Genomic DNA, 71816 nt, shown 5'->3' on the forward strand with positions numbered 1-71816 from the left:
TCCTCCATCTGGGGCCGAAGTCCCCTAAGCTGACATGCTCACCGAATAGAGACAGAGACCCCCTTTTTAAAGATCACAATTTTCCTTGCAGCCATCATTCACAAGTCAAGGGTCAGGGATGAAGGTGGAAAGAGCTCATGTTTGTGCATTTAATCAACTTGAATAGTTTGTCCTCTATTGCTCGGCAAATCAACAACTCCCTTTAGCTGGTATAATATGTAATCAGCATATTATCAAACAGTATTGCTCACCCTATCTTGCAAGATTTGCAGACAATAAGTTGTAGATCATCTTAACTCAAGTGTCAACAATCAGGATTATTCAAACAATAGTCTGTGTTAATCAACCACAGAAGATCACAGGTTAAAAAGTCAACATAAAAATAAAGGTATATTGCTCTTGCCATCAGAAAGTATGTCTGGCATAATTAAGAAGAAAAGCTGTGTTGTCTCAATGACATCATGAGAAAAAAAGATTATGTGGCAATACTGAAGCAACATCTCAACACATCAGCCAGGAAGTTAAAGCTTGGGCGGAGATGGGTCTTCCACATGAACAATGACCCAAAGCATACTGCCAAAATGTTAAAAAAGTGGCTTAAGGATAACAAAATCAATGTTTTGGAGTGGTCATCACAAAAGCCCTGATCTCAATCCTATTGAAAATGTATGGGCAAAGCTGAAAAGGCTGCGAGCAAGGTAACCTACAACCCTGGATCAGTTACACCAGTTTTGTCTGGAGGAATGGGCCCAAATTCCGACCAACTATTGTGAGAAGCTTGTGGAAGGATATCCCAAACGTTTGACCCAAGTCATTCAGTTTAAGGGCAATGGTACCAAATACTAATGAAATGTATGTAAACTTTTGACTTTGCAGTAAGTAATAAAAACGCCTTAAACATTCTCTCTCTCATTATTCTGGCATTTGACAAATATTGAAAATTATGGTAATCCTAATTAACCTGAAACGGGAAAGGCTTATTTTGATTTAATTTCAGATATTGAGAAAAACATGCAGATGTGTCTTTTTATATAGTGTATGTAAACTTCTGGTTTCAACTGTATATATATTGTAACGGGACCGGGAGGTGGAACCTCTGAGCTGCAATACAAAGGGGGAAGTCCTTGTAAGGAAGCGGGTGACTCCCAGGGAAGGCAAGCAGGTAGTCACAGCAAGTGACGGGGACAGTCTCTGGGTAAGCAGGCAGGTGGTCACGACAAGTGACGGGGACAGTCTCTGGGTAGACCGGCAGGTGGTCACGGCAAGTGACGGTGACAGTCTCTGGGTAGACTGGCAGGTGGTCACGGCAAGTGACGGGGACAGTCTCTGGGTAGACAGGCAGGTGGTCTCGGCAAGTGACGGGGAAAGTCTCCGGGTAGACAGGCAGGTGGTCACGGCAAGTGACGGGGACAGTCTCTGGGTAGACGGCAGGTACCTTCAACCCAGCGGGCTGATCGACACGGCAGGTACTGGCAGGTGCTTCCGGGTAAGCTGGTGGATAGCCGCGGCAGGTGCTGGCGGGCGCTTCCGGATAAGCAGGTAGATAAACTCAGCGGGTGCTGGCAGGTGCTCCCAGGTAAGCAGGAAGATAGACTCAGCGGGTGCTGGCAGGTGCTTCCAGGTAGCAGACAGGTGACAGGCAGGAATCAGGCTGGACTAGTCAGGCTAGCGGAGGGACCAGAGGGCTGAAAAAGAGAGGTGAAGACACAGTGCGACAACTGTTGCTCGGGCACCTCCATTTTGGAGGAGGTGCCTTAAATGTGGGAAGTCCTCTGGCCATTGGCCGGGGACTTTTTAGGAAGACGCGCGCAGTCCCTTTAAGAGGGGGGGAGTGCGCGTGCCCTAAGCACTCTGCTGGAGGAGAGACGCGCGCCGGCCACAGCAGGGAAAGGAGCGCAGGGAGAAGCCGCGCCAGGAGCCGGGGGGCGAGAGAGAGAAGCGCTGGAGGGACCCACGTGAGGAGCGTGGAGGTGAGAGGGACGGCGTCCCTGCCTAGCAGAGGGCAGGGACGCCGATGCTACAGTACCCCCCCTTTATGCCCCCTCTTCTTTAGGCCAGAAAGAAATTTATCAAGGAGGAGCGGGGCATGGATGTTCTCCCGGGGCTCCCACGTTCTTTCCTCAGGACCAAACCCCTTCCAATCCACTAGAAAAAAGGTCTTTCCTCTTACCCTCTTGGTGGCCAGAATGCTCTCTACCTCAAACTCGTTTTCAGCGGAAACCGGAGCAGGAGGCGTACCTGTAGTCTTGGAAAAAGAGTTAAGTACCACGGGTTTGAGCAGAGATACATGGAAGGAGTTGGGGATCCGCAAGTTGGCCGGGAGTTTCAATTTATAGGCCACCGGGTTGATTTGCTTGATAATTTCCAGTGGGCCGATGAACCGGGGCCCTAACTTGTAGGAAGGAATCTTGAGCCGGACATATTTGAACGAGAGACAGACCTTATCTCCAGGACGGAATTGGGGCGGATCCAGACGTCTCTTGTCAGCCTGTCTCTTCATCCGCTCGGAGGATTGAAGAAGTGCGGATCTGGTACTCTCCCAAATGGTGGAGAATTCGCTAACAAGAGATTCCGCGGATGGGTTGTCCACCGAGGCGGAGATGGGAAACGGGATTCGGGGATGTTGGCCGTAGACTGTAAAAAACGGGGATTTGGAAGAGGATTCGCTCTCGTGATTATTGTAGGAGAATTCGGCCCACGGTAAAAGATCCACCCAATCGGAATGATGGGCATTAACATAGTGCCGGAGGTAACTGGTTAAGATTTGGTTGATCTGCTCTACTTGACCATTGGACTGTGGGTGATAAGTAGAAGAGAAGTCCAAGGTGACCCCCAGCAGTTTACACGTGGCTCTCCAGAAGCGAGAGGTGAACTGAACCCCTCGATCGGACACGATGTGGAGAGGAAGACCATGGAGACGGAAAATATGATGAATAAAGTCCTTAGCCAACTCAGATGCAGACGGAAGAGCCGGCAGGGGAATTAAGTGAGCCATTTTAGAGAAGCGATCAGCGACCACCCAAATGACCGTACAACCAGCAGAGACAGGGAGATCCGTTATAAAGTCCGGGGCAGCAGGTACGGGAAGAGGCAGAAGGCGGCCGGCTGGCAGATGTCTAGGAACCTTGTTATGGGCGCAGGACGCACAGGCCGAGACAAAGTCTATTACCTCCTTGCGCAGCAGGGTAGGCCACCAGTAATGCCGGGCAATAAGCTGGAGGGTCTTCTTTTGGCCAGCATGGCCGGCTAGCTTAGATGAATGTCCCCAGTGCAGAACCTTCTCACGATCAGGTACTGTCACGAACGTCTTACCAGGTGGAAGACGATTCAGATCCAAGGGAGCCACCTGCATTACCTTGGTGGGGTCGATGATGTGCTTAGGCTCCTCCTCTAGATCGGAGAACAGAAAGGATTTGGACAAGGCATCGGCTTTGATATTCTTGTCTGCCGGGCGGAAATGAAGAATGAAATCAAAGTGGGCGAAGAACAAGGACCACCGGGCCTGGCGCGGGTTAAGTCTTTGGGCACTCTGGAGGTAAGCCAAGTTTTTGTGGTCCGTATAAATTATTTCTGAGTGAAGAGCCCCCTCGAACAGGTAACGCCACTCCTCCAGTGCCAATTTAAAGGCTAACAATTCTCGGTCTCCTATAGAATAATTGAACTCAGACGAAGAGAAGAGCTTGGAGAAGAAGCCGCAGGTTACCATTCTCCCGGATGGCGACTTTTGGGTGAGCACCGCTCCGGTTCCGGAGGAGGAAGCATCTACTTCTAAGAAGAATTGTTTGTTGTAGTCCGGACGGTGCAGCACAGAAGCGGAGGAGAAAGCTTGTTTCAAAGAAAGGAAGGCCTCTTCAGCCTTGGGCGGCTATTCTTTGGGACTAGCGCCCTTACGGGTGAGCGCGGAGATAGGGGCAGTCCGGGAAGAGAAGTGCGGAATGAAGAGGCGGTAGTAATTGGCGAAGCCCAGGAACCGCTGAATAGCCTTCAACCCCTCCGGTCGGGGCCACTTCAGGATGGCAGAAAGTTTCTCAGGATCCATTCGTAGGCCGGTCTGGGAGATGACGTAGCCCAGAAATGGAAGCGAGGTCTGCTCAAAGAGGCACTTCTCAAATTTTGCGTAGAGATGGTTCTGCCTGAGCCTGAGCAGGACCTGACGAATGTCCCTCCGGTGTGTGGGAAGATCCGGAGAGAAGATCAAGATGTCGTCCAGGTACACCACCACGCAGGAGTAGAGAAGGTCACGGAAGATGTCATTGACCAACTCTTGAAAGACGGCGGGAGCATTACAGAGGCCGAAGGGCATTACGAGGTATTCATAGTGGCCATCCTGGGTGTTGAATGCCGTCTTCCATTCATCCCCCTGGCGGATACAGACCAGGTTATATGCCCCACGGAGATCCTGCTTGGTGAAGATTCTGGCACCCCTCAGACGGTCAAATAATTCAGGAATGAGTGGAAGGGGGTATTTATTCTTCACCGTGATGTGGTTAAGACCTCTATAGTCTATACAAGGACGAAGTGAGCGATCCTTCTTTTTAACGAAGAAGAAGCCTGCTCCCGCCGGGGAGGTAGATTTCCGGATAAATCCCCGGGCCAGATTTTCCTCGATATATTCAGACATGGCCCGGGTCTCGGCAGCGGACAACGGGTAAATACGCCCACGGGGTGGAGTAGCGCCGGGTACCAGGTCGATTGGGCAATCTTATGGTCTATGGGGGGGTAATGTCTCTGCTTCTTTCTTGTTGAAAACATCAGCATAAGACCAATAAGGAACCGGTAGACCGGGTAGATTGGCTGGAGTAGGAGAAGGACGAGCAGGATGAACAGGAACTAAACAAGTCTTATGACAGTCCTGCCCCCAGAGAAGGACTTCTCCGGTCTGCCAATTCAGCATGGGTGCATGTCTCTGGAGCCAAGGAAGGCCTAACAAGAGGGCATGAGAGAGTCCAGGTAGAACATGGAAGAAGATCCTCTCAGAGTGCAGCATTCCCACCTGCAGAGTTGTGGGTTCGGTGATGAGTTGGATGGTTAGCGGTAAGAGCCCTCCATCCACGGAGGCGACAGATAAGGGTTCAGCCAAAGGTTTAGTGGGAATGCGGTATTTCTCTACCAGGGACTGGGAAATGAGGTTTCCGACAGCTCCAGAATCGAGTTGAGCTAGTTCAAAGTAGCGGTTCTCCCCGCAGATGATAGAGACCGACAGCATCAGAGATGGAGAGGGTTTACTCTTGTCTAGGATGACCTCTCCGAGCGATCTTAGACACTGGCGTTTCCAGGCCTCTCCGGGCAGGAACGGATCCGGTGCTCCTTACTGCCACAATAGAAACAGCTCCCCTTGGCACGGTGTGACTCTTGACGGGTTTTGACCATCTTGGTCTGGTCGACCTGCATGGACTCTGGCGAGTGCGCCCGGGGAGTTACAGAGGAAGAGACGGGTCTCTGGAAAGTGGGAGCAAGGCGGGGAAACCTCCTCTCACGGATGACCTCTTTGGTACGCTCCTGGAACCGGATGTCAATCCAGGTGGCAAGTGTTACTGAGTCATCCAGGGAGGTTGGAATGTCCCGACCGGCGAGTTCATCTTTAATCCGGCCGGATAGGCCTTCCCAGAAGACGGACACCAGGGCCTCGTTATCCCAGGTAAGCTCGGAAGCAAGGGTACGGAACTGTATGGCATATTGGCCCACGGTGAGACTCCCTTGGCGGAGGTGTAGCAGAGAGGAGGCGCATGAGGTCTTTCGTCCTGGTTCGTAGAAGACTTTCCAGAAAGCCGTGAGAAAGGCTGGCAGGTTGGACACCAGGGGGTCTCCTCTTTCCCATAGGGGATTTAGCCAAGCCAGTGCCTCCCCAGTGAGATGGGACATGATGAAGGCCACTTTGGCCCGGTCGGTGGTGAATTGGTGTGCCAAAAGTTCGAAGTGCAGGGTGCACTGGTTAATGAAGCCTCGTGCCAGACCGGGGTCTCCACCAAAACGAGGCGGGGCGGATAGGCGGGGACCGGGAAGGGATACCATGGTATTGATGGGCAGCGACGCTGCCGGGGTAGGAGTCGTGTGACTGGAAGCAGGTCCCGATGAGGCAGTCAGTGTGTCCAGGCGGGAGTTAACATTACGCAGGTGGCTCAGGATGGACTCCTGTTGGGACCTCTGATGGGAAAGTTCATGGCATAGGTCCGAGAGCGAGGGAGCTTGGGTGCCACCGGGTTCCATGGCCCGAGCAAACTGTAACGGGACCGGGAGGTGGAACCTCTGAGCTTCAATACAAAGGGGAAGTCCTTGTAAGGAAGCGGGTGACTCCCAGGGAAGGCAAGCAGGTAGTGACAGCAAGTGACGGGGACAGTCTCTGGGTAAGCAGGCAGGTGGTCACGGCAAGTGACAGGGGACAGTCTCTGGGTAGACCGGCAGGTGGTCACGGCAAGTGACGGGGACAGTCTCTGGGTAGACAGACAGGTGGTCACGGCAAGTGACGCGGAAAGTCTCCGGGTAGACAGGCAGGTGGTCACGGCAAGTGACGGGGACAGTCTCTGAGTAGACGGCAGGTACCTTCAACCCAGCGGGCAGATCGACACGGCAGGTACTGGCAGGTGCTTCCGGGTAAGCTGGTGGATAGCCGCGGCAGGTGCTGGCGGGCGCTTCCGGATAAGCAGGTAGATAAACTCAGCGGGTGCTGGCAGGTGCTCCCAGGTAAGCAGGAAGATAGACTCAGCGGGTGCTGGCAGGTGCTTCCAGGTAGCAGACAGGTGACAGGCAGGAATCAGGCTGGACTAGTCAGGCTAGCGGAGGGACCAGAGGGCTGAAGCAGAGGTGAAGACACAGTGCGACAACTGTTGCTCGGGCACCTCCATTTTGGAGGAGGTGCCTTAAATGTGGGAAGTCCTCTGGCCATTGGCCGGGGACTTTTTAGGAAGACGCGCGCAGTCCCTTTAAGAGGGGGGGAGTGCGTGCACGCGCGCCCTAAGCACTCTGCTGGAGGAGGGATGCGCGCCGGCCACAGCAGGGAACGGAGCGCAGGGAGAAGCCGCGCCAGGAGCCGGGGGGCGAGAGAGAGAAGCGCTGGAGGGACCCACGTGAGGAGCGCGGAGGTGAGAGGGACGGCGTCCCTGCCTAGCAGAGGGCAGGGACGCCGATGCTACATATATGTTATATTAAATTAACTCACAGCTGACGTTTTCTTTCTGATGGAGTCGTTCACTTTTCCCGTCTTTTCCATCTGGGCCGGGCCGATATCACAACTTCTCCAGCAACATCTGCAGAGATTACAACAAAGAAACATTTGACTTCTCACACCTCCAGCACCGTCCCCATCTATTCCCAACCTGCACAAACTCCTCATCCCGCTGTCACCCCAATGCTGAACCACTGCTGTGTCCCTATTCCTGATCATCTTATTGCTCACATAATAATGCCCACCAATGTGCCTCTTACAAAGTAAAATGCCTCCTTTGTACCCTTAGATGGTAAAACTGTGCCCCCGAAAACAGTGCCCACATTTTTCCCATAGAAAATAATATAAAATATATATAATAAAACTTGACAGTCACAATAGCCGCAGTGCCTATATAACAATTATGCATCTTACAGTGCCTTGTGAAAGTATTTGGCCCCCTTGAACCTTTCTACCTTTTGCCACATTTCTGGCTTCAAACATAAAGATATAAAATTCTAATTTTTTGGGGAAGAATCAACAACAAGTGGGACACAATCGTGAAGTGGAACGAAATCTATTGGATATTTTAAACTTTTTTAACAAATTAAAAACTGAAAAGTGGGGCGTGCAATATTGTTCGGCCCCCTTGAGTTAATACTTTGTAGCGCCACATTTTGCTGTGATTACAGCTGCAAGTCGCTTGGGGTATGTCTCTATCAGTTTTGCACATTGAGAGGCTGAAATTCTTGCCCATTCTTCCTTGCAAAACAGCTCAAGCTCAGTGAGGTTGGATGGAGGGCGTTTGTGAACAGCAGTTTTCAGCTGGGGAAACAGCGGGGGAATTGGGTTAAATGCTCAAGTGTGGTGTTGGATGAGTTGGTCAGAGACATAATATTTGATATGCTAGTTCTTTAATAGCAACATAATAGGATGGATAGAATGTTGTGCAATTCATGATACATTTGGTATTTGTACGTCAAGGAGGGATGACAGTCTTATGCAAAATCAGATGGGTAAGGGATGAAAAGGGGGGTTCTGGTGGGGAGGGTTGGGGGTGTTTTTTTAAATCCTGTAAATGTGATGTTTTATTATATAAATAATATTTAGGGGGCGCTGGTGGACTCACAACCGTGACCTGCTGCTGATACGCGCAGTAAACCAAAAAAGACTGCAAGGGTTTAAGTAGTAAGTGTATAGAGTACCTGCGCTGGTCCTGGTCAGCTTTAGGTACTAATAAACAGGCTATGAGCGGGTGAGGTAAAACTTATATTATTTTATTCAGTGGTTAAAAAGGCTCAAATAGTAGTTTGTCTAAAAGCACATGTAGAATAAAATTGTCAGACTAGAGATGGCTGACCAAGTTCGTTTTAAAACCACATAGCAGACAAATTCCTGATGGAATTTGCTAGATGGGGTTAGTGGGTAGGAGGCTTGATGTTGGGTGAGGATCACCTGAAAGGAAAGGGAATGGCAGTTAGAGGATGCCCTAATCACTATTTGATTTTTACATAGGTTATAATATTAATGTGGAGTATTAGAGCTTGGTGTGAGAGGGCGGTTCTAGTGGTGGCTTCAGATCCGTAGGGATGCTGTAGGTCAGCTGTCTGTAGGGACAGAGGAGAAAGTAAGGAGGAGCATACTCAGGGTTGATATGTTAATAGCGGTATAACAGGGTTTTACCTGGATTTATAGAAGGAGTGAAGGCACAGGTGTAATTGGCTCCAAGGTCATTAGGTCACTGCTGGCTTTACACTGTATCTGGGTAAGGGTTAAAAGATTATAAATAGGAATTATACTAAATTCAGAATGGTAACTGGGTGGTGATGTGGTGAATTACCCTGAGTTGGTAAGTGGCGTTTCTCTCCTGGAAAGCGCAATCCTGTGAGGTCCTGGATTGGCGGATTGGCGGATAAAATTGAGAGTTGCTAATCACTTGTATGCAGGACGAGCATGAAATGATTGTGTTCTTTCTGCTCCAAGGTGGTCTGTCAGTAGATGGCTGACAGGGATGGGCAGCCAGTACTTTAGACTAACGTTGGTTTACTGATAGTAAAAGGTGGCACGCAATGTGGTTGAGGTCGTGCGTGACAGACGCCAGCTTATCGATCACGTACCTTGTGGTAGCGGTATTAGCTGGCAGTAGTCGGTGGTCGTTCCAGGCGCCTGTCACTTTACTGACCTGCGTGTGGGAGCGTATGACGCTCTGCAGTGTGGGTGTCTCGCCGTACACGGAGTCCCGGCCAGAGGCTCCAGTGGAGGCGGGCACCCAGATATGGCGGTACCTTTTCGTCCGGGCTAGGACCCGCGTGACGTCAGGTCACGTGATGTCTCGCAATGAGGTTGGTACGGATAGCACTGAGGACTTTTGTATGGCGTCTTTGCTATATGAGCAGTTTGTTTTTCAATGCTTAGTTTGTGACTTTGATTTTCCTTAGTAGTCGGTAATGTATCAGAAGACCGGACCTGTTTCAAAGGATCAGATGACAGATCTTTGCTGTGAGGGGATGATGGGATATCTGGAGTAATGGTATTCACTTCAATTGTATCCTGTGGGATCTCAAGATCATCTGATTTAAAAATTGAAGATGTCAGCTGTCCCTCTGATCTCCTGGTACAGTCATCTGCTATGATAAAAATCAATTATTATTTTTCAATAAAATATCCTTGAATTTTATATTTTTTAACATTTCTACTTAAACTCTCTGTAAAAATATGAATTATTCAGCAAGACAATGACAGTTCACAGTCTAATAGAAAACCTCATAGGATGAACCTGTTATGTTGGGGAAAATAATACCAATAAAAACTTCCACTCATCCCACAAAGAACAAGTCCCCACTCAGGCCCATCTTAGGAATATATATATTGGAGGGTGGAGTTAGGTAGTCGGAGTGTGCTGACACTTTAGATCAGTGAAGGAGCAGCACGTCTGCTGCTGTGTTGAGGGCCCCGATTGTGGCCGAGGCAAGGAGAGGAGAGAGGAGTTAAGGGGGCAGAGGAGCATCTGAAGCTCACCCCAGGACACAAGCCGGACACCGGGTCCGCGCCTACAGGGTCCTCTACACCCAGTAGGGACAACCGGCATACCAGGAGGATTCCAGATCCCTGGTCAACCTGAAGCTACCATCATTTTACAGAACTAGGAACCACGAAGGCCCCAGCGTCCAGGGATAGTGGTAGCCGGAGAAAAGTTCTATTACCAAGCAGACAGGTGAGAGAGTGAAACAGCATAGAAGCTAGGCCTAGTTCCAGGCTGGCCAGAAGCTTTAGAGAAAGGAAGAAACGGACCAGGAGGCCTACTACCTGCTCACTGGGGAGAGTCCAGAAGTGCACCCTTCCTACTAGGTACCCTGGACCATACCTGCCGTTACACCAGTAAAGGTACTGAAGCGAATCCCCTGTGTGCGTGACCATCATTCCCCCTGACCCAACCGGGCCACCTCTCACTTGCATCCCTTCCATCAACTCTGCCCTGGGGGCCCGCTCCGCCTGTGGGGAGCAGAAACATTCCAGCTGCCATCCCATCACCCCCGGAGGTCTGCAGCAGCGCCGGTACTCATTACTGGGAACCACAGGTGGCGTCACAAGACAAAACTGTTAACAAACCCCCTTTTAAAGAGTGACCCCAGGGTACGGGCCGGGAGCCGACTGCCGTGACATCCCACAGAAGGTCAAGGCCCGGGTACCGAGCTTCCCCCATATCCCCCTGGGCAAGTCATGTGTCTCCTGGAGCACAATCTGGGCACTATGTGTTGGGTAACAAAATGGCAAATGCACAATTTTCACTCTGCAACATCCACTGAGTGCTAATTTCCGATAAAGTACCTGTAGAGTCCAAATATTCCCTACTTCTAAAGATTAATTCATTCACGGTTATAATTTCCAAAATGGGGTCACTTTATGGGGATTTCTACTGCTCTAGTTTTCTGCCTTTTGTCATAGTAAGGGCTTCTGCAAATGGTGTGACCCATCTCCACTGGGACCTGCTCCTGCGACGTCTGCTTCTGTCACCAAGCGCCACCTTATTCATTCTGCAGGCAGCGCTGGTGATGGAGGAGACGTCAGAACCAGAAGCTCTGGGCGGCACAGGCCCTGTCCAGCCACTAAGATTAGGTAGCCTGGGACCTGTAGTACCATCCAGTCTGGCAGTATGGGTGTGTATGCTGTCCAGCTGAAGTAATCTGCTCCCTACTTCAGCCAACTGGAAAGCACCGCACCCTACTAAAGCTGGAAGCATATTGCCGGAAGCTGCCAAATACAGCCTTGTTCTCCTCTGGTTCAGTCCTGTGTGCTCAGCTCACGGCTTGTGTATTTGTTTCCTGTTGTGACCTCGGCCCGTTTACTGACTACTCTTGTGTCTTCTGATTTTGCATTTTCTCTGCTCTCCTGGTTCTGATCCGGCTACCTGACTATTCCTCGTCCCATCTCACACCGCAGAACAGCAGGTAACACCGTGGCCCAAGCCTAGGGGCCTCTGTGTAAGTCCAGATACGGAGAAAACAGAGTAGATAGCGCCAAGCCTGTTCATGGTGACCATCTTTTGAGCTGCCAGGTGACCATGAACAGTGCCCCCAATACATTGTGTCTGCAAACTATTCCAGCAAGATGTGCATTCGAATAGCTAAATGGCGCTCCTTCCCTTCTTAACCTGCCATGTGCCCAGATAGTAGGATACAACCGTAAAATAATTTGTAAGGTGTATCTGTTTCTTATTATCCTTTGTGAAGAATTCCAAAGATATCACCATATAATGTGACACACGTCAGATATAAAAAATGGGCACTGATAGGAACACAAAACCGTCAGCGGGAAGTGGATTAATCAGAGTATTTTGGGAACTAACTGCTGTAGTCAAAAACTGTGAGTATAGATAATTACACATTTTCTGAAATGATCAAACTCAACAGTTTTCATCAGTAATAAATGAGTAACTAGTGGTGAAACCTCTCTGGGGTAATTGGAGTATGGGGCTCGGTGGCTCTTGGCAATCTAAACTATTGTAAGGGCCAATATTTTCTGTCAGATGAGTGTCAAGAAGAAATATTAGACATTCAAAGAGAACTTTTTATAATACTGCAGAGCTGAGGTGTCTTAAATTTAGCTTAGAGATATATCATCGCACAGGTGAAATGTTTTTATGTAGTTTATCGCAATACTATTTGAAGTTAGATGCTTTTAAAATAAATTGAAAAGTCAGGATAAAGGGAAACTCTGTTGTTATTGTACAGAAATTCACACTTGTCCCTCACTGCACATTTGATGTTGTCGATTATAAAAGCAAAGTTTGGTCAGAAAGACTGGACCTGGTCTTGTAGGGACCATATGAGGACATTCAGCAGCACAGAAAGGACTTTCAATGCCCAAAGTCATTTGAACAGTTTTGTTTTGAGTGGAGGAGAACGTTTTGATCTAGAGGCAAAATGGTGATCACACGATTGTGATACGGCCGGACTACACCACCGATAAAGCAGCCACAGCCGGTGACTGAGAAGAATCTGTGACTACTCTGCATTTAGTGGTTACTACTCACCTGGGTAGTCATATGTAGGAATCTCCTCTTTACACCGCTCATCACCCCTCACATATGTCTCTGTGGTATTAATATGGGACAGATCTTCACCCTGAAACAAATATTGTAAAAGTCACAGACAGATGGAGAAGTCCCATCTATGATCAACTCTAATCCTGCCATCTCCACCGTTCTCATTACACAAGTATAAACCATATAATACTGGTGGATAAAACAAGACTGAACACAAGACCTTCACAGCCGTCTACACATCATAGGGGAGATCTCATGACACCTTCTCTCCATCTACCTGATGATCCTGAGGAACACTGAGATCTTCTTGTTTACAGTCCTGTGGAAGAAGAGGACGGGGACATCTCTCTGGTGTTGTCCTCTTACTGGATAGATCTGGAGGAAACACATACAGGGACTGGATTCATTCTTTACATACAGATAATTATAGGCCGTGTGTATTTAGTCCTGTCTATTACCTGGTGATGTGAGGGGCTGGGGAACCTCCACCATGACGTCCTTGTACAGATCTTTGTGTCCTTCTAAATACTCCCACTCCTCCATGGAGAAATAGACTGTGACATCCTGACACCTTATAGGAACCTGACACATACAATGATACCGTCATCCCCCAATCCCTTCATAGCATTACTGTATAATGTCCCAGCATTCCCAGCAGTGTCACCTCTCCAGTCAGCAGCTCAATCATCTTGTATGCGAGTTCTAGGATCTTGTGGTCATTGATGTCCTCATGTATCAGGGGGTGAGGTGGAGGTCCTGTGATTGGGCTCAGGGGTCTTCCCCATCCCTCAGACACAGGGTCCTGACAGCGCTCACTAGAGGTCTTCTTCACTACTGTGTAATCCTGGTTATGGAGAGACACATTAATAAATCTCACTCCAGACATTTCCAGAGTCCTCACCTCTCCAGTTCTGTCCATCTGTTATTCCCATAGATAAGAATGATGTAATGTGACGTCATCAGAATCTCTCACCTCTCCAGTAACCCGGAAGAGGATCTCTAGGGTGAGGTGTAATATCCTCTCCACCATCTTGTCTCTGTCCATATCCATCTTTGATTGGTAAATCAGGAAAATTCTCTTCTATAGAAGATCTTCACTGAGAGGATCCGATATTGTAGAGATCTGAATGAGAAGAAGATGAGCCGATGTAACATCATAAAAATCCTGTGTAATAATACAATTACTGGAGATAATAAGGGGAAACATATGAGATTTATTATTTTACAGTATTTAGTTTTTTCTTTACATCTAGTAATAAAACCTATATATTTTCGGCCACAGACAACAAGCAGTTTCTTCCTTGGAGTCTGTAGTTGAATACCTTTCTCACAAGATGGTTATCTGATGGTTTTACAAGATGGTTGTTTGTTCTCAGCCCCGACCCTTTCACAACTCCTGTCTCCTGGTTTAATCTCAAGAGAAACACATAATGAGAACCTGACTTACACCTCTGGGTTTTCACAAATGCGGCATTGATAAATGTCCACCATGTAAATATGCCGAACACAAGAAATAGATTTAATCACATTAAATAAAACATTTCATTACACAATGTATCACCTGCCGCAGAGAATTTGTAGTATATTGTATTCAGTGTCTGGGATGTAATGTCAGATATGTCGGCTGCTCCTCCTGTAAATAAGGCAGAGAATTAATGAGCACATAGGAGACCCCACTAATCCCGCGGCCATTAACCCTTCCAACGTTTCCACACATTTCCTAAGGGTATGTGCACACGATGCAGAAATGCTCAGGATTTTTTCCTGAGCGTTTCTGCATCTCTCTGGCAGGAAAAAACGCATGCGGATTGTACATGCGGTTTCCTGCCAGGGACATGCGGATGTGAAGCGTTCTTCACTTTCATTTCCGCATGCGGGTTGACAAGCGCTTCCCAAGCGATTTTAGCATCACTTGGAAAAGTGCTTGACAACTTGGTCACACTATATAAATCCATGCAACCGGCATGGATTTATATAGTGTGTGATGTCAAAAAATAAATCTATACGTTACCCTCTGATGGCCCCCGGTGTCCTGCTTCATCGGTCCCGGCTGCCGGCAGTGAAGACTGTAGGACCTTCCGACGTCAGCGTCACGTGACCCATCACATGACTCTGACGTCAGCGAAGGTCCTTCATTCAACCGCGAAGTGCGCGGGAAGCCGGCAGGACGCAGCGCGGGCCGTCAGAAGGTGAGAATAATATGTATTTTTTATTTTATTCTTTTTTTTTTAATGGTACCTGGGTCTGGATGAGAGTCCTCTCATCCACACCCGGGTACCATCCGCACATTAGACCGCATGAAAAGCGCATCAACATATACAGTGATGCGGATTCCATGCGGTCTAATGCAAGTCAATGGCGGCAAAAGAGCAGCGTTTCCGCAAAATTAAGTGACATGCTGCGGATTTTTGACCGCAGCGTAACGCTGCGGAAAAATCCGCATCATGGGCACAGTACATGCGGATTTCCATTGGGGAACATTGCTGCCCTTCTACCATGCGTTTTTCATGCTTTTCCACGGCGTTTACGCAACTGCAAAAACGCCGCGGAAACGCACGAAAAACGCATCGTGTGAACTCAGCCTAAGAGAACACAATGGTGACTTCAAGAACTTTCAGTTTTGTGGCAGTGAAAGGGTAAATCGTTCAGGTGTCGGGGAGATGGCAGAGGAGCATTGCTGAACCGTGAAGCTTCCTGGACACTGAGGCCAAATCCATCGTACCGGAGGGTATAAAGAGAAGGAGGGATCTGATCTTACATTACCAGACCGGTGAAGGGGCCATATTGTGATGACTGTAAGATGATTGTGTTTCTTCATTGTCTTTCTTTGTATCACATCTATTACATCTATTAATGCCGCCATTCATCCTGTGCACAGGAGCGGCTGCTCCAGAGACATTTATATCCTGCTCGGGTTTCATTCTTACCTTCGGTTCTGGGTAAGAAGTATCACTCCGAAACGCGTCACCTCCACCTTAATCCTCTCTGGATTCTTTCCTCCAATGTTCTGATGACGTCCCATCATTATTGTGACATAAGGTTATAAAATGAAGGAATAAAGGTTTTATGTTGAGCTCCTGGATCGTCCTCTATGTGTGGACGGTTATCACCACTATCTACATTACTGTGCTGGAACTAGGAGAGGAATAATGGCGCTGTGTGAGGACTTCTCTGGGCTTCTGTCCTTCATCCTGCAGTCGTCTGAATGGATCTAATGTGGACGGGAACCAGCTAAGCCGCATTCTGTCCACAGCTGTTACCTCACTGTTCACACCACACAGAGACCCCAAAAGAGTCTCCGTGCTGAAGGGGTTAATGCCCCCTGCGCCCAGTAATGGGGGATCTCCACATACCTCCACCTGCAGAGCCGCCACCACATATATGGCTGCTCTGTGCGCACAGGAGCTGTGATGAGGTCACAGGAGGGGAGGAGTCAGGGGTCACATGATCAGGGGCCTCAGTGAATGCACAGTGTGAACAGTGCGGCTCCTGTACAGTGATATCCGGAGTGAAGACGCTACATGGAGACGTCTCCGCAGTCAGTGACATTTCCGGCATTATTTGCCCCTCACTACGGGCACAATTACCCCGCGCCGCCTTTTCTACAGTTTTATGTGGGGAATGTAATGTGGGATTTTCCTGCTTGGAGACAAATAGACGACACATGAGGTGATTATCACCAGTTACCAGACGTCTACTATATGGCGGCATATGATTGTGCTATCCACTTCATACCAGGAGCTATAAGGCAGAAATCTCGTATGTTTAACCCCTTCCAGGGAGGGCGGCTTTGAAAGACTATGTTCAGAAGAGTCCGGCTGAGGGTTCGTTCACATCAGCGGATTATAAATCGCTCCGATGTTCATCTCGAATAGTTAGACGAGTGTCATGCGAGTGCGCAATGTTTTTCTCGCCTACATCCATGTACAATGCGTTATTAACATCGTCTTTTACGGACTATAATCCTCTATGTAACGAAAAGCTGATTACAAAACTAAGAAAACAATCTTATATACAGTTATCGATAGAAAGAAGTTAGAGATATGATAGATAATAGATAGATAGATGTCCTGCAGATATATCATTTCACAATCCCCTATATGTTATAAATTTGCGCCCTTTAGAGCCTTTCATGTGGAACTAAAGGGAGTTGAGCCTTGTTTAACCTAATAAATAATTGCAAAAAAACAACAACATGGGGTCCCTCTATTTTTTTGTAACCAGCAAAGGTAAAGCAGACAGCTGAGAGCTGATATTATCAAGTTGGGAAGGTCCCTGGTTATTGGGCCCTCCCCAGCCTAACAATACCAGCTCATAGCTGCCCCAGAAGTGGTGCATCACATGAAATGCTCCAATTATGGCTTTTTGCCTTTGCTCTTCCCAATTGCCCAGATGCATTGACAATTGGTGTAAAGTATCTTGGGGTTAATGGCAGCTGTGGTTTGTCAAAAATCACAGCTGGCATCAAACTCTGGTGATAGTAATGGAGAGGTGTCTATCAGACAAACCCATTACTGACCCAGTAATCAAAAATAAAAACACCCACGAAAAAATACTTAATTTGAATAAACACTCCTCAACACTTTTCCTGGTTCACTATTTTATTAAACCCCCCCCCAAAAAAAGAAGCATGCAGGTCCAACGTAGGCCACCGAATCCGACGATGATCATAGAATCATAGAATGGTAGAGTTGGAAGGGACCTCCTGGGTCATCTGGTCCAACCCCCTGCTCAAAGCAGGATTCACTAGATCATCTCAGACAGATGTCTGTCCAGCCTCTGTTTGAAGACGTCCATTGAAGGGGAACTCACCACCTCTCGTGGCAGCCTGTTCCACTCATTAATCACCCTAACTGTCAAAAAGTTTTTTCTAATATCTAATCTGTGTCTCCTCCCATTTAGTTTCATCCCATTGCTTCTAGTCTTTCCTTGTGCAAATGAGAATAAAGATGATCCTTCTACAATGTGACAGCCCTTGACATATTTGTAGACAGCTATTAAGTCTCCTCTCAGTCTTCTTTTTTGCAAGCTAAACATTCCCAAATCCTGCAACCGTTCCTCATAGGACATGGTTTGCAGACCAGTCACCATTCTGGTCGCTCTTCTCTGAACTTGCTCCAGTTTGTCTATGTCTTTTTTAAAATGTGGTGCCCAAAACTGTACACAGTATTCCAGATGAGGTCTGACCAAAGAGGAGTAAAGACCGATAATGACTTCACGTGATCTAGACTGTATGCTTCTGTTAATACATCCCAGAATTGTATTTGCCTTTTTTGCTGCTGCATCACACTGTTGACTCATGTTCAGTCTATGATCTATTAGTATACCTAAGTCTTTTTCACATGTACTGTTGCTTAGCTCTATTCCTCCCATTCTGTATATGCTTTTTTCATTTTTATTGCCCAGATGTAGTACTTTGCATTTTTCCCTGTTAAAAACCATTCTGTTGGTTGCTGCCCACTGCTCCAGTTTATTTAGGTCTTTTTGAATCCTCTCTCTCTCTTCTCTAGTATTAGCTATCCCTCCTAGCTTTGTGTCATCAGCAAATTTAATCAGTTTACCCTCAATTCCTTCATCTAAATCATTGATAAAGATGTTGAACAATACAGGTCCCAGGACGGAGCCCTGTGGTACTCCACTTGAGACATTCATCCAGCTGGATGTGAAGCCATTTACAACCACCCTTTGAGTCCGATCACTAAGCCAGTTATGAATCCACCTAACAGTTGCCTGGTCCATTGCATACTTGGTCATTTTTTCAATAAGGATGATGTGAGATACTTTGTCAAATGCTTTGCTGAAGTCAAGATATACTATATCTACAGCATTTCCCTGATCCACCCAGTCAGTGATTCTGTCATAGAAGGAAATTAAGTTAGTCTGACATGACTTGTTAGTTACAAACCCATGCTGACTCTGGTTAATCACTTCATTCTTATCCATGTACTTACATACATGTTGTTTAATAATTTGTTCAAAGATCTTTCCTGGTATAGAAGTCAGACTCACCGGCCTATAGTTCCCTGGGTCCACCTTCTTCCCCTTTTTGAAGATAGGAACAACATTTGCTCTTCTCCAGTCTTCTGGGACTTCTCCTGTTCTCCAAGAATTTTCAAAGATTATGGAGAGTGGTTCTAAAATTTCTTCTACAATCTCCTTCAGTACTCTGGGGTGTAATTCATCTGGACCTGGAGACTTGAACTCATTTATGTTAGCTAAATATTCCCTCACAATCTTTCTGTTTACTGATAACTTGGATTCCTCTATTCCTTTAAAAGGACAGTGAAGATCAGTTGATGTTACATTTTCTTTCTGAGAGAAAACAGATGCAAAATAGGAATTAAAAAGTTCGGCCTTCTCAACATCCTCTCTTACCATTTCTCCATTTTCATCCTGTAAAAATCCTATAGCATCTTTGACTTTTCTTTTACTTTTGACATACCCCCAAAATCCTTTTTTATTGCTTTTGACATCTCTTGCAAGCCTTAATTCATTGTCAGCTTTAGCTAACCTGATACGTGCCCTGCAGGATCTGCAGACTGCATTATAATCTTCTTTAGATATGCCTCCCTCTTTCCATTTAATAAACATTTCTTTCTTTCTTTTTAGCATGTGTTTAAGTTCTGTGTTCATCCATCCTGGTTTCCTTAAATGCTTCCCATTCTTCCTACTTTTCGGGATTGTTAACGATTGTGCTTTGAGAATCTCATTTTTAAAAATTTCCCATCCTTCCTGGACATTTTTGTCCTTAAGGACATCCAGCCATTGGATCCCTCCTATTCTCTTTCTGAGTCTCTTAAAATCTGCCTTTCTAAAATCTAACCTTGAAGTTTGAGTCTTCACATGTCTTCCTCCTCTAGTTATCCAAAATTCTATAATAGCATGATCGCTGCCTCCTAGGGTCCCAGCCACCTTTACCTCCTCAACCATTTCCTCCCTGTTTATAAGGATTAGATCCAAAGTAGCAGATCCCCTTGTTTTCTCCCCTACCTTTTGGAAGATAAAGTTGTCAGCAAGAGAGGATAAGAATTTGCTTGACCTGTTAGTTTTACTTGAGAGAGATTCCCAACAAATGTCTGGATAGTTGAAATCTCCCATGACCACTACGTCATATTTTTTGGAGAACTTGGTCATTTGATACATAAAGAGTTCATCCATATCTTCAGCTTGCCCAGGTGGCCTGTAGTAAATGCCTACAATGGTGTCCTTTCCGTTGTTCTCTCCTTGTATTCTTACCCAAACAGTTTCCACAGAACTCCCAGTCTCTGAAGCTTCAATCTCTGTGCAGATATACGCTTTTCTAACATACAATGCAACACCTCCTCCTCGTTTATCAAGTCTGTTTCTTGCAAATAAGTTGTATCCTTTTAGCCTTTTATTCCAATCATGTGTATCGTCCCACCAAGTTTCAGTGATTCCAATGACATCATATTCCTTTTCCTGCATTAGTAGTTCCAATTCTCCTTGTTTGTTGCCCATGCTTTGTGCATTTGTATAAAAACATTTTAGTTTGTGATTGGTTTCTCTTCCTCCCATATTTTTATTATTTAAATTGTTTTGTCTTTGTTCTTCCTTTCCACTTCCAGTAGCAGAGATCTCAATAGTATTTGTCAGCTGTATGGCTTTTTCTGGCCTTTTGCTTCCCTTCCCACATTGTTCTAGTTTAAAGCTCTTCTGATGAGTGTAGCAAGGCGACTTCCAAATACATGTTTTCCAGTCTTCGTAAGGTGCACCCCATCTCTAGCAAGTAGTCCATCGTATAGGTAATTCATTCCGTGATCCAGAAATCCATATCCTTGTTGACGGCACCATCGACGTAGCCAGTTGTTCACCTGTAGAATCTTATTCCACCTCATTGTTCCATGGCCATCCACTGGGAGGATGGATGAGAAGACCACCTGCGCTCCCAATTCTTTCACTTTCTTGCCTAAGTCTTCAAAGTCACTGCAGATGGTTTCCAGGTCCTTTCTTGCGGTGTCATTTGTCCCCACATGTATTAGCAGGAATGGGTAGTGATCTGTAGGTCTGAAGAGTCTTGATATCCTGTCAGACACATCTTTAATTTTTGCTCCTGGAAGACAGCACATTTCTCTTGAGGTTATGTCTGGTCTGCAGATAGCGGCCTCTGTTCCTCTTAACAGGGAATCCCCCATGACCACCACTCTCCGTTTTTTCTTCACAACATTCTTCTTTCTCCATCCAGGAGGATTCTGAGGGCTTACAAGGTTATTCATTGCTGGCAAAGTCTTATCTTGCTGTATTTCTTCATGGTGCTCCTGCGAGAGAGCCTGGTACTGGTTCCTGAGCAGTATGGGTGCTGACTGCCTCTCGATCCTCCTGCTTCGGTGGGTCACATGCTTCCATTCCTCTGTTTCGTCAGGTGCAGTTCGAATTTCTTCTCTTTCTGAATCATGAAGAGATAATTCTGCTCTGTCTAAGAACTCTTCACCTTCCTTAATGATTTTCAAGGTAGTTAACCTCTCTTCTAGATTTCGCAACTTTTCCTCCAACAGGGACACAAGCTTGCATTTCTGGCATGTGAAGTTTGGCTTTTCCACTGGCAAGTCTGTGAACATGTAGCAGGATATGCAGCTCACCAAATGGCTCCTGGACTCTTCCATGTTCTTATTGTTAATGTTCTGAAAACAGTGAAAAAAGCTTAAAAAAAAAGCTTCAAAATGCGCGCGCCGGTAGGCGCGCGGTTTACCGATGTCCTCTTTTCAGCTCCAACAGCCAAAATCCAGTGTTCTTTGAGCTCGCGGAGACTCTTCACTTACCCCAAAATGCAGTGGGAATATGCAAATTATCTCCTCAGGACTCCTCCCCTGGTTTACCGATGGGCATTCCCACCATATATGTAACACAGACCCGTCTGCACCACCACACCGCCAGCACAAGTTCGAAGATGCTACATAGCATAGTGCGACAATGGTGCCATCTAGATAAAATCTTATCGTTTTTCTCCTGGGCACGGCAAGTAATAGATAATTTGTGGGAGAGTGTGAATGTTTTTTGCCTATCCTTCTCTGAAATTTGACGACCCAATTCCTTCTCCCAACCCCAGTAAAGGGTAGAGGGTCATTGCTGGTGTCCATTTGTGTTGCTCTGTGTATGCAAGATAGTTTAGAACAAGGACCTACTTGAGTGATTATGGGTTCAAACGGAGTGAGTTCATCCTTTATACTAGTAACATGTGAGAATTTATAAATGACCTGAGCTGAAAAAAAGTCAGGCAGGATAGACTCCTAATTGGAAAGGAGCCACGAAGTTCTATAAAGGAAGGAAAAGAGCCTGATCCCATGAGAACATGTCTCAATCTAACCCCATCAGATCAGTCCCAGATTAGAAATGAGCCCGTACCTGAAGCAGAGGGAAAATCTGGGTTGCCAAACAAGGGCATTAATGGACCCAACCTACGTGGTATAGATGAAGAGATTAAGACTTGATCCCATGTTTTCAAAATGTGTTGAATGGGTATTGGTAATTGTTTAGTTTGTACATGTATTTAGTCAATCCAAGGTAGAGATGTGAGTATCAACGGATAGACGTCCCCTTCCAGTTTCACCCATTGCTTATGTTCCACAGACGTGAACCAGTCCACTGCTCTAATAAGAATCAAAGATTGATGGTAGTTTTTTTAGATCAGGCATACTAGTACCCCCTTTATTTTTGGAACATCACAATATTTTAAAACGTATCCTAGACCTCAACGTTCCCCATACTACCTAATAGCGTTGTCGAGATGGGAGAAAAAGGTCTGAGGAACGCAGACAGGAACGATCTGGAATATATAAAGAAGTTTTGGCAAAATGTCCATTTTATCACATAAATACAACCAAACCAGGACAAGGGTCTGAATTTATAATTCATTAAATTTTGAAGAGTTTGTTCAAGGACAGGGATATAATTTAAACTATACAGATCATCCATGTTGCCTGGAATTTGTGTACTGAGGTACTTAGATGTGTCTTTCTGCCACTTAAAGGGAAAGTTAAAAATTAGCTGTTGTCTTATGTTATTGCTTCTGATTTAGAGTAGTTGACTTTAAAATCGCTTACTTGGCCAAATTCTTCAAATTCCTTTAGTATAGAAGGGAATTAGATAATTGGGTTTGAAAATAGAGCAATAGGTCATCTGCGTATAGAGCTAGTTTACAGTGATGTGAGCCTATAGTAACTCCACTAATATCTGGATTTTTTTGTAATGCTACCGAGAAATGTTCCATCACCAATGTGTATAGGAGAGGCGATAAGGGACACTCTTGCTTTGTCTCATTTTTAACAGAAAATGTGTCATAGAAGGCCGTTTACCCTATCGCTTTAGGGTCAGTGTAAAAGGATAGAATTTTAGATAATAAAAAAGAGCCTAACCCAATTTTTCGTAAGGTGCTCTTCAAGAAAGTCCAGTGCATTCAGTCAAACCCTTTTTCAGCGTCCACAGAAACAAGGCACATTGGGATCCCGTTTTTTTTGCACGTGAAACTAACAATGTTTTATTTGTATTATCACGCACTTCTCTACCCTTAACGAAGCCAACCTGAACGTTGCTAACAATTGAGGGTAAGTAGTGGGAGAGCCATGATACAATTATATTAGAGAATATGGTGACATCTACACTAATTAATGAAATTGGATGAACATTAGGGCAGGCATTTAGTTCTTTTCCAGGCTTTGGTAAAACTGTTATGTGAGCATGAAGTGATTGGGGGGCAAAGTGGAGTCTTCTGAGATATTATTGAACACTAATGGTAACAACAGAGGTGCAAACATGTTATAAAATCTATTATTGAATCCATCTGGCCCAGGGCTCTTCCCGATAGGACAGGCCATTAAATCATTCCCTACCTGTTGTTTAGTGAAAGCTTTGTCTAGTACCTCCTGCTCAGGGGTCTGTAAGGAAGGAACGGCAGTGTCCATAATATATTTGTCAATTTTTGTTTCAAGAAAATTAGGTGGCATGTCGTGGTATTTTCCATGAATATTATGAAGTGAGCTATAACAGCAATGAAATGCGTCAGCTATGTCAGTGGGGTTATGAATTTATAGCAGTGGGGCTCCTTTTGTTTTGGATACATACAGCTCCGGCAAAAATTAAGAGACCACTGCAAAATTTTCAGTTTCTCTGATTTTTCTCTTTATAGGTATATTATAGAGTAAAATATACATCGTTGTTTTAGTCTATAAACTACTGACATGTCTCCGAAATTGAAAGCGAAAAATTTTGTATTTATTTGCAGCAAATGATAGAGCGTCAAAATACTAAAAAAGAAACAGAGAAACAGTGCTTTCAGACCTCAAATTACTCATGTTTTAAATGTGAAATCAATATTTGGTGGACTAACCATGATTTTTAATCACAGCTTTCAATCCTCTTGCCATGCTGTCCACCAGTCTTTCCATGCTTTCCAATAGAAAACTGTTCAGTGATCTCTTAATTTTTGCCGGAGCCGTATGTCCTTTGCATCCGTGGATGTAACTTCCTTGTCAATGAGAGACCACATTTATCTGTGAATTCATACGAGTACCTTCACATGCGATCTTGATATTTTGTATACGTTTGATCTATTAAAGACCTTCGTTCCTTTCTTTTTTTTCAATCAGATCATTTTTATTTAACAAAAGAAAGACCAGCATTTTGTGTTTGTCATACAAACTTTGTGACAAAAATAAAAAGAAAGAAAAACCAGTAAAGAATACAACAACTGGTTTACAATGATATAAAACCCAATATTACTCTATAGTACAAGGTTTTGGAATAGTAATTTTACATTTGCACATAAATATCTGAATACTTCCTGACGGCTTTTTTTTCCCTATTGGGACATCAAAAGAAAAAGAATATATCTAAGAAGGGACAATTGTGTGGACTGAGACAATTATTATTTGCTGACACCTTAGGTATAAGGATATAAATTCCTGGTTTACTGCAGGGATATGTACAAATGGTCCAGTATAGCATTTCTGAAGCAATACCTGGGGTAATTAACCATTGTTCCTATATGTGTATGGATTTCTTGAGAGCGTTCCTTTAATATAAGATCCACTTTCCAAGCATAGAGTGTTATTTATCCTGGGTTTTAGTTCTGTTGTCGTTGGGGGAGAATTGTCTATCCAATGTAGTGCCAACAACTTTCTGGCTTGGAATAATATTCCTGAGCTATCTACTGCCATATGGGAGTCTGGATCTACGTCCTCTCCCAGGAGTCCTAGGATACAGATTTTAGGTTCCAACTGAAGTTGTATCCCAAATACAGATAGTACAAGAGCGATCACTACGTTCCATTAGTCGCCAATATTTACACATTCCCACATCATATGCATCAGGTGGGCGCGTCCTTTTGACCACATCTAGGACATGTGTCATCCATTTGTATTTCAATTTTAAATAAAATACTTGGGGATCTATATACCCTATGAATGAGAAGAATTCGGGACAATCTTTGTGACTCTAACAATGAAAGTTTCAGTGTCAAATCCAGTATCTCCCCCATTGCTCCTCAGATAAGGGACCCTCATCCCCCTCCCATTTTGTCTTAACTATCAAATCAATATTTATCCAAATGTAGGGCCAGAAACTGCCTATAAATAAGGGATATTAGACCTTTTGTATCCAACGATGTAGTAATGGTATCTATTGGGTGATGTCAATCAGTATGGCGTTTATTTTAGTTGTGTACTATATGCAAGATGTATTTGCAGATATTGATAAAACACCCTATGCGGAAGGTTAAAATCTGCCTTTATTTGTTCAAACATCTTGAATAATCCATCCCTCAAGAGTTATGACACCAAACATATACCCACTATCCTTCCACTCACTAACATTTTTTAGTTTATGTAGCTCTGGTAAGTTATAGTTGTGCCATAAAGGAGTATAATTTGTGTACTTTCCAATTCCCAGAATATTTTTACCCCTATCCCACGCCTTATATATTAACTTTAGTGTACGACATTTTAAGTAATTTTCTTGAGGAGGCCCCATATCTAGTACCGAGAATGGAAGCTTCCACTTGGTTCCTTCCATAAGTAGGTGCCCTGAAATTACACAATATTTGCAAGTACCCCATCCATGAAACTACTTAGCTCCCTTCTAGCGTTAAGCAGGTCTATATATACCTGGAAGGAAGCAGATCATTTATGTTGTTTGTCAAGTAGATCAATCTGCTCAAGCAAATGGGAGACTTTAGCTGTTCTCTCCTTTTTTTAGCATTTATCCATGTTTTATTATTATCCCTCTGAGGACGCATGTGAGTGCTTCCCATTTAAATGGTAAGGCAGTTTCATCATGCTCATATATTTGAAAGAGTCTATAGTCTCAAGAAGGTCTGAGACACAGAGTGAGTCTTTCAGCAGATTATCATTTAGGTTCCAACATCTGAAGCCTTGGTGGAGTCTGGTATAGTCAGATTACAATATACAGGAGCATGATCTGACCATACAGCAGTTCCTACCTGACAGGTAGGTTGCCATGTAGGCAAGTGACGGCTAATTAAGAAAAGGACTATATGGCTATGCATATTGTGTAAAGGAGAATAATAGGTATCCTTTACGTCTGGATGTAGTATTCTCCATATATCGACTGGTTGAGACCGGAGCACGCTTAGCAAAGCTTTTGTTTGTTTTTTAGATTGGTGACACCAGCCCAGGGACGCATCTAAAGAAGGATCCAAGACAAAATTAAAGTCACCTCCAATGATGATAAGGTCCTCCGCAAAATATTTTAGTTTGTTTAAGTAATGACGGCATGTCTTAATTTGGTCACAATTAGGGAGATAGAAGTTTTCCAAAGTCAAAATTTTGGAGTAGACGGAGATCTTAACAAACACATACCTCCTCTTCGCGTCAGACAGTGTTTCTACAATAGTATGCAGCAGTGATCTGTGGCGGCCTATACTCAGCACCCTAGACTTCAAAACATTAATCATCTTGGCATCCCAGAAAAATGCTATCTATTAGTAATCTGAGGTACAGTATATGATCGCCTCTAAAGTGTGACTCCTGAAGAAAGAGAAAATGTACGTGCTGTTTATACCTACGATAAAACACTTGAGCTCCTTTCTCAGGAACATTAAGTCCTCTGACATTCAATGAACAAGTTTTGAGTTGTGCCATATTATATGAAAAAAAGGGGGAATGGAAGAGAGAAAGATTAAGAGAAAAGAGGAAGTATAGACGGTAGATAGTAACGTCTACCTCTCAGTGTCTAAGAAGTATAGATTATGAATATATCAAAACAGTAGGAAATTGCGAAACAAGCAGATCCCAATGCAAGTCCCTAACTGGGGGTTGTCTTTACAGGCGCAAGTCAAACTTTCAGTTCTAGGATTCCTATTAGGGGGAACCATGGAATATAAAGCAAGTAATGTAATACAGCCTGATATTACAGTAGTATCATGTGAACTCAACTTATATGGTGGTCTAAGATCTTATATGAACTTAGACATTCTATATAGTGGAAGAGTGGCACCTAACGCTCTATTTAGATATATCTAATTATATGCTTAAAGAAATAAGTAAGCATCTGCAAACTGTCTCTCATCAGGGAAGGCAAGATTCATTTCAGGAGCTCATATGATTGGCAGGTTCCTTTCCCATCTGGCTGCATCACCATCAAGTTCCTGATCCATTGAACGCCTTCTGTGACGTGCTGGAACTCTCTGTGGCAATGGTGGAGCAGGTGGCCAGTCAGATATATGGAATGTCCAGGGCATCACAAATAGGTCTCATGTTGCTTGGATCTTTGAAAATATACAGCTGGAATGGGTACCCCCAGGAGTACATCAGGCCATTTTCCCGGATGGCATTAAGTAGTGGTTGCAATACCCTTCTTTTAGCAAGTGTCATTCAGGATAGATATGTGGGCAACTATATGCGTTTTCCATTGAAATCACCAGGACCCAACTCCTCTGCTTTCCTCACAATGGCCTCTTTTACATTGAAAAAAATATGCGACAGATAATGTCCCTTGGACACTCAGGATCTGGGCCATGATTGCCTATTGTACGGTGCGCCTTTTAAATCTCCACCTCCTTATCAATAGGATCACCAAGGATATTAGTGAATAATGATCGCAGTGTTGGCATAATCACTTGTGCATTGATGCTTTCAGGTATACCCCTTATCCAGATATCATTGCCATTTTCTTGATCATCAACCATATTAAACAGATGGTTTATTTACTGGCTGTGAAGATCCAGTGTTAGTTTCTGAGCATTATGATGGCCTCTAACTTGAACGTCGTCATCCTCTAATCTCTGTACCTTGTCAGTAAGCTGTGACAGGATAGAAGTGAGGGGACGTATTTCAGTATTGTATGTGGTCTCCAGCCTCTGAATATATTGCTCCATATCTTCTTTAGTAGGGATAGACGCAATCTGATATACAAATAAGTTATGTTGTTCCCCATATCAGAATAACCTGTGGCTGGGAGGTAAATGTCCCTGTGAAGCAAGCACTGCTCAGTATGTGGACTTTGGTGAGAGTACAGGGAGATTTGTGGAGCTGTTTTCTTGTGAGGCCTACATTAAGAAAGAAGTTAGTGCAGGACTTACAGGCTGGAGCTGTCTGGCATCATGAGGGTTAAGACTGCTTCTTTTACCACGTTGAAGTGAGGCAGTAATGGCTCCAGAGCAGGAAGATAAGACCTTCCATAAGAAACGCTGCATACCAGACATGCTGACGGAGGTGGAGGACCTCAGATTAACCTCTGATTTCTTATTTCTTTCCCATATCGAAAGTCATGTTTGAGGCTGTAAATTGCTTATAATTCACCCAGTAGCACGGTATGAAGAGAGTGCTTTCAGTGTGTGTGTTCTCTTGGTGCTATGTCCAGGCCATGTCCTTCCTGTTGATGTACAATACGTCTGAAGGTGGCGTTGATTGGCAGCAGGATTGTGTGATGTAACAATCTTGTGTGATGTAACATCCTTACGGAAACGCGAGTTGTGACACCAATGGAACGGCACCAGAACAGGAAGTGCGTATGAGTGTTTTTATTTTAACAAGGCCAAACATGAGGAATGAGAAGGAGTTGTCCTAGTAGTGGACAACCCCTTTATGAAGATACAATTTTCGGTTAAAAATGAAAAAGGCTTCTCCCCTGTGTGACTTCTCTGAAGTTTGTTAAGAGTTGATTTCCGTGCAAAACATTTCCCACATTAAGAACATGAAAATGGATTCTCGTCTGTGTGAGTACTTTGGTGACTAAGAAGTGATGATTTCTTCACAAAACATTTCCCACATTCTGAACAGGAAAAAGGCTTCTCCCCTGTGTGATTTCTCTGGTGTATAACCAAATCTGATTTCCGGCTAAAACATTTCCCACATTCTGAACAGCAAAAAGGCTTTTACCCTGTGTGAGTTCTCTGGTTCTCAACCAAAACTGATTTCTCGATAAAACATTTCCCACATTCTGAACAGGAAAAAGGTTTCTCCCCTGTGTGAGTTCTCTGGTGCTTAAGAAAACCTGATTTCCAGCCAAAACATTTTCCACATTCTGAACAGAAAAAAGGCTTCTCCCCTGTGTGAGTTCTCTGGTGCTCAACCAAATCTATTTTCCGGCTTAAACATTTTCCACATTCTGAACAGGAAAAAGGCATCTCCCCTGTGTGAATTCTCTGGTGCTTAACCAAATCTGATTTCCGGCTAAAACATTTCCCACATTCTGAACATGAAAAAGGCTTCTCCCCTGTGTGAGATCTCTGATGTTTGATAAAACTTGATTTCAATCTAAAACATTTCCCACATTCTGAACAGGAAAAAGGCTTCTCCCCTGTGTGAGTTCTCTGGTGATTAACCAAATCTGATTTCCGGCTAAAACATTTTCCACATTCTGAACAGGAAAAAGGCTTCTCCCCTGTGTGAGTACTGTTATGCTCAACCAAATTTGATTTCCGGCTAAAACATTTTCCACATTCTGAACAGAAAAAAGGCTTCTCCCCTGTGTGAGTACTGTTATGCTCAACCAAATATGATTTCCGGCTAAAACATTTTCCACATTCTGAACAGGAAAAAGGCTTCTCCCCTGTGTGAGTACTGTTATGCTCAACCAAATATGATTTCCGGCTAAAACATTTTCCACATTCTGAACAGGAAAAAGGCTTCTCCCCTGTGTGAGTTCTTTGGTGCTTAACAAAATTTGATTTATCGTTAAAACACTTCCCACATTCTGAACATGAATAAGGCTTCTCCCCTGTGTGAGTTCTCTGATATTTGATTAAACTTGATTTCTCTGTAAAACAATTTCCACTTTCTGAACAAGAAAATGGCTTCTCTCCTGTGTGACTTCGCTGGTGATTAAAAAGATCTGATTTCTGGTTAAACAATTTCCCACACTTGAAACAAAAAAATCTATTCTCTGCTGTGTGAATGCTTTGATGTTTAAGAAAAGACTTTTCGAGGGAAAAACTATTTCCATATTCTGAAAGTGAAAATGGCTTCTTTGCTTTAGGAGCAATTTGTTTTTTAATGCTTATTTTGTGACTTTGATTTTCCTTGGTAATCAGCAATGAATCAGAAGACAGGACCTGTTTCAAAGGATCAGATGACAGATCTTTGCTGTGAAGGGATGATGGTATATCTGGAGTAATGGCATTCACTTCAATTGTATCCTGTCTGATCTCAAGATCATCTGATTTAAAAATTGAAGATGTCAGCTGTCTCTCTGATCTCCTGGTACAGTCATCTGCCAAGAATAAAACCAATTATTATTTATGAATAACATATCCTTAAAATTTATATTGTTGAATATTTCTACTTAAACTCTCTGCAAAAATGTACTTTATATAAAAGTATCATTATTTACCAAGAAAACATATCACAGAAAAAAAATCTGCCTTACCAACACCAAATCAGATAACAAATGCATTAGCATTTTAGTGTTGGTTGGGTGTACTGGGGTGTCTGTCCATGTGGGGTGCACTTATATAGTGCTGGGCAGCCTTCCTGATGTAATAGTATGGGCATCATCACTATCCTAAGCCAGACATTGCATCACACCTACCTGTGTGACTGGCGTCCTATGCAAGCTTCATCTGTGTGCATCTTTAATACTAGGCAGCCACCCCCTCCATGAATTGGTATGGTTGTGAGTGGTTGCTCCATCAGTATTTTGCACCTGCGCTGCCCCCACCTTTATCATGGGGGTCTGCGGCATCCTGCTAGTGCATTTGTTATATGATTTAGTGTTGGTAAGGCTGTATCTTTTTCTGTGATTTTTTTTACATTTTGCCTTATGTTAGCCGTCATTATTCACCAAGACAATAACAGTTCACAATCTAATAGAAACCTCATAGGATGGAGCAGTAGAGCCGTGGTGTCCAACTGTTTGTTAATTCTGCCTCCCAAATATGGAATAAAAAGCCACCAAATAATGTTATGTAGGCAAAAATAATATCAATAAAAACTTCTACTCATCTCACAAAAAAACAAGTCCCCACTCAGGTCCATCATCTGTCAGTGGAAAAACAGAGGTTTCCACATTATTAGATTCTCAAAGGCTTTTGAAAAGCAACATGGCTTCCATAACCCAATCCAGCAATATCCACTCTCCCAAAGTCAGATCCCCCCCTCACTTCTGAGCCTTGCAGTGCACCCAAACCACATAGCCTCCATGTATTTGGCATTACTATAGGGAGAAGAACCCACTTAATTTACGGTGTGTGTCTCCTGGAGCACAATCTGGGCACTATGTGTTGGGTAATGAAATTATATATTTGTAATTTTCCATCATCCACCGCGTGCTAATTTCCGGAAAGTGCCTGTGGAATCAAAATAGTCACTACTCCTATAGATTATTTCACTGAGGGTTATAATTTCCAAAATGGAGTCACTTTATGGGGATTTCTACTGCTCTGGTTTTCTGCAATTTGGTCACATTAGGGCTTCTGCAAATGGTGGGTCCCATCTCCTCTGGGATCTGCTCCTGCGACGTCTGCTTCTGTCACCAGGTGCCGCCTTATTCATCCTGCAGGTGGCGCTGGTGATGGAGGAGACGTCAGAACCAGAAGCTCTGGACGGCGCAGGCTCTGTCCAGCCACTAAGATTAGGGTGCCTGGTACCTGTAGTACTATCCAGTCTGGCAGTATGGGTGTGTGTGCTGTCCAGCTGGAGTAATCTGCTCCCTACTTCAGCCATTTGGAAAGCACCGCACCCTACTAAAGCTGAAAGCATATTGCTGGAAGCTGCCAGATACAGCCTTGTTCTCCTCTGGTTCAGTCCTCTGTGCTCAGCTCCCTGCTTGTGTATTTGTTTCCTGTTGTGACCTCGGCCCGTTTTCTGACTACTTTTGTGTGATTTTGTATTTTCTCTGACCTCCATGTTCTGACCCGGCTATCTGACTATTCTTCTTGCCATCTCACACCACAGAACAGCAGGTAACACCGTGGCCCAAGCCTAGGGGTCTGTGTGTAAGTCCAGATCCATGTAGAGGGGTTAAAGGGTGATGAGCAAGGCAAACCCTGGGATCTGGAAAATGGAGTAGATAGTGCCAAGCCTGTTTGTGGTAGCCATATGTTGAGCTGCCAGGTGACAGTGAACAGTGTCCCCAATACATTGTGTCTGCAAACTATCCCAGCAAAATCTGCATTCAAATAGCTAAATGTCGCTCCTTCCCTTCTTAACCTGCCATGTGCCCAGATAGTAGTGTACAACCGTATATAGGATTCAAGAGAAGTTGGAATATAATTTGTAAGGTCCATTTGTTTCCTATTATCCTTTGTGAAGAATCTCAAAGTTATCACCATATAAAGTGACACACGTCAGATTTGAAAAATGGGCCCAGATAGGAACACAAAACTGGCTGCAGGAAGAGGTTAAATCAGAGTATTTTGGGCACTAACTACTATAGTCAAAACTATGAGTATAGACAATAACATCTACTGAAATGATCAATCTCAACAGTCTCCATCAGTAATAAATGAGTAACTAGTGGTGAAACCTCTCTGTGGTAATTGGAGTATGGTGCTCGGTGGCTCTTGGCTAGGCATGAGCGAACATTTCAATGTTCGGTTCTGAAAAGTTAGCAGAACAAATTGATATTCGCAGAATTTATTAGTCGAATATTCGTCAAACATTTCCGAATCCCATAGGAGTCAATGGGGGGACCAAAAAAATGCATAGGGAACGCCTAGAAACGGGACCAAAAGCTGCCAAAACACATCAAATTAGGGAAGTGCCATCAATTGACCCAGAGTACAAGTACTGTAATTATTATTACTGTGGCAGCGAAATTTATTCAGTTGCGCTTTACATGTCAAAAGGGGTCACCGACTGGTACAACAGGAGAGAGGACCATGCCTGCGAGGGCGCACAGTCACGGACATGGTTTGTGGATCCACTGTGCCAGGGACCCCGGAGAGCCTGGAGGGGCGTGACTAAGCGAGCACCGGACTGTTCACTAGAGCCTCTGATGGTGAGGTTAGACTTGGCTCCCGGTGAACGCCAGGTGCCACTCCAGGACAGACCAACGGACGCTCAGCAGCTGGACCCAGTAGAACAGACTAGATGGCGGTGCAGGCAGAGTCCGCATCAAAGTGCAGCAGGCAGAGTCTGTAGCGGGAGTGCAGCAGGCAGAGTCTGTAGCGGGAGTGCAGCAGGCAGAGTCTGTAGCGGGAGTGCAGCAGGCAGAGTCTGTAGCGGGAGAGCAGCAGGCAGAGTCTGTAGCGGGAGAGCAGCAGGCAGAGTCTGTAGCGGGAGAGCAGCAGGCAGAGTCTGTAGCGGGAGAGCAGCAGGCAGAGTCTGTATCGGGAGTGCAGCAGGCAGAGTCTGTATCGGGAGTGCAGCAGGCAGAGTCTGTATCGGGAGTGCAGCAGGCAGAGTCTGTATCGGGAGTGCAGCAGGCAGAGTCTGTATCGGGAGTGCAGCAGGCAGAGTCTGTATCGGGAGTGCAGCAGGCAGAGTCTGTATCGGGAGTGCAGCAGGCAGAGTCTGTATCGGGAGTGCAGCAGGCAGAGTCTGTATCGGGAGTGCTGCAGGCAGAGTCTGTATCGGGAGTGCTGCAGGCAGAGTCTGTATCGGGAGTGCTGCAGGCAGAGTCTGTATCGGGAGTGCTGCAGGCAGAGTCTGTATCGGGAGTGCTGCAGGCAGAGTCTGTATCGGGAGTGCAGCAGGCAGAGTCTGTATCGGGAGTGCTGCAGGCAGAGTCTGTATCGGGAGTGCAGCAGGCAGAGTCTGTATCGGGAGTGCAGCAGGCAGAGTCTGTAGCGGGAGTGCAGCAGGCAGAGTCTGTATCAGGAGAGCAGCAGGCAGAGTCTGTATCAGGAGTGCAGCAGGCAGAGTCTGTATCAGGAGTGCAGCAGGCAGAGTCTGTATCAGGAGTGCAGCAAGGACTGGTACACAACCTTACACAACTTAGACTGCAGAACAGGAAGGTTCCACTACAGCCAACCCAATAGATGGAGACCCAATTAGGATTCCCCACATTTAAAAAAATTAGTGGCAGACGTCAGCAAAGTGGCATCAATTTCACTACAGTAGAAATAGTGTAAATAAGACCCACACCTCTTCCAGTACAGCCAACCCAGAAGATGGGGACCTAAGCAGGAGTGTTCACATTGCCTTAAATGAGGGCCTAACACCACCGAAGTGGCACCAATGTCATCAGACTACAAGTAGTTTAACGCAGACCCATACCTGTCCCACTACAGCCAACGCAAGAGATGCAGATTCAATCGGAAGTGTTTACATTTAAAAAAATAGGGCCTAAGATCACCCTTTCCGTGGCCAACAGATTGGAGAATGTGGAGTTCAACCTCTTAGCTTTGTCGTGTGTGGGATGAAACAGTCTTTTACGTGACTACAACAGCGGGATTGAGGGCTGGCTGCAGTACTGAGAAAGGGCAGAGTATGGTGAAACGGACAAACCGATAGACCGTGAGTGAGGTGCATGTGGATATGTTACGGTGGATTAAGAAACGTGTGGTGTGCTCAGAGAAACAAACACAGCAGGCATGTCCGCTTCACTTACAGCTGACAGGCTGTCACTCAGCCTAACTGCAGTGGGTATACAGCTTGTTCTGTCGGACACCTGCGTGACAACTTGGCACGGTAACAGAGGAGGAGGAAGAAGCAGCAGAGGTGTTTGATGGGGCGGCTGATGGTTGCTTTTTGAAAATCTATTTTGAGTTTATTATGTTTGCGTACCCGTTTGGGGAGAACAATATCTGCACCAAATGCTCAATTTCACTACATTCACTCCATAACTATAGAAATGCATGGAGACCAAAACCTCTTCCACTACAGTCAACCCAATGAATGGAGAACCATTCAGGATTCCCCATATTTCCAAAAATTAGCGGCCCACATCTCATCCAGTACAAACAACCCAAGAGATGGAGACTTAACCAGGAGTGTTCACATTGCCCTAAATGAGGGCCTAACACCACCGAAGTGGCATCAATTTCACTAGAGTATAAGTATTGCAAAGGAGGCCAAAACTAGTTCCTCTACAGCCAACCCAATAGATGGAGACCCAATCATGATTCTCCATATTTCAAAAAAATTTGTGGCAGACACTAGCAACGTCTAATCAATTTCACTACAGTAGAAATAGTGTAAATAAAACCCACACCTCTTCCAGTACAGCCAACCCAGGAGATGGAGACATAACCAGGAGTGTTCACATTGCCCTAAATGAGGGCCTAACATCACCGAAGTGGCATCAATGTCATCACGAGCTTGTGCAAAAAATGTGTGAAAGGACTCCCAGAAATTGCTTCTGCCACTTACTCTGCTGCTGTTGCTAATGTTTTGGCGTTGACGAGCTGACGTGCCGGAGGTTGAAAGACTACAGCTGCGACGCACACTGTGTGCCTCACTGTTATCTTGGGGAAAACCTCTATTAAAGGTTGCTTAAAAGCTTGTTTCGATACTCCAACATAAGCGGGTCCCTTTTCAGGGCGGGAAGCATCTGGCAAAATTGACTCAGATCCACGTTATAACAGAGTGGCAACCCAGTAGTCAGCATTATTTCGAATCCTAGCTATACAGGGATCATGTTGCAGATAGTGCATCAAGAAGGCACTTATATGTCGGGCTCTTCCAGGAGGTCCAAAGCCAGGCTGTATTGTGGGCTGCGTAACACTGATGCTTGTTTCCTAAGTCCCCTCCAGCCAACCACGTTCAAACAAGAGGGGATGATTATCCTCTTCATCCTCTGACAGTTGCTCGCCCATCACCTCTTCCTCCTCCATTAGTTCTTCGGCTCTTGCACCTTCACTAACAGTTTGCCTGGGATCACCAAACCCCCTCGATCGCTGTAATCCAGCGTCACTTGGCATAAGCCTGTGTGACGACAGTCTGGAAATTTGAGACATTGGTATCCCTTCCGCATCCTCCTCTTGTTCTGGGGCCAGCACCTCCTGCTGCAGGTTATTCAAAGTTTGCTCCATCATGTATATGTCCGGAATAGTGATGTTGATGATGGCATCGTCAGTGCTAACCAGTTTAGTAGCCATTTCAAAACCGTGCAGAATGTGCAGAGGTCCCTAATCTGTTCCCACTTCACAAACGTGATATGCTCCAAGTCCGTACTGTGTTGCCCCAAGCTATACGTCATGACATACTGCGCCAGAGCTCGTTGCTGCTGGCACAGTTGCTGCAACATGTGCAGAGTGGAATTCCACCGCGTCGGCCATCGAAGATCAACCTGTTAACTGGCACGGACAAAGACCTCTGTATCGATGCAAGTCGATGACATGAGGGGTGCGAACGTCGGAAGTGAGCACACAGCTTCCGTACTTTGTGAAGCAGCTCATCCAGGCCAGGATAGTGGCGGAGAAATCGCTGTACCACCAGGTTGAGGACGTGAGCCGATCTTGCCTAGGCCTAGGGCCAATAACAGGTTCGCACCGTTATCGCACACGGCCTTCCCTGGTTCTAGGCTCAGCGGAGACAGCCATTGCTCAAACTGAGCCTGGAGAGCTGCCCACAACTCTTCACCTGTATGATTGAGATCTCCAAAGCATATTAATTTGAAGGCTGCCTGATTATGGAGAGCCCTGACTGCGCAGTACGGAGGTGGTGTGTATTCGCTCCGCACCTTGGAACGCGGTGTCTTGTTAAGGCAGAGGTTGAGTGCGCAGGTGGAGGCCCTAGAGGAGGTGGAGGATGCAAAAGCAGTGGAGGAAGTGGGAAATACAGAGGTTTCTCCTGCAAGCCTTGGGGATTCCAAGATTTGTGGAGCAGCTCCTTCCCCGCCTGCCCCCACAGCCACCAGAGTCACCCAGTGCCTAGTCAGCGAGATGTAAAGCCCTTGGCCTTGCTTACTCATCCAGGTGTCTGAGGTGAAATGCACCCTGGCACACATAGATTTAGACAAGGAACGGGTGATGTTGTCTGCGACATGCTGGTATAGCGCAGGCACAGCTTTCTTAGAGAAGTAATGGCGACTGGGCAACTGGTACTGGGGGACTGCGACGGCCATCATTTTTCGGAAACAGTCTGTATCTACCAGGCGGAAAGGCAGCATTTACGTGGTCAACAGATTGGAGATGGTGGTGTTCAACCTCTTAGCTTTGTCATGCGTAGAATGAAACAATCTTTTACGTGACCACAACTGCGGGACCGAGGGCTGGCTAAGGTGCTGAGAGAGCGGAGTATGGTGAACCAGAAAAACTGGTGGAGTGTGAGTGAGGTGCAGATGTTACGGTGGATTTAGAAACATGCGGTGTGTTCGTTGAAACGAACACAGCAGGTGTGTCCGCTTCCATTACAGCTGAAGGGCTGTCACTCAGCCTGACTGAAGCGGGTAAAGAACCAGAGTTTCTGCGATGGGAGACCTGCGTGACAATACTTGGCACGGTAACAGAGAAGGAGCAAGAAGCAGCGGATGCGTTTGCTGGGGCAGATGATGGTTGTTGAGGTGCGCTGTTCCGCATTTCAGCGCAGTAAGATTCGCAGGGTAAAGAATGTTGTTTGAGCATGTGAACGTTCATGCATGTAGTAGTCAAATTTACTGAGTTTTTTATCGCAAAGTTTGCAAAAAACGTGAGTTGGCTCATCCTTTTGCAGTGACCAAAAAGGCCCATACTAGGCAACCCTTGCTGCCACTGCGAGCTGCAGACTGTCACGGGTGTGTTGCCACGAAGATCGTCACGAGTACACAGCCTGACTTCTCGCAGCTGACTTGTTGGTGCTTTGTGTTTTCTCGGCAGTGTAGGAGTTAATTCTCTCTCTCTCTGGGCTAGCTGAGGTCCAGCCTCGCCCAGCTGCAATCAATGCTTCTTTAGTGAGACTCCTTTATATTCCTGCAGGTCTGTTTGGGAGGTGTCGGTGAAAGCTTTTCATTCAGACTTACAGAGCGGATCGTGGTGTTTGGAGTTGCTGAGATAAGTGTATTTGGAAGTGTGTTTTCCCTTTCCTCGCTTTATCATTTATCTCCTTTCCCGTTGGTGTTCCCTCTGTTGTAGTTGTTTAGAAGTTGTATGCAAGGTGGTTTTGGTTTTTCCCTTGTACTGTCTCGTTCGTCTAAATACTGTGTGTGGGCATATTATTTCTGGTTCCCTATTGTTGTGATCGGGGTCCTTCTCAGGACTAGATTACTTAGGTGCAGGGATCCTCAGAAGGTAGGGGTTACGCTGGCGGCCTGGACCTCTGTACCTTTAACAGTACCTCCAGGATGAGGGATTAGTCAGGGCCCCAGCTTAGGGTCAGCTTAGGCCCCCTACCTCCAGTATTCTGTGACAGTGTGACATTTTCACCGACCATCTTAGTTTTTCTCCAGCTACCATGGATCCAGTAGCCGGTCTAGCTCGGCAGTTGCAGAGTTTGTCCATGGGGCTGGCGGACGTTAGGTCCAAGGTTTTGCATCCTCTGGAGCAAGCCGGACCAGAACCTAAAGTAGCTCTCCCTGACAGGTTCACTGGGGGGCGGGACAAGTTTTTTGTTTTCCGGGAGGCATGCAAATTGTACTTTCGGCTGCGGCCTCGGTCATCGGGCAGTGAAGAACAAAGGGTGGGAATTGTCATCTCGCTCCTACAAGGGGACCCACAATCTTGGGCGTTCTCTCTTCCCCCAAGCTCCCCGGTTCTCCAGTCAGTGGATAGGTTTTTCGCTGCTCTGGGACTCGTATATGATGACCCAGATCGGATCTCCCTTGCTGAGTCTAAGTTACGTAGGATTCAGCAGGGAGATCGTCCGGCGGAGGAATTCTGTTCGGAGTTCCGTAGGTGGGCCACGGACACCCAGTGGAATGACCCGGCTCTTAGGAGCCAGTTTTGTCATGGTTTATCCGACAAATTACAGGATGTGTTGGCACAGTATGACTCTCCCGCGACACTGGAAGCCGCTATGGCCCTTGCTATTCGCGTTGACAGACGGCTTCGGGAGAGGTGCGGGATAACTCTACCCCCTGTAATGTCTCCACCTCCTACAAGGTCCCCTCATATGGTGGTTCCCCTGGTCAGTCCGGAGGAGCCTATGCAATTAGGAGGGACATCATTTCGGGGAAGGGGACCGGTGGTGCGCCATAAGACAGGAAGGGGTTTTCTCTGCGGGAAAAAGGGACATTTTATTGGGGGGTGTCCATCCCGTCCCTTGCAGAGTAAAGAGTCGTCGAAAAAACTGTTGATCCCAGGTTGTGTGGTGGACGGCAATCTGGGAGTAGGTATTTCGTCCCTAGGTTCGTCTCAGTTTCTCGTACCGGCGGAGGTGGTGGTGGGTACGAGAACTGAGAGGATATCTGTTCTTCTGGATAGTGGGGCCGGGGCTAATCTGGTTGATGCTCGGTTTGCCCGGGTTCAAGGTATGCGATTGAGTGAGTTGGCTAAACCCATCCCCATATTCTCGATCGATGCCAGACCTCTCGGTCAGGGAAGTTTTTTGCAAGCTGTGCATGGCGTAAAACTTCAAGTGGGGGCAATACATAAAGAACTGTTGTCTTGCTACGTGTTGGAGGGTCTTCCCACTCCTATAGTGTTGGGCCTTCCTTGGTTAGCTAAGCATAACCCGGTTATTAATTGGCAAACCAGAGAGATAAGCCAATGGAGTAAATTCTGTAATAAAAACTGCATGAACACGGTCATCGGTGCGGTTACTCCTTGGGTCTTACCTCCATTTCTGGCGGACTTTGAGGATGTATTCTCGGAGAATGGGTGTCAGGAACTACCTCCTCATCGCGTGTATGACTGTTCTGTAAAACTGCTCCCTGAGGCCAAGTTACCTAAAGCTAGGTTGTATAACCTTTCTGGTCCTGAGAGGCAGGCCATGAAGGATTATATTTCTGAAAGTCTGGCTAAGGGGCATATTAGACCTTCATCTTCTCCGGTGGCCGCGGGGTTCTTCTTTGTTAAGAAGAAAGATGGAGGCCTACGCCCTTGCCTGGATTTCCGTGAACTTAATCGGATTACGGTCCGAGATCCGTATCCGCTCCCACTTATTCCCGATCTCTTTAATCAGATCGTGGGCGCCAAATGGTTCTCTAAGTTGGATCTCAGGGGGGCGTACAATCTGATTAGGATGAAGGAGGGGGATGAGTGGAAGACGGCTTTTAACACTCCGGAGGGGCATTATGAGAACCTTGTCATGCCATTCGGTCTGACTAATGCCCCGGCGGTGTTTCAACACTTTGTTAATGATATTTTTCGCCACCTGGTGGGACAGTTTGTTGTCATATATCTGGATGATATCTTAATTTACTCGCCGGATCTGGTGTCTCATCAGGAGCACGTTAGACAGGTGTTACAGATCTTGCGGGATAATAAACTGTATGCCAAGTGGGAAAAGTGTGTGTTCGCCGTACAGGAACTCCAGTTTTTAGGCTTCCTGGTTTCAGCGTCCGGTTTTCGTATGGACCCTGGGAAAGTGCGGGCAGTTCTTGAGTGGGATCGGCCGGAGAATCTTAAGGCACTACAACGTTTCCTGGGGTTTGCTAACTATTACCGGAAGTTCATTCGTAATTTCTCGTCCATGGTTAAGCCTCTCACAGACATGACTAAAAAGGGGACGGATTTTTCTAGGTGGTCTGACAAGGCTTGTCAAGCATTCTCCTCCTTGAAAAAATGTTTTGCCTCGGCACCCATACTCATTCAACCTGATGCGTCTCAGCCATTCTTTGTAGAGGTAGACGCTTCCGAGGTAGGGGTGGGAGCAGTATTGTCACAGGGTTCGTCCCCTGGTAAGTGGCATCCGTGCGCCTTTTTCTCTAAAAAATTGTCGTCCGCTGAGAGGAATTACGATGTCGGCAATAGGGAACTCTTGGCCATTAAGTTAGCTTTTGAGGAGTGGCGCCATTTTTTGGAGGGGGCAGTTCATCCGGTCACCGTCATCACCGATCACAAGAACCTGCTATATCTGGAGTCCGCTAAACGTCTGAATCCCAGACAAGCTAGGTGGTCATTGTTTTTTACCAGGTTTAATTTCGTCGTTACATATCGTCCTGGGTCTAAAAATGTAAAGGCGGATGCCTTATCTCGTAGTTTCCCTGGGGCCGGGAATACGGACGACCCGATTCCTATTCTTCAGGAGGGGGTGGTGGTTTCGGCAGTATGCTCTGAGCTGGAGGAGGAGATATTGGAGGCTCAGGGAGACGCCCCTGTTGGACCTCCGGGGAGACTGTTCGTTCCAGATCAGTTGCGACAAAAGGTGATCGAGGCACACCATAACTCAGTTTTTGCAGGACACCCGGGGAGTAAAGCAACTGTGGATCTCCTCTCGCGTCGGTTTTGGTGGCCTAACTTACATAAAGAGGTGGTAACTTTTGTCGTGTCCTGTGGGGTTTGTGCGCGCTCTAAGACCTCACATACCCGTCCGTCTGGGGCCCTCTTACCTTTGAAGATCCCGGAGCGTCCTTGGACTCATCTGTCTATGGACTTTATTACTGACCTCCCTCCGTCTTCGGGTAAAACGGTCATACTCGTTGTAGTGGACAGGTTCAGCAAGATGGCACATTTTATCGCTCTTCCGGCTCTCCCTAATGCTAAAACTCTTGCGCAGGTGTTCATTGGGGAGATTGTGAGGCTTCACGGGGTACCCTCCGAGGTGGTGTCTGATCGGGGGTCTCAGTTTGTGTCCAAGTTCTGGAAGGCGTTTTGTGCACGGCGGGGGATGCATTTGTCATTCTCGTCGGCTTTTCATCCTCAGACCAATGGTCAGACGGAACGTATGAACCAGAGCTTGGAGACATATCTTCGGTGTTTTGTGTCAGAGAACCAGGAGGACTGGGCTTCTTTCCTACCTCTGGCAGAGTTTGCTCTCAATAATAGGCGGAGCGAGTCCACTGGTAAGTCCCCGTTTTTTGGGGCATATGGTTTTCACCCCCAGTTTTGTACTTTCAGTAGGGGGGGCTCTTCGGGGGTTCCGGAGGAGGAACGATTTTCCTCATCTCTCGCTTCAGTATGGAGAGGGGTGCTGAAGAATCTGAATACTATGGGGAACCGATACAAACGTATGGCTGATAGGAGGAGAGTGTCTGGTCCGGACCTAAGTGTGAACGATCAGGTATGGTTGTCTACCAGGAATATTAAACTTAAGGTTCCCTCCTGGAAACTGGGTCCCAGGTTCATCGGGCCGTACAGAATCAGTTCTGTTATTAATCCGGTGGCATTCCGTCTTGACCTCCCCCCTACGTTTAAAATTCACAACGTGTTTCACAGATCATTGCTTAAGAGGTATGTGGCGCCGGTGGTACCGTCACCTTTACCTCCCCCTCCTGTGGTTGTCAATGGTAACTTGGAGTTCCAGGTATCGAGGGTCATTGATTCACGCTTTAATCGCCGGTCCCTTCAGTACTTGGTTCATTGGAAGGGGTATGGTCCTGAGGAGAGGATGTGGGTTCCTGCGTCGGATATTAACGCAGACCGATTAGTTCGGGCCTTCCACACGACTCACCCGGATAAACCTGACCCTGAGGGTCCAGAGGCCCCTCGTAGAAGGGGGGGTACTGTCACGGGTGTGTTGCCACGAAGATCGTCACGAGTACACAGCCTGACTTCTCGCAGCTGACTTGTTGGTGCTTTGTGTTTTCTCGGCAGTGTAGGAGTTAATTCTCTCTCTCTCTGGGCTAGCTGAGGTCCAGCCTCGCCCAGCTGCAATCAATGCTTCTTTAGTGAGACTCCTTTATATTCCTGCAGGTCTGTTTGGGAGGTGTCGGTGAAAGCTTTTCATTCAGACTTACAGAGCGGATCGTGGTGTTTGGAGTTGCTGAGATAAGTGTATTTGGAAGTGTGTTTTCCCTTTCCTCGCTTTATCATTTATCTCCTTTCCCGTTGGTGTTCCCTCTGTTGTAGTTGTTTAGAAGTTGTATGCAAGGTGGTTTTGGTTTTTCCCTTGTACTGTCTCGTTCGTCTAAATACTGTGTGTGGGCATATTATTTCTGGTTCCCTATTGTTGTGATCGGGGTCCTTCTCAGGACTAGATTACTTAGGTGCAGGGATCCTCAGAAGGTAGGGGTTACGCTGGCGGCCTGGACCTCTGTACCTTTAACAGTACCTCCAGGATGAGGGATTAGTCAGGGCCCCAGCTTAGGGTCAGCTTAGGCCCCCTACCTCCAGTATTCTGTGACAGTGTGACACAGACCCATGACAGCTGCTGGCCACAGCCACGGTTGTGGCTAAGGATGCAGTGCTCCTCGTGCTTGCATCACTCCATGTCTGCGCCGTAGGGCGAAATATAACCTCCTCGTCATCCTACTCCACCTCCTCAAATGAGCTACTCGGCTGCGTGACTATGGGTTCACACCAAGTAGGATCTTCAACCTCGTCATCATCCAATGTGTTATCCCATTCCTCGCCCTCAGAGTGACCACTCTCCTCTTGTTGCCCTGACAGCACAGTACAGTCCGCATGAGCCTCAGGTATCCGAGTCTCATCGGGATCACCTCCCTCCCCTGCGGTTAACGTCTGGTGACGAGGGTCAGGAATCTGCTCGGACCCTACTTCATCCTGCCCCGAATTCAAGCTAAAAAAATTTTGGGCATCGCTGCAGATGCTTTCCTCCTCTTTACTCTGTGACTGTTTGGAGTACACTTCTTATGTCCATGGTGTAGAATGGGTGAAGAGTTCTACAGACTCGCCCATCTGTCGTTTGCTACAGTCAGTTGGGCAGTTGTGACGTGGTGCTTTCACTAACATTACCACATACCCCACGTACACCTTTAATACCAAGCCTATTCTCCCTTCCACCACGCCCTCTCTTTTTCCCACTCATGTTGATCAGATTCAATGGTAGAAGCACGCAATTAACTAAAGAAAAATACGTTTTTTCCTGTGCAATAACACAGCACCCACCTGAATTTCAGCGACACTAAATGACAAGGTAAGATATGGCCTGCCGTATAAGGTTACTAACAGACAAAAGAAATTTGTTAGTGTGCATAAGGCCGATAAAACCTACAAGATATTCTCCAAACAATTTCAAACTGAGATGTCCCCTACTGTATTACTTTAGGAACAGAAGAATTATTTTTTTGAATGTGGATGAGGCCAGTAGGACATAGAATATATGCTCCAAAATATTTAAAACTCAGATCTAGCCAGCTGTATCACTTTACTCAGAGCAAAAAATATTTTTGGGTTACACTGCATAAGCTCTGCGTCCAGCTGACTTTGAAAGCCACTGACGTAGTAGCTGACTTATAGCACGGTATGACTTTTGGCACAGGAAAAAATATTTTTTTGACTGGGCGCAGCAAGAGGAAAAATTTATTTTTTTACTCAGATACTATTTTAGTGGAGTTGAACTTGAGTTGGTTTCAGACACTAAAAAAAAACTTTAGTGCACACAGCTTTCAATATCACAATAGCAACAGAAAAAAACAGATTTTGTGCTCTGCAATAAGAAGAATCGCAGACTCTGCAGAGCACAATTTCAACCCCACTAAATGAAAAGGTGCACTGCGCTTGCTTGATCACATTAGCAATTGCAAAAAAAGATTCAAGGTATACTGAGCCATGGAGCTCTATACCAGCGGTGCACAGCACTATTGTATGGCATGGGCCCTTTGTTTCTGTCAGAATCTCAGTACTTGCACAAGAACACCAAAAATGTGCTGCACCAGCGGTTGCAGAGGTACACAGGCCAGGAATTATCTACACTATCTGACTACGATACAAGCGCCCATCTATCTAGCTAATACCTCTCATTACACAGGAGAACACGGAGCTGCGTCTGTCTCCAGCAGTGACATGGATATAATGGCGCTGAGGGAACATGGCCGCTTTTTATATTGAGAGGACATGTGATTTCTGCAGCCAATTGCAGAAGCCCTTATGTCTGGGCAGCGTAGATGCTTCCTGCGCTATGATTGGCTGGCCGCGCTTTCCTCAGTTAAAGTTACCGCCCACAGGAAAAAACAAAAAACAGTGCGCTGCTGATCTGACCTGTTCTAAGCGCTCCACAGCCCCCACACTCACCTGGCACATGTCATCGCCCATCATACACTTGCACTATGCTAACAAAGCGCCGTGGTAGCCCTGTATTCGCGGTCCAGCGCAAATTCATCTAACTTTTTTGATTTTAAGAAAATTTGCTCACCTTTGCGATCTTGAATCCGAATGTGCCATATTCATGCCGAATTTGAAACTTTCGAACATTCGCCGAACAAATTCACTCAACACTACTCTTGGCAATCTGAACTATCATAAGGGACAATATTTTCTGTCAGATGAGTTTCAAGAAAAAATATTACACATTCAAAGACAACTTTTTATAATAGTGCAGAGATGAGGTGTCTTAAATTTAGCTGAGAGATATATATCATGGCACAGGTGTAATGTTTGTTTTTTTGTTTCGTTTATCACAATCTGGTTTGAATTTAGTTGGTTTTAAAAGAAATTTAAAACTCAGGATAAAGGGAAACTCTGCTGTTATTGTACAGAAATTCACACTTGGCCCTCAACATTTAATGCTGTAGATCATAAAGGTGAAGTTTGGCCAGAAAGACTGGACCTGGTCTTGTAGGGACCATATGAGCACATTCAGCAGCAGAGAAGGGAGAGAAGGTAGATTCATCCAATAAGATATCAGGGATCTAGGAAGCCAACAGCATCATTACCCTCCGCTTTCTCTTACAGGACCATCATAATATTTTTCTTCAAGTGATTTTCTGGCTTTGTGGTTTACAGATCTGGGCAGGTAACGTCTCCTAATCACAGGGAATATGTGGAAAATCCAGGTTGTAAGTTCTATGGAAAAGGGTTTCAATGCCCAAAATCATTTGAACAGTTTTGGGTGGAAGAGAATGTTGTGGTCTAGAGGCAAAATGGTGATCACACGATTGTGATACGGCCGGACTACACCAGCGATAAAGCAGCCACAGCCGGTGACTGAGAAGAATCTCTGACTTCTCTGCATTTAGTGGTCACTACTCACCTGGGTAGTCATATGTAGGAATCTCCTCTTTACACCGCTCATCACCCCTTACATATGCCTCTATAGTATTAATATGGGTCAGATCTTCACCCTGAAACAAATTTTGTAAAAGTCACAAACAGATGAGAAGTCCCATCTATGATCAGCTCTAATCCTGCCATCTCCACCGTTCTCATTACACTAGTATAAAACATATAATACTGGTGGATAAAACAAGACTGAGCACAAGACCTTCACAGCCGTCTACACATCATAGGGGAGATCTCATGACACCTTCTCTCCATCTACCTGATGATCCTGAGGAACATTGGGATCTTCTTGTTTACAGTCCTGTGGAAGAAGAGGATGGGGACATCTCTCTGGTGTGGTCCTCTTACTGGATAGATCTGGAAGAAACACATACAGGGACTGAATTCATTCTTTACATACAGATAATTATAGGCAGTGTGTATTTAGTCCTGTCTATTACCTGGTGATGTGAGGGGCTGGGGAACCTCCATCATGACGTCCTTGTACAGATCTTTGTGTCCTTCTAAATACTCCCACTCCTCCATGGAGAAATAGACAGCAACATCCTGACACCTTATAGGAACCTGACACATACAATGATACAGTCATCCCCCCGATCCCTTCATAGCGTTACTGTATAATGTCCCAGCATTCCCAGCAGTGTCACCTCTTCAGTCAGCAGCTCAATCATTTTGTAGGTGAGTTCTAGGATCTTCTGGTCATTGATGTCCTCATGTATCAGGGGGTGAGATGGAGGCCCTGTGATTGAGCTCAGGAGTCTTTCCCATCCCTCAGACACATGGTCCTGACAGCGCTCACTAGAGGTCTTCTTCACTACTGTGTAATCCTGGTTATGGAGAGACACATTAATAAATCTCCCTCCAGACATTTCCAAAGTCCTCACCTCTCCAGTTCTGTTCATCTTTTATTCCCATAGATAAGAATGGTGTAATGTGACGTCATCAGAATCTCTCACCTCTCCAGTAAGCCGGAAGAGGATCTCTAGGGTGAGGTGTAATATCCTCTCTGCCATCTTGTCTCTATCCATATCCGTCTTTGATGGGTCCATAAGGAAAATTCTCTTAAATAGAAGATCTTCACTGAGAGGATCTGATATTGTGTAATAATACAATTACTGGAGATAATAAGGGGAAACATATGAGATATATTATTTTACAGTATTTAGTTTTCTGCTTTACATCTAGTAATAAAACCTATATATTTTAGGCCACAGACAACAAGCAGTTTCTTCCTCGGAGTCTGTAGCTGAACACGTTTCTCAAAGACTCATCTTCCATAAAGCTAATTCTCGTCTCATTTACGGACACTGGAATCGGCATTAGCAATACTGCAGGGGATATTCATTACACGTGACATGAGAAATAACTACTTCATGAGGAGAACGAAGACATCTTCATCTTCTACTAAGGCTCTACAAACATATTTGGCCAGAGTTCTTCACTGACTACATCTCCACCGGTCGTCTATATGAATGTTTCCCGTCTTCCCCGGACTGTAATCTTCTATCACGTTAGTTCTCATGTCTGATTCACACACAGAAGTTTGAGGCTTTGATACATGGTAAGGTTTTTAATATTAAACAGAGTAGGACTATCCCGAATGGGTTCATCTTGCCATGGTGGGATAGCTTTCATGCTATTTTTGATCAAAAACAGTGTTACTAAGAACCCTATTTTATTTAAATGCACTTTTGCTTTTTATTTATTTATTTACAGCATGGTTTCTGATAATTTTTCTTCTTATAGTTTTTTTTTCTGATCTATGGCCATAGTAAACATGCGTCTATGTGCTGCATGGATACCAACTTAAACCAAGCTCAAATTCTGTGTTTTTTCACGGGCACCATAGTGGCCCTGTGGGCTGCTGCTATGGATGATACACTCCTAACTATCCAACTATCATAATGATAAAAATCTCATAGGTCCTGTATTTATTAGTATCTGCACGAAGAATGGAGCTAAGTGAGTATTTATTAAAGGGAATCCACTCCCCACGGCCAGCAAGCATCAGAATCTTCACTGAATAAAAAGCCATTTCACAGCAAACAGACCTCTAATATGAGGCATACAGGTATGTATAGATTCACATTTCTATCACCTGTATGCCAATATTAGAGGTCAGATAAGTCCCAGAGGGTGACAGATTCCCTTTCATCAGCCGTGGGGTGATCATAAAACCAGATATGTATCATGGTATTCTAAGGTGGTTAATGGTTGCATAGTCAATGGGAGGCATGTGTCACAGAGATGGCTGGTCTCTGTGATGTAACCCGGAGTGTTTCTCTAGGGCACATAAGCAATAAGAGGATCGGTTGGTGCACCTGGGAGCCGGGTTACGGGTAGCTAAGAGAGAAAGGGTGGGTCCAGCTACCCACATACCTCACCTCTTTGTGTGGTTAACAGCCTATTAAATGGAGCCTGTTGTTTGGCACATGGTCTGTGTGTTTGGAGGGAGAAGGCCTCCTGTGTATGTATGTCTTCAGACCAAGCCAGGACACTGGACGCTACCCCAGCTTGTGTGCCACACAAGCCTGGCTGAGCAGAGACCTGCTAAGGACATTTACTTTGTTTGCCTGATATAAAGGCTATTTTCTTTTCTGTTTGGCTTCTGGGTTTATGAAGCAATAAACCCACATGAACTTTTAAAGGAACATGCCTCCTGTTTTCCTCCTGTCATACCCAAGTGAGTAAAACCTCCACAATTAGTGTTAGACTTGCGGGCAGCGTTCCCAGCAGAGACGTGTGAGTGCTACAGGATGGACTGCATGCCCTGGGTGAAGTCTGTCGCAAGCCAGCAAGCATCGCCAGACAAAATGGAGGACCTGCTGAAACACCTGGTCCGGTTGCAGCAGCATCAACAGGAGACCAACAGGCTGCAGTTACAGCAGATCCAGCAGCACTAGCAGGAACAACATCAGCAGATGCAGCTTTTGGCAACCGCTATCCAGGACAGGACGAGCACTCCAACCCCAGGTCCGACTGATGACTCCCATGTCCGGAAGGCGGTATGACGGGCTTTGCAGAAAATGACCCCGGGGGATGACGTGGAGACCTTCCTGATGCTGTTTCAAAGGGTGGCCGAGAGGGAGAAATTTCCACAAGAGCAGTGGGCAGAGGCACTGTCGCCATACTTGACTTGGAGAGCCCCAGAAGTACGCCTAGTAGGCGTACTATGATTTAGCTTTGCAGGATGCCAAAGAGTATGGCAAGCTAAAAAGTGAGATTCTCGCACGCTTGAGGTTGACAATGACTATCAGGGCACAGCGGGTTTGTATCACCAGAACAAACCACCTCCGTCCCAAATGTTTGACCTGCTGCACCTGGTCCAGAAGTGGCTGCAGCCAGAGTCCTCAATGCCTGCGCAGATGGTAGAGTGGGTGGTGATGGACCGGTTTGTGCACTCCCTGCCGAGGTCCATACAGCCTTGGGTTGCCCAGGGTGATCCCAGGTATGCTGATGAACTGGTTGGACTGATCGAGAGATACCAGGGGGTTGAAGGTTCCTTGGGAAGGCAGCCCACTACATGTTTGAGTTCCCAACAGGGGGTGGAGGCCCAAAAGGTGGTAGGACTTCCAAGGTCCAAATGGACGAGGGAGGTGGTGCCCAAGGTTCATACAGGTGATGTTGTTTGCTGGAGGTGCCATGGCCCAGGCCATATAGCCGCCCGTTGTCCCCTGACCCTTGAGTCGATGGACTGCAGCATAGGACAACATTGTTCATATTATGCTTATCCGGCCTGCAGTGTGAACTGTCCACCCAGAGAGGGGCCACAAGCATGTCACGTGAAGGTGAATAGATGGGAAGTACCGGCACTGCTAGACTCCGGGAGCCTGGTGACCCTTATGAGGGCCACCCTTCCTCTCCAAATTATCCCGGGGAAAAAAGTCGGCATTCAGTGCATTCATGGCGATGCTAAAGACTACACTATGGGCCAGAGTGGACATTGAAATCGCCCACGGTACAGAGTCCCACGAGGTCGGCATCGTTCAGGACTTGTTGCACCCTATTATTATAGGCTGGGACTTTTGCTTGTTTTGGGATCTATGGGGGAAGGGTTCTGGGTTCGCTGGTTCAGATAAGAAAAAAATTAACCCTAATGAGGTATCACCACACCCAGAGTCAGACAGGTTTCCTTTTTGTGTCCTTGTGGGGGATGAGGAGGTAGTGCCCCCTGAGTCTGCCATTCCAGAGTTAGGGGTGACCAGCGAGAATTTTGGGTCTGCCCAACATAGGGACCTAACTCTGAAGGAAGCCTTTAATAATGTCACTATTATAAATGGGGTTGCACAGAAGTCGGGGGCTCACACAAGGTTTCCCCATTTTATGATGAGTAAGGAGTTGTTGTATCGGGTCAAGAATGTGAGGGAGGAGAGTGTGGAGCAGTTAATAGTGCCGGGCCCCTTAAGACGGAAGGTGTTGGACATGGCCCATTCACATGTCTTGGGGGGACATCTGGGAGTGGAAAAAACGCAGGAACGGATCGTGCAAAGGTTCTATTGGTGAACATTGGACATAATTTCAAAAAACATCACAATAAAAGACAATACCTTACCAACACCAGGTCAGATTGCCAATGCACTGCAGGATGCAGCAAGCCTCCATGATAAAGGCGGTGCCAGCACATGTGCAAAATACTGAAGCAGACAGCCACTCACTAACCTACCAAATTCATGGAGGGGGTGGCTGTGTAGTATTATACATGCACACCGATGGAGTCTGCATAGGGCGGGCGCCAGTCACACAGATATGTGTGATGCACAGTGCAAAAAAATGTGCAAAAAATATGAAAAATAGTGTATAAGATAAATACCCCACCAGGCCTCTTTAGTGTTGGCTGGGTGAATTGGGCATATGTCTTGTGGTCTTGCATGTATATAGTGCTTGGCAGCCCGTCTGATCTAATAGTATGGGTGTCATCAATAGGCTGCAAGCCAGACAATGTGCATTACACATATCTGTATGACTGGCGCCCTATGCAGACTCCATCGGTGTGTATGTATAAAACTACACAGCCACTCACTCCATGAAATGGTAGTTTAGTGAGTGGCTGTCTGCATCAGTATTTCGCACATGTGCAGGCCCCGCCTTTATCATTGAGGCTTGCTGCATCCTGCAGTGCATTGGTAATCTGACCTGGTGTTGGTAAGGCATTATCTTTTAGGCTATGTGCCCACGATGCAGAAATGCTCTGGATTTTTTCCTGAGCATTTCTGCATCTCCCTGGCACAAAAAACGCATGCGGATTGTACGGAAGTGAAGCGTTCTTCACATGCATTTCCGCATGCGGGTTGTCAAGCGTTTCCAAGCGATTTTAGCATCACTTGGAAAGTGCTTGACAACTTGGTCACACTATATAAATCCATGCAACCGGCATGGATTTATATACTGTGACCGAAAGTATGGTAAAAAAATAAATATATACTTCCCTTCTGATGGCCCCCGGTGTCTTTATCCGATGCGTCCTGGCTTGCTGGCAGCTTGCGGTAGACTAAAGGACTTGCCAACGTCAGCGGTCTCGTGACCTGTCACATGACTAATTGACGTCATGGCAGGTCCTTTTCAGACCATCGCGAGCTGCCAGCAAGCCGAGAAGCATCGCTAAGGACACCGGGGGCCATCAGAAGGTAAGTATAATGTATATTTTTTATTTTATTCTTTTTTTACAGGTTCTATGGTACCCGGGTCCGGAGACGAGTCTCCTCTTCTCCAAACCCGGGTACCATCCGCACACTGAAACGCATGGATTCCGCATCTGCAGATGCAATGATGCGGATTACATGCATTCCAATGCAAGTCAATGGCGGTGAAAACGCCGCGCTAACGCAAAATAATTGGTAGTGATGCGGATTTTTCCGCAATGATAATCCGCAGCGGAAATTTCCACAGCATATGCACAGCACATGGGATTATTATTGGGGAACATGGCAGACCTTCTACCAAGCGTTTTTTAAGCGTTTCTGCAGCGGAATTGCTTAAAAAATGGATAGTGGGCATACAGCCTTACTGTGATGTTTTTTGAAATTATGTCCAATGTTCACCATTTTTAATGTTTAGTGTTAGGACTCGCAAGTATGAGGACCCTTGACGTTTGGGTTGCGAGCTTGTGTATTTTGGCCAAAATATCGACCAATACCTCATGTGGTGTATTTATCTTCTACACTATTTTTCATCTTTTTTGCACATTTTTTTGCAGGATGCGGCCAGGTCTCTTTAGTGTTGGCTGGGTGAATTGGGGCATCTGTCTTGTGGGGGTACACGTATATAGTGCTGGCCAGCCCGCCTGATCTAATAGTATGGGTGTCATCAACAAGCTACAAGCCAGAAACTGTGCACCGCACATATCTGTGTGACTGGCGCCCTATGCACACTCCATCGGTGGGCATGTATAATACTAGACAGCCACCTCCCTCCATGAATTGGTAGGTTAGTGAGTGGCTGTCTGCATCAGTATTTTGCACATGTGCTGGCCCCGCCTTTATCATGGAGGCTTGCTGCATCTGGTGTTGGTAAGGCATTATCTTTTACAAAGGTTCTATTGGCCCGGATGTCACCGGGAAATATTTAAGTATTGCAGGTCTTGCACTACGTGCCAGTTAACCGACCCCACCTCTCACTTTTGAAGTCCCCTCGTGCCATTGCCCATTATTGAAGTGCCGTTCGAGAGAATTGCTATGGACTTGGTCAGTCCCCTGGTTGAATCTGCTCGTGGGCATCAATTTATATTGGTTATCCTGGACTACGCCAAACACTATCCTGAAGTGATTCCACTGAGAAACTCCTCCACAAAGAATTTATCCCGTGAGTTGGTCCACGTTTTTCCCCAACAAGCTTACCAAAGGGAGATACTCGCCGACCAGGGAACTCCCTATATGAGTAAGGTGATGAGGGAGTTATGCAAAACCCTCCAAATCTCCCAACTGAGGACTTCAGTATACCATCCTCAGACAGCCTAGTCGAAAGGTTTAACAAGACTCTGAAGAGTATACTGAGGAAGGACATAGAAAGGGACAGTAGAGACAGGGACTGTCTCCTACCGTATCGGTTGTTCTCCAACCGAAAGGTTTCACAGGCCTCTACAGGATTCTCGCCATTTGAACTTCTGTATGGCTGACATTCGCAGGGTCTTCTGGATGTCACAAAGGAAATCTGGGAAGCCGAATTCACGCCCCACAGGAGCATCATCGAGCACGTTGCTCTGATGCAGGAGAGGATTGTGAAGGTGATGCCCATCGTAAAAGAACATCTCCTCCAGGCACAAGAAGCTCATGCCAGAGTCTACAACCGGTCAGCCAGAGTGAGGCAATTCAATCCGGGAGACTGGAGTCCTCATGCTAATTCCTGCGGTGGAAAGTAAGTTCTTGGCCAAGTGGCAAGGGCCGTATAAGATGGTGGAAAAAGTGGGTGAAGTGAACTACAAGGTTCATCAACCGGGACGACGTATGCCGTACCAGATATACCACATCAACCTTATCAAGCCGTGGCAAGACAGAGAGGCTGTGGAAGCTCCATGCTTGCTGGGCAAGCTAGAAGGTGACGTTGGAGGAGTCGCAATAGCGGAAATGCTAACGAAGGCCAAGAAACAGCAGTGTCGGGAGTTGATGCAGAAGAATAGGGATCTGTTCTTGGAATTGTCGGGCTGCACAAGGGTCATAGAACACAAGGTTCTGACGGAGCTACATGTGCGGGTGAACTTGAAGCCCTATCTGATACCTGAGGCAAGACAAGAGTTGATATCCAAAGAGGTAGCTTGTATGCTGAAGCTCAGTGTCATTGAAGAATCCAAGAGCAGTTGGTCGAGCCTGATCGTCTTGGTCCCAAATCCCAATGGTGATTGGAGATTCTACTATTGGAAGTTGAATGAGGTCTCCAAATTTGATGCATATCCCATGCCACACGTTGTCGAGCTGATCAAGAGGCTTGGGGAAGCAGGGCACATAACCACCTTGGATCTGACGAAGGGATATTGCCAGATCCCCATGGCACAGGTAGCCAAAGAGAAGACTGCGTTTTCTACGCTAGACGGATGCTTCCAGTATGCCCGGATGCCGTTTGGACTGCAGGAGGCCCCTGAAAAATTCCAGACAGCTATGGATTGCATCCTTGCATCCCATAAGAAATATGTCGTAACATACCTGGACAATATTATTATCTTCAGTCCAGACTGGGAGAGTCATCTGGAAAAGATTCAGGCTGTGTTTGATGCTCTGAGGAAGGTGAGGTTTTCAATAAACTTGAAGAAATGTGGCATGGGGAAATAAGAAGCCAAGTACTTTGGATATGTAGTGGGTAGAGTCGAGATAAAACCCCAAAATACTAAAGTAGAAGCAATCCAAAATTGGCTGAGATCGGTGTCGAAAAAGTAAGTCAGAGCCTTCCTGGGAATCGTGGGATACTACAGGAAATTCATCCCAAACTTCGCCATGATGGCCGCACCCCTGACTGACCTCCTTAAAGGGACAAAATCAGCCAAGGCCAAGTGGACTGCAGAGGCGGAGACGTCCTTTCAAAAACTGTGTAGGCAACCGGTCCTGGTTGCCCCGGACTTCAAGAAAGAGTTTATACTCCAGACAGATGCCTCAGATGTCGGGTTAGCAGCAGTCCTTTCCCAGGAGATACACGGGGAAGAGCACTCAGTCCTCTACCTGAGTAGAAAGCTGTCCTCCTGCGAGAAAAATTATTCGGTCATAGAGAAGGAACGCTTGGCTATAAAGTGTGCAGTGGACACCTTACCGTACTGTTAGGTCGAAAATTTAGATTATTATCCGACTATGCTCCACTCAGATGGATGAGGGAAAAAAGTGAAAAAATGACAGAGTTACCCTCGGGTTTTTAGCCCTACAGGACTCCTACTTCCCTGTAGACCATAGAGCAGAGAAGCTACATGATAATGCCCATGCTCTCTCGAGAATCCCCTGTCTGGTAGTAAAAGGTGTCAAGCCCACGGCTTTAGGCAGAGGGGGGAGAGGTATGTAAAGTGGCTAATGGTCGCGTAGTCGATGGGAGGTATGTGTCACAGAGATGGCTGGTCTCTGTGAAGTAACCCGGAGTGTTTCTCTAGGGCACATAAGCACTAAGAGGATCGTTTGGTGCACCTGGGAGCCGGGTTACGGGTAGCTAGGAGAGAATGGGCGGGTCCAGCTACCCACATACCTCACCTCTGGGTGTGGTTAACAGCCTATAAAATGAAGGCTGTTGTTTGGCACATGGTCTGTGTGTTTGGAGGTAGAAGGCCTCCTGTGTATGTTTGTCTTCAGACCAAGCCAGGACACTGGACTCTACCCCAGCTTGTGTGCCACACAGGCCTGGCTGAGCAGAGACCCGCTAAGGACATTTACTTTGTTTGCCTGATCTAAAGGCTATTTGCTTTTCTGTTTGGCTTCTGGGTTTATGAAGTAATAAACCCACATGAAATTTTAAAGGAACATGCTTCCTGTTCTCCTCCCTTTGTGCCCCAGTGAGTAAAACCCCTACAATATGTATAAAGGAAAGGGTATGGTACTCAGAGAATGTTTCAATAATCCGCCTCAACGTATTTTCCCAACAGGTTCATTAGGAGGCTTGATAGAGGGATGATAATTCATGATGTTCAGCATAGTGTGCCTAATAGCCAGGTGTCCATGTTTAAATATCCCACTTCATCCAAAACCCCTCCAAGGCTCATTCCCATTCCTAGAGGTGAATTGTCACAGGATATACAGAATAGAGTCTGTCTACAATAATATACTGCGCCTATGCTACTTCTCATGAGCTATAGGTTCGATAATGTCCATCCCCTAGTGTGCATGTCCGGAAGTGACGTGCTTTATGCTGAAACACCAGAAAAACTGATTGCCGCCGTGAAACTCGTACCTGTGACTGCTCATGCCCGCAGTTATCATTCCATCTAGGATCATTGTCCACAAATGTGCATGCCCAGATGTCTGCGTTCCACACCGAGTGCATATGGTATTGGATTGCATTCCAAGAACAGAAAAATCCTCTCTCTGAGATCAGCATCATGGGAGACTAAAAACAAGTATTGCACATCCTCCCATCATGCAATCGGCATGTGGATCTACTTTATCACAAAATATATGGGATGGTGGCCCACAGTATACTCCTAAATGGTCATATTTGACCCCTATTGCATAATTAGAGATACACAAGGAACACCACACTCGTTAGTTACTAAATAGTATAATTGGGATATAAGAAATAATTCTGATATAGAAGCTCAGATATCTTGATGAAGTAAAACAATATGTGAACCTCGTTCACAGGGAACTGAGTAGCAATGGGTAGAGTATAAAATCCTAAAATGTAATCTGGAATGGGTCTGTATTCATACAAAACAGGCATAGGAAATTTGCTCATTCAGTCCCTTAGGGCCTAGTGAATCCAGTCTGGAAATCCACTCACTTTCCTTTTTGAGGATACATCTATTGAGATCACCACCTCTCACATTGGGTTTAACCACCTTAATGATGCAAAAGGAGATGTCTCTTGTTTCACCTCAATGTGCACTGTTCATGTGTCTCACTAATGGGGTGTCCCGATGTCACGCCAGGTGTGAGTGCAACACAGAGTCACGCCAGGTGTGAGTGCAACACAGAGGAGAAAGGGAAAGGGAGCCCAGACACTAGGGAAAAGGGGGAAGAGGTGACCTCCTAATCTGGACTAGCATCACCCTCTCTCCCCCTAACGTCTCTATACAGCCTCCGCAGCTGTCACCCATCACATGCCTCGCCTAACTATCCCTGTCGTAAGGCTATAGCTGGAGGTGGAAGGAGGTGAGCACTAGTCAACCTCCGCTACCACTCTAAAGACCAAAGGGAAAGACAACATAGGGGAATTACAACTTCGCTTTAGAAGAAACTCCAACAGGGCTCACGGCCTCAAGACTCCAAAGAGGACGTGATGCTGCTTTAGCCAAGTTCCAAGTAGAAATGAGTATACCCGGCGATGCCAACATAGACACACCAGGTATATATACACCCAGACTAAATGGAGGTAGAATCTGGGTCCTAAACACAGCCTCCCATCTAGGCAGCTGTCTGCATTGCCAAACGTGGAGATCCCCTGCAAACCCCTGCAGGGCGACTGTCTGTCACCTCTGACACACCCGTGACACCCAACCATGGAGTATTTCGCCCAAATGTCCCCTCCACACTCCTCTTAGACTGCCTCTTGGTCGTGCTTACATAATCTAGGGGGCAGGTGCATGTGGCCATATATAAAAGTCCTGAGGTTTTACAGTTGGAATAATCCCTCTGGAAAAAGGTTTTACCTGTAGAGGAACTCGAGAAAGATTTACATGGTCTCATCCAATTACATGTACAACTTTCTACACATCTAAAGAAACCACAGATTCTTCTATCCAGCCATGTCCCCTTGGGTGCAGTATTTTTTTTTAGAAACTATGCACTAAACGGTCCCTAATTGACCAACCCTTTCTGAAAGTTATTGTGGGAGTAGATCACACAGCACCCTCAGGTCCAGGTCGGCCACAAGTACATCCTAGTGTTTTCTGAGGATATTAAAGATATGGTCACTCTGATTGTCACAAGTTCCTATTACTTGTGTTATCCCATCTTTTTCTTGGTGTCTTGGTTAGGTATGTAGGAGTGTCTCTTTCTCCTGTTTTTCTGCAAACAATCGTGCGGAATCCAAAATGTACTGTGGGTACTTTTTTTATGAATCTGGTCTTCATGTCTTTTGCCCGTATATTAATATCTGTGACATTAGAGCAGTTTCTTCTCAACTGTAAACATTGGCCCTTCGATATTGTCTTTTTTTTTTTTTTTTAAGTAGGATGCGGTGGTGGCTATCGCACTTTAATAGATTATGGTAGATGAGTGTCCCTAGGGTCCAAACCAGGGCTGTGGAGTTGGAGTCGGTGCCCATTTTGGTGGAGTTGGAGTCGTGAAGTCGGAGACGGTGTCATGGAAATTGAGGAGTAGGAGTCGAAGGTTTGGCTTACCGACTCCACAACCCTGGCTCCCATCCCGTACTTTCTTGATTGGTACATCAAGGAAAGGCAACTGGTAATAATTAAACTCTGATATAAATCTAAGGCCCACTCTATGGATATTGAGTTCCCTGACAAATTCAAGAAATTGTTCACTCGTCCTTGACCAGATGATAAAAATGTTGTCAATATATCTATATCATGCCCCAATATATGGTTGCCACCACTTATAATCATCCCTGAGTATTTTGGTTTCCTCCTACCAGCTCAGGAATAGATTAGCAGATGAGGGGGTACAGGGGCTCCCCATCGCAGTACCCCTGAGCTGGTGGAAGTACTTCTTGTCAAAAAGAAACAAGTTATGAGTAAGAATGAATTTTAGAAGATCCTCCATGAAGTCATTATGTCTGCTACACTCTATTGATCTGGATTTAAATAAACATCTTACTCCTCTGATACCATCCATATGCGATATATTACTGTACAAAGCCTCGATATCTACTAAGGCCTGCTCCCCTACATGCAAGTATACATGCTCGAGGGTATACATGTAGGGGAGCAGGCAGAGGGAAAACCAACTCCAGAGGGATTATTCCAACTGTAAAACCTCAGGACTTATTCCAACTGCAGAACCTCAGGCGGTACTGTGGGAACATTATACTGTGTGGGGGCATCATCCATACTGCATAAGGGGCATAATGGGGGCATTAAACTGTGGGGGGCATCATCCATACTGCATAAGGGGCATAATTGGGGCATTACACTGTGTGGGGCATCATACATACTGCATAAGGGGCAAATGGGGGCATTACACTGTGTAGTGCATCATACATACTGCATAAGGGCATAATGGGGGTATTACACTGTATGGGGGCATCATACATACTGCATAAGGGGCACATTACACTGTGTGGGGGCATCATACATCCTGCATAAGGGGCATAATGGGGGCATTACACTGTGTGGGGGCATCATACATACTGCATAAGGGGCATAATGGGGGCATCATACCTACTGCATAAGCGGCATAATGGGGGCATTACACTGTGTGGGGCATCATCCATACTGCATAAGGGGCATAATGGGGGCATTACACTGTGTGGGGCATCATTCATACTGCATAAAGGGCATAATGGGGGCATTACACTGTGTGGGGCATCATCCATACTGCATAAGAGGCATAATGGGGGCATTACACTGTGGGGGGCATCATCCATACTGCATAAGGGGCATTACACTGTGTGGGGCATCATACATACTGCATAAGGGGCAAATGGGGGCATTACACTGTGTAGTGCATCATACATACTGCATAAGGGGCATAATGGGGGCATTACACTGTGTGGGGGTATCATACATCCTGCATAAGGGGCATTACACTGTGTGGGGCATCATACATCCTGCATAAGGGGCATAATGGGGGCATTACACTGTGTGGGGCATCATACATCCTGCATAAGGGGCATAATGGGGGCATTACACTGTGTGGGGGCTTCATACATCCTGCATAAGGGGCATAATGGGGGCATTACACTGTGTGGGGGCTTCATACATCCTGCATAAGGGGCATGATGGGGGCATTACACTGTGGGGGGCATCATACATCCTGCATAAGGGGCATAATGGGGGCATTACACTGTGGGGGGCATCATACATCATGCATAAGGGGCATAATGGGGGCATTACACTGTGGGGGCATCATACATACTGCATAAGGGGCATAATGGAGGCATTACACTGTGGGGGGCATCATACATCCTGCATAAGGGGAATAATGGGGGCATTACACTGTGTGGGGGCATCATACATACTGCATAAGGGGCATAATGGGGCCATTACACTGTGTGGGGGTATCATACATACTGCATAAGGGGCATTACACTGTGGGGCCAGTAAAGGGGTCCTGTGCTATGAGAACAATACGTTTCCTCCCTTCCTGTCTCCATAGTTGGGTCGTATGTATCTATTACAGGAAACAGAACAAAAACCTTATGATTCTTATAAAGGGGCAACACAAGACCCCAAAAGAGTCTCCGTGCTGAAGGGGTTAATGCCCCCTGCGCCCAGTAATGGTGGTCTCCACATACCTCCACCTGCAGAGCCGCCACCACATATATGGCTGCTCTGTGCGCACAGGAGCTGTGATGAGGTCACAGGAGGGGAGGAGTCAGGGGTCACATGATCAGGGGCCTCAGTGGATGCAGGACTCTGCTGTGCTGGTTGTCATGGTGCTGGATGAGCTGAAGTTTATGTGTGGGGTCAGGAGGGGTTTACAGTGTGAATGTAGCAGAGCCGTGTGTGTACGAGGTGTACGGAGCGGAGCCGCGCGTGTACGAGGTGTACGGAGCAGAGCCGCGTGTGTACGAGGTGTACGGAGCGGAGCCGCGTGTGTACGAGGTATACGGAGCAGAGCCGCGTGTGTACGAGGTGTACGGAGCAGAGCCGCGTGTGTACGAGGTGTACGGAGCAGAGCCGTGTGTGTACGAGGCGTACGGAGCGGAGCCGCGCATGTACGAGGTGTACGGAGCAGAGCCGTGTGTGTACGAGGTGTACGGAGCAGAGCCTTGTGTGTACGAGGTGTACGGAGCAGAGCCGCGTGTGTACGAGGTGTACGGAGCAGAGCCGCGTGTGTACGAGGTGTACGGAGCAGAGCCGTGTGTGTACGAGGTGTACGGAGCAGAGCCGCGTGTGTACGAGGTGTACGGAGCGGAGTCGAGTGTGTACGAGGTGTACGGAGCGGAGTCGAGTGTGTACGAGGTGTACGGAGCGGAGTCGAGTGTGTACGAAGTGTACGGAGCGGAGTCGAGTGTGTACGAAGTGTACGGAGCGGAGCCGCGTGTCTACGAGGTGTACGGAGCGGAGCCGCGCGTGTACGAGGTGTACGGAGCGGAGCCGCGCGTGTACGAGGTGTACGGAGCGGAGCCGCGCGTGTACGAGGCGTACGGAGCGGAGCCGCGCGTGTACGAGGCGTACGGAGCGGAGCCGCGCGTGTACGAGGCGTACGGAGCGGAGCCGCGCGTGTACGAGGCGTACGGAGCGGAGCCGCGCGTGTACGAGGCGTACGGAGCGGAGCCTGGCGTGTACGAGGCGTACGGAGCGGAGCCTAGCGTGTACGAGGCGTACGGAGTGGAGCCTGATGATTAGCTGAGGCAATGAAACGCGTTGGGAGCGGTGTGCTGTGTGTTGCTGGAGGCTGAAAAGGTTTGGATGCCCCACCACATGGAGCTGTCTTAAAGCCAGAGAGCAAGAACCGACATTTTATTTGGTGAGGTCGTTCCACTATTATATATAAGATCTAAATGCTCACCATAACCAGTTTAAATGTACTAAGGTTCTTATATGCTGAGACATTGTCTTGAGAGCTCGACTATTTCTTTGCCACTGTATCTGTGTTATGTTACGGGTAGACTATGTCTGTATAACATATCTTCTTATTCCTGGACATAATGAGTTATTGATTAGTATGGTTATTCACAACCACAGGCAGGCATATTTTTGTTTTTAGGTCCTTGCGACTTGTGTATCACTTTTTACTCATTTGTAATAAATGTTAAGTTTTAACTTTCTGTAGTACCACTATACTTGCTTTAATACCTACTCTATTGTGTGGTTATCTTGGAAACCCCTTTGCTGTATTTTGCAACCAGAAACTACTAGAAACTCTGCACCAAAATGAAGCAAATCCTTATTCTGGGACCTTCGCCTTGTACGTAACACCCCCGGATCCGGTACAAGCCGGGCAGATGTTCTCATTCATGTCACTTTCTGCTTAAGGTTCTGCGGTTTTCTGGCCAACTATAAAAAAGAAAAAGCGTAAAACAATATTTGTTTCTGCTACATTGACATAAGTACAATATTTCATTATATATAAATCTATTACACGTCGGGTCAATGCTGTAAAGGACAGTAAAGCGCCATGGTTGTGGTTGTGGTTTTTGGGTCACTCTACTTCCCTCCCAAAAATGCAATCAGAAACTTGTAACTACTGATCTCTTCACAAGAAAAAGTCGACAACTCCATCAATGGGATCATTTTATAAAATTAGGTCTTCGCAAGATGAAAATGGTCTCACAAACCACATTTTTTTTAAATGTTCATAAAAAAAACCCAAACAAACAAAAATAATAACCTTACTTTGATTTTTTCCCCCATTTTTCAATACTTTATGCGCTAAATTGAATGTTGTCATTCCAAACAACAACTAGTCCCACAAAACACAAGCCCTCCGTCTATGTGAATGAAAAAACAAAGTTATATTTTTGGGTAAAAAGGGGAGGAAAAAAACAAAAAATTGTTCTTGTCAGAATAATGTAATTGCTATATATACAGTTATATGAAAAAGTTTGGGCACCCCTATTAATCTTAAGCTTAATGTTTATAAAAATTGGTGTTTGTGCAACAGCTATTTCAGTTTGATATATGTAATAACTGTTGGACACAGTAATGTTTCTGCCTTGAAATGAAGTTTATTGTACTAACAGAAAATGTGCAATCTGCATTCAAAAAAAATTTGACAGGTGCATAAGTATGGGCACCCTTATCATTTTCTTGTTTTAAATATTCCTACCTACTTTTTATTAACTTACTAAAGCACTTTTTTGGTTTTGTAACCTCATTGAGCTTTGAACTTCATAGCCAGGTGTATGCAATCATGAGAAAAGCTACTTAAAGTGGCCACTTGCAAGTTGTTCTCCTGTTTGAATCTCCTCTGAAGAGTGGCATCATGGGCTCCTCAAAACAACTGTCAAATGATCTGAAAACAAAGATTATTCAACATAGTTGTTCAGGGGAAGGATACAAAAAGCTGTCTCAGAGATTTAACCTGTCAGTTTCCACTGTGAGGAACATAGTAAGGAAATGGAAGAACACAGGGACAGTTCTTGTTAAGGCCAGAAGTGGCAGGCCAAGAAAAACATCAGAAAGGCAGAGAAGAAGAATGGTGAGATCAGTCAAGGACAATCCTCAGACCACCTCCAGAGAGCTGCAGCATCAATTTGCTGCAGATGGTGTCACTGTGCATCGGTCAACTATACAACGCACGTTGCACAAGGGGAAGCTGTATAGGAGAGTGATGCGAAAGAAGCCGTTTCTGCAAGCACGCCACAAACAGAGTCGGCTGAGGTATGCAGAAGCACATTTGGAGAAGCCAATTTCTTTTTGGAAGAAGGTCCTGTGGACTGATGAAACCAAGATTGAGTTGTTTGGTCATACAAAAAGGCGTTATGCATGGCGGCAAAAAGACACAGCATTCCAAGAAAAACACTTGCTACCCACAATAAAATTTGGTGGAGGTTCCATCATGCTTTGGGGCTGTGTGGCCAATGCCGGCACCGGGAATCTTGTTAAAGTTGAGGGACACATGGATTCCACTCAGTATCAGCAGATTCTTGACAATAATGTTCAAGAATCAGTGATAAAGTTGAAGTTATGCAGGGGATGGATCTTTCAGCAAGACAATGATCCAAAACACTGCTCCAAATCTACTCAGGCATTCATGCAGAGGAACAATTACAATGTTCTGAAATGGCCATCCCAGTCCCCAGACCTGAATATCATTGAACATCTGTGGGATCATTTGAAGAGGGCTATCCATGCTCGGCGACCATCAAACTTTACTGAACTGGAATTGTTTTGTAAAGAGGAATGGTCAAAAATACCTTCATCCAGGATCCAGGAAATCATTAAAAGCTACAGGAAGCGACTAGAGGCAGAGGATCTACTAAATATTAATGTCACTTTCTGGTGAGGTGCCCATACTTATGCACCTGTCAAATTTTGTTTGAATGCAGATTGCACATTTTCTGTTAGTACAATAAACCTCATTTCAAGGCAGAAACATTACTGTGTCCAACAGTTATTACATATATCAAACTGAAACAGCTGTTGCAAAAACACCAATTTTTACAAAACATTAAGCTTAAGATTAATCGGGGTGCCCAAACTTTTTCATATAACTGTATTTTTTTAAAATTGAATAATTTTACCCCAAAATTGTGATCTCTTATAATATTATCATTCTTCATGCGAGATTAATCATTAGTCTGTAATAAATCCAAACATCTGGAAGATGTAGAACAATATATCTGTGATTCTCTTCTGCCAGGATAAGCGCCTCCTTTCTGTCCTTTCTGTGATGGAGAAAACGCTTGAAAGATTCTGAAAGTCCGATGAGTTTTTGGAGCTTATTGTAAAGGGCCTTAATGACGACCTGGGAAAGAAACCACCAGAAACAAAGGATCCAACCAGGTAAGTTCTAATGATCCCATCTGATAAAATGATCGGCTTTATTTCCATGGGATTGTTCTGTAGAAGAGATGGGACCTGCAGCATTTTGATCCTGAACTTCACTATGTATAGATGTAGCAAAGCTTAATGTGACAATTCACACACCGCAGTGATAAATTGTCTCAGAAGGTTAGCTCTCATAACAGAATTAACATCACTTATAGTGGAACTAAACTTACAATTTATTTTCAGAATTGTGAAAATTATGGCACTTTGCAAAGCACTTCATTAGTTTCTTTGGTGTCATATCCATAAAATGATGATATTAAAGTGGCCTCCAGACTCTGCTTTTCCCAAGTGCAGGAGCGTTGCTGGGGTCCTAAGAGATCAGGGACCCCAGCCCCAAAGTACATGTTTCCCCATATAACCTCCCTGCCACTTAAAAGAGGATTTATACATATATAATTACAGTATACCACTGCTACTAATCTAAAATACACTATACAAAGACCAATATTCCCAAAATTACTACTATACAAGGCCAAAATGATCCTGCTACACAATGTCCTCTACCATCACCACCACACAGTGAGTCCATATATGAGAGAAAACCCCGCAGGGTAAAAGACCATCAAAGAAGTCCAGGGAGTATAAAATCTATCATATTTATTCAGCAATAGAAAAATAGGATGATGGGGGAAGGGACACAACACATATGTGATTGTTAGACATGTAAGCGAAAAAAAGCAAGGCACGCAAGGAGGGGGCCATTCCAGGTATAATGGCTGTCTATAGTATCATCATGGGTATACTAAAATATCCCAAAATAGACACCGCATATATTCCACTGGGGGCAACAGTCATCATATGCAGGTGCATCTCACTAAATTAGAATATCATCAAAAAGTTAATTTATTTCAGTTCTTCAATACAAAAAGTGAGTCATTACAGACAGAGAGATCTATTTCAAGTGTTTATTTCTGTTAATGTTGACGATTATGGCTTACAGCCAATGAAAACACAAAAGTCATTATCTCAGTAAATTAGAATAATTAACAAAAAAACCCTGCAACAGCTTCCTAAGTGTTGAAAAATGTCCCATAGTCTGTTTCAGTAGGCTCCACAATCATGGGGAAGACTGCTGACTTGACAAATGCCAAGAAGGCAGTCATTGACACCATCCACAAGGTCCCAGAGTTCCAATTTTCCTTTAGAAATCAAGGTCCCAGAGTCTGGAGGAAGAGTGGAGAGGCCACAATCCAAGCTGCTGGAGGTCTACTGTGAAGTTTCCACAATCAGTGATGGTTTGGGGAGCCATGTCATCTGCTGGTGTAGGTCCACTGTGTTTTATCAAGACCAAAGTCAGCGCAGCCGTCTACCAGGAAATTTCAGAGCACTTCATGCTTCCCTCTGCTGACAAGCTTTTTGGAGATGGAAATGTCATTCTCCAGCAGGACTTGGCACCTGTCCACACTGCTAAAAGTACCAATACCTGGTTTAAAAACAACAGTATCACTCTGCTTAATTGGTCAGCAAACTCACATGACCTTAACCCCATAGAGAATCTATTATAGAGAATCTATGGGGTATTGTCAAGAGGAAGATAAGAGACACCAGACCCAACAAAGCAGACGAGCTGAAGGCTGCTATCAAAGCAACCTGGGCTTCCATAACACCTCAGCAGTGCCACAGGCTGATCGCCTCCATGCCACGCCGCATTGATGCAGTAATTGATGCAAAAGGAGCCCCGACCAAGTATTGAGTGCATTTACTGAACATACATTTCAATAGGACAACATTTCGGATTTTAAAAACATTTTTCAAGCTGATGTTATAAAGTATTTTAATTTACTGAGATAATGACTTTTGTGATTTCATTGGCTGTAAGCCATAATCAGTGGCGTACCGCCAATAGTGGCAGGCCACACCACTGCTGTGGGGCCCGTGAGCCTCAGGGGAGCGAGGAGGATAGGTGAGTATTTGGGGGGTGGGAGGTTGCGGCAGCAGAGTAGCGGGCACACGCAGTAGCGGCTCCTGTAGCTACCACGTGTGCCCGCTGCTAAAGGGACATGAATATTCCCTCTTCTCCACTTCCATGGGCGAGGAGAAGAGGGAATATTCATTCTCTTTAGTAGCGGGCACAGAGGAGCGCTGAGTCGTGGCTCCTGCTTACAGTGCCCGCTACTAAAGAGAATGCATATTCACACTTGTGAACGCTTATAGTCCCGGTGTGGAGAGGAGTGAATATGCCGGCAGCAGCAGCTCACCTCAGCAACTGAGAGCGCGCGCTGCTCGGATACCAACATGAGCTGCAGCAGACAGAACACAGCAGCTCTGGAGCAGAGGTGAGGAAGGAAGGTGAGTATAAGTGTTTATTTTTTGTGTGTGCAGTGATGGGACCACACATACCAGGATTGGGGGGTGAGGAGGCCATACATACCAGGATTGGGGGATGAGGGGGCCATACATACCAGGATTGGGGGATGAGGGGGCCACATATACCAGGATTGGGGGGTGAGGAGACTATGCATACCAGGATTGAAGGATGAGGGGGCCATACATACCAGGATTGGGGGATGAGGGGGCTATGCATACCAGGATTGGGGGATAAGGGGCCACACATACCAGGATTGGGGGATGAGAAGGCCATACATACCATTCTTGACTCCATTTCTGGCGATTGGATATTTCCCTGGATCTCGTGTATCCTGCTGCATATTGCTGTATATAACATAGGCTTACGTTATGTGAACAATGGCAAAATAGCTGTTGGCTGAGAACTCGTCCTGTATGATAAAATCTGGGATGGAGGTTCCTAATACGGCTTCCAACGAAGATGAGAAATCATCCAAATGTGTATAAGAACTAGCGAGTGATAAAGGAGACAATGGCTGGTAGGTAATAAGTCATTACCTGTCTGCCAATATCTTCTTCTGGAAGACTTCAAGATATCATGTATTACATATTACATATTATTTTGAAAGCGAACCATGATACCACATGTGTCCTGGAGAGGCCACTACGTCCAGCAAAACACAGCTGATTGCTGAGGGTGTTCACTGCCGGACCCCGACTATCAACTGATCGCCTGCAAGTCCACATTTGGGGACAGGAGTTGTTCACACTTGGCATATTTTGTGATTCATGAGGGGAGGACAGTAGTCGGATATAGACTTTTTCTATAAAGTCAGGTTAAAGGGGTTTTCAGGAATGTTTTTATGTAATATATAGGAGGTTCCCAGTGGTAGAGAAAACACACAGAGCTTTACTTTCTCCTGCTGCTCCAGCTCTGGATCTTCAGCGCTTCCGGTGGTCTATTGTGACTGGCTGCAGGGGTGATGGCTCAACTTCAGCACACATCATTGCTGCAGCCAATCACTGAGCTTAGAAGCTCTGTCAGCGTGGGCCACTGAGCCAAGTGATTGGCTGCAGAGCTGCAGTCATGATGTCACCCTTGCAGCCAGTGAGTAAAGATCAGCGGCAGCGGTGAAGTGCTGGAGCTGGAGCAGGAGGTAGTAAAGCTTTATCTCTTCTACTTAAGTGACGATTTATAGGATTTATATTTAAGTGATGAAAAATAATTTGCTTGTGTCGCCACTTTCCGAGAACTGAAAGCCGTGGCGTTTTCATGTTTCGGGAATGGGGCTGCGTGAGGGCTAGTTTTTTGCACCGTAAACTGATGGTTATATTGATATCATTTTGGGGTATATACAATGTTTTGATTGTCTGTTATTATATATTTTTTTCTTGTTGCAACGACTGAAAATCTGTAATTCTGGCATTTTATGTAATGTTCTAGTTACGCCATTTACTAAATGGATTAATTTATTTTATATTTTGATGGATCTGACTTTTACAAACGCAGCGATACCAAATATGTGTATTTTTTAAATGTTTTATATTTCTTAATTTTTAATGGGGGGAAAACTGGGATGATTTGAACTTTTATACTTTTTTCATTTTTTTTACTTTTCACTGTATTTGTTCGTCTCTTTAGGGGGCTTGAACCTGCAGTCATCTGATTGCTTGTGCTATATACAGCATTGCTATATATAGCAGAAATCACGGTCTCCTATGAACACTAGCAACAGGCTGGCTGTCACAGGAATACAGTGATGACAGACAGTATGCAGTGATGGGGCCACACATACCAGGATTGGAGGTGAGGAGGCCCCACATACCAGGATTGGGGGATGAGGGTGCCATGCATACCAGGATTGGGGGTTGAGGGGGCCACACATACCAGGATTAGGGGATGAGAAGGCCACACATACCAGGATTCGGGGATGAGGAGGCCACACATACCAGGATTGGGGGATGATGAGCCCACACATACCAAGATTGGGGGATGAGGAGGCCACACATACCAGGATTGGGGGATGAGGAGGCCAAAGATACCAAGATTAGGGGATGAGGAGGCCATACATACCAGGATTGGGGAATGAGGAGGCCACACATAACAGGATTGGGGGGTGAGGAGGCCACACATACCAGGATTGGGGGATGAGGGGGCCACGCATACCAGGATTGGGGGATGAGGGGGCCACGCATACCAGGATTGGGGGATGAGGGCGGTACGCATACCAGGATTGGGGGATGAGGGGTGCCATGCATACCAGGATTGGGGATGAGGGGGACCATATATACCAGCAATGGGGGATGAAGAGGCCATGCATACCAGGATTGGGGGATGAGGAGACCATTCATATTAGGATTGGGGGTTGAGGGGGCCACACATACCAGGATTAGGGGATGAGAAGGCCACACATACCAGGATTCGGGGATGAGGAGGCCACACATACCAGGATTGGGGGATGATGAGCCCACACATACCAAGATTGGGGGATGAGGAGGCCACACATACCAGGATTGGGGGATGAGGAGGCCACAGATACCAAGATTAGGGGATGAGGAGGCCATACATACCAGGATTGGGGAATGAGGAGGCCACACATAACAGGATTGGGGGGTGAGGAGGCCACACATACCAGGATTGGGGGATGAGGGGGCCACGCATACCAGGATTGGGGGATGAGGGGGCCACGCATACCAGGATTGGGGGATGAGGGCGGTACGCATACCAGGATTGGGGGATGAGGGGTGCCATGCATACCAGGATTGGGGATGAGGGGGACCATATATACCAGCAATGGGGGATGAAGAGGCCATGCATACCAGGATTGGGGGATGAGGAGACCATTCATATTAGGATTGGGGGATGAGGAGACCATGCATACCAGGATTGGGGGATGAGGGGGGGGCATGCATGCCAGGATTGGGGGATGAGGGGTGCTATGCATACCAGGATTGGTGGATGAGGGGTGGCCATGCATACCAGGATTGGGGGATGAGGGGGGGCCATGCATACCAGGATTGAGGGATGAGGGGTGCCATATGTACCAGGATTGGCGGATGAGGGGTGCCATACATACCAGGATTGGTGATGAGGGAGCCATACATATCAGGATGGTGAAATTTTCCAGTAGCTGCTGCATTTCCCACCCTAGGCTTATACTCAACTCAATACATTTTCCCAGTTTTTTTGTGGTAAAATTAGGGGCCTCGGCTTATACTCGGGTCGTCTTATTTAAAACATACAGTATTTTAAAATCAGTGAGTACGTGGTGGCCATAATACTGCAGGACTGTGTGGTGCATTATACTATATGGGGGCTGCATTTTACCCTTTGGGGTGTGAAATATACTGTATGGAGGACTATGGTGAGTGCATTATATTCTATCGAGGACCATGGGAAGTTCATTATACTATATGGTGGATTATGGGGGGTGCATTATACTATATGGAGGATTTTGGAAGGTGCATTATACTATATGGAGGATTATGGGTGGCATATTATACTATATGGAAGTCTATGTGGGGTCATTCTGATATTTTGAGGGCTATGTGGGGGGCCGTTATACTGTATGAAAGCAATTATACGGTGTGAAGGTTTGTGTGGGGTCCATCATACTGTTTTGAGGGCTGTGTGGGGTCCATCATACTGTTTGGAGGGCTGTGTGGGGCCATTATACTGTTTGGAGGGCTGTGTGGGGTCCATCATACTGTATGGAGGGCTGTGTGGGGCCATTATACTGTATGGAGGGCTGTGTGGGGCCATTATACTGTTTGGAGGGCTAGTGTGGGCCATTATACTGTATGTAGGCCCATTATACTGTATGGAGGGCTGTGTGGGAGTCACAGTTGGGGGAATCATACTGTGTTAGGGTCACCATACTTTGCCTTGGGAGTTGAAGTAGGATACAATAAGGTCATTATACTGTTCATGTAGAGGCTAATGTGGAGGAATGCACCATGGGGGTATCATACTGTGTTTGGGGGCACTTTTATTGGCATCATACTTCATGGGGACAATGAAAGAGGGATCTAGGACTTCAGTAGGAGGAAAATTAGAAAAGCGAAGTAAAGGCTGGAAAGTTGTGAGATCGGCTCTTCTGTGACACAGACAAATATTTCTTTATTTTTTTGGTGGGGGGGTCCAATTAGAGCTTCTGCTATGGGGCCTCATGATTTCTATGTGCGCTCCTGGCCATAATCATCAACATTAATAGAAATAAACACTTGAAATAGATCACTTTGATTGTAATGACTTTATATAATATATGAGTTTCATTTTCAGCATTGAAGAACAAAAATAAATAAACTTTTTGATGATATTCTAATTTAGTGAGATGCACCTGTATATATAAGGGGTGTGGGTGCCATCATACTATAAGGGGCTATGGGAGTCATCATGCTATATATAAGGGGCAGTGGGGCCATCATATTATATAAAATGGGGAGTGGGTCCAGAATACAGTTTATAAGGGGCTGTGGGGCCATCATACAGTATAAAGGGTGCTGTAGGGGCCGTAATATAGTGTACAAGTGGGTGTGGGGGCCATCATACAGTATATATATTGGGCTGCGGGGACCATCATACAGTACTGTATATATGGGGCTGTGAGGGCCATTATACAGCATATAGGGAGTTGTAGGGACCATCATGCCAGTTATAAGGAGTTGTAGAGACCATCATACAGGGCATAGGGAGATGTGGGGACCATCATACAGGGCATAGGGAGCTGTGGGGACCATCATGCAGGGCATAGGGAGCTGTGGGGACCATTATGCAGTGCATAGGGAGCTGGGGGGACCATCATACAGTGCATAGGGAGCTGTGGGGACCATTATGCAGTGCATAGGGAGCTGTGGGGACCATTATGCAGTGCATAGAGAGATGTGGGGATCATCATACAGGGCATAGGGAGCTGTGGGGACCATTATGCAGTGCATAGGGAGCTGTGGAGACCATTATGCAGTGTATAGGGAGATATGGGGACCATTATGCAGTGCATAGGGAGCTGTGGGGACCATTATGCAGTGCATAGGGAGTTGTGGGGACCATCATACAGAGCGTAGGGAGCTGTGGGGACTATCTTACAGTACATAAGGAGCTGTCGGGACCATCATACGGTGTATAAGGAGCCATGGGGACCATCATACAGTGTATAAGGAGCCGTGGGGACCATCATACAGTGCATAGGGAGCTGCGGGGACCATCATACAGTGCGTAGAGAGCTGTGGGGACCATCAGACAATGCATATGGAGCTGTGAAGACCATCATAC

General features: G+C 46.0%; 2 protein-coding genes and 2 long non-coding RNA genes across 6 annotated transcripts; all 4 read right to left on the reverse strand.

The window, feature by feature from the left end:
• Positions 1-8402: 8402 nt before the first annotated feature.
• LOC141182661 (uncharacterized) lies at positions 8403-13065 on the reverse strand. The gene is made up of 3 exons (XR_012257934.1): positions 12964-13065; positions 12675-12765; positions 8403-9765 (listed from the first exon to the last, which is right to left on the reverse strand). It is a non-coding gene; the product is annotated as an uncharacterized lncRNA (long non-coding RNA).
• Positions 13066-13127: 62 nt separating this feature from the next.
• Positions 13128-13572, reverse strand: LOC141182687 (oocyte zinc finger protein XlCOF8.4-like). The gene is made up of 2 exons (XM_073660838.1): positions 13351-13572; positions 13128-13268 (listed from the first exon to the last, which is right to left on the reverse strand). The coding sequence occupies exons 1-2, from the start codon at positions 13570-13572 to the stop codon at positions 13128-13130; spliced, it is 363 nt and encodes a 120-aa protein (XP_073516939.1).
• A 116-nt stretch (positions 13573-13688) lies between these two features.
• Positions 13689-16282, reverse strand: LOC141182662 (uncharacterized). Its single transcript, XR_012257935.1, has 3 exons — positions 15614-16282; positions 14248-14319; positions 13689-13809 (listed from the first exon to the last, which is right to left on the reverse strand). It is a non-coding gene; the product is annotated as an uncharacterized lncRNA (long non-coding RNA).
• A 13955-nt stretch (positions 16283-30237) lies between these two features.
• On the reverse strand, positions 30238-47714 carry LOC141182579 (oocyte zinc finger protein XlCOF8.4-like). Of its 3 annotated transcripts, none has more exons than XR_012257925.1 (7): positions 46974-47714; positions 46665-46844; positions 46458-46581; positions 46277-46374; positions 45989-46079; positions 45152-45252; positions 30238-30368 (listed from the first exon to the last, which is right to left on the reverse strand). XR_012257925.1 is itself a non-coding variant. In XM_073660731.1 (6 exons), the coding sequence occupies exons 1-6, from the start codon at positions 47064-47066 to the stop codon at positions 45224-45226; spliced, it is 615 nt and encodes a 204-aa protein (XP_073516832.1). In that variant the 5' UTR covers positions 47067-47714; the 3' UTR covers positions 43282-45223. The 3 variants fall into 3 exon arrangements, 1 of the variants encoding a protein (XP_073516832.1); XR_012257926.1 differs by having other exon boundaries at positions 30320-30368; positions 45152-45247; XM_073660731.1 differs by lacking the exon at positions 30238-30368 and having other exon boundaries at positions 43282-45252.
• Positions 47715-71816: the final 24102 nt, after the last annotated feature.

This window comes from Phyllobates terribilis, unplaced genomic scaffold (assembly GCF_046119375.1).
Source record: "Phyllobates terribilis strain yellow unplaced genomic scaffold, ASM4611937v1 Scaffold_35__1_contigs__length_13245226, whole genome shotgun sequence".
NCBI classification, from domain to species: domain Eukaryota; kingdom Metazoa; phylum Chordata; class Amphibia; order Anura; family Dendrobatidae; genus Phyllobates; species Phyllobates terribilis.

Excerpts from the sequence above, each read along its gene's own strand:
- LOC141182687 (XM_073660838.1), bottom strand. The coding sequence starts at position 13,572 with ATGTCTGGAGTGAGATTTATTAATGTGTCTCTCCATAACCAGGATTAC. Across the intron at positions 13,269-13,350 it reads TTGAGCTGCTGACTGGAGAG|GTTCCTATAAGGTGTCAGGA; the intron begins GTGACACTGCTG and ends TGTATGTGTCAG.
- LOC141182579 (XM_073660731.1), bottom strand. The coding sequence starts at position 47,066 with ATGGACCCATCAAAGACGGATATGGATAGAGACAAGATGGCAGAGAGG. Across the intron at positions 46,845-46,973 it reads TCTTCCGGCTTACTGGAGAG|GATTACACAGTAGTGAAGAA; the intron begins GTGAGAGATTCT and ends CTCCATAACCAG. Across the intron at positions 46,375-46,457 it reads CCAGCCCCTCACATCACCAG|ATCTATCCAGTAAGAGGACC; the intron begins GTAATAGACAGG and ends TGTTTCTTCCAG.